Below are 72089 nucleotides of genomic sequence, written 5' to 3' on the forward strand. Positions count from 1 at the left end.
TACCACCTAATACAAAAATATATATAATAACTGTAACCATGCTGTAAAATGGCTGCAGTCATTTCTCCTGCTGACAGTAAGGCCTGGTAAGTTATGGGCATGCCAGCAGTAATCATGGAGGTTTGCCCTCACACCCTGGTGAGGTGCCCTATATATGGATGGGAGTGGTCACAGGCTCTGACTCCCTGGTTGGTGATGTCAGAGTTGTGTCAGCCCCCAGAGGATACATAAGGCACAGCACTGATCAAAAGTTGGGGGGGAAGCTGTTCAGTTAGTTCAGAAGCTGTTCAGTTAGTGAAGAGGAAAGTAGAGGAAGTTCAGAGTCAGTACACTAAAGGACTAATCAGACTGTGACCAGGGACCTGGCACAGGTGGAGTATCCCTGCGGGGATAGGGAATCCCTACATTAGGAGGACAATACCTTTCAAAGGGAAGTACGGTGAACAATGGAGGGCTAATTACATCCATTGTGGAGGGCAGCTGACCCACCGTACTAATAAAGATGACTCTGATAAAAGATACCCTCGTGTGTAAGTGTGGAGTGATTACACAGGGGGCTGCACCACAGAGGAGTTCCTCACCAGGACCATCCCCAAGCGGATGCTGGGATCCTGATGAGGTGGAGGCGCTGCACTGGATCTAGGTAGGACTCAAGTACACTACCTCAGCTGCCTGTCTGGGTTGGCAAATCCCCAACACAACATCATACAGGAGACTCAGGAGTCCTGTTGCCAACAGGTGCACCACCAGACATCACACTGTAATGGGGACTTGTTAGACCACAGGGGCCAATATGAGATTGGGTGGGTCAGGCCAGTCCAGAAAATCCGTTACATTTGGAGGCGCTGCTGACATAGACCTGTCAACAGGACAGGCTTTTGCTAGGTCACTTGGAAACAGGGAGAGTGTCTGCTGCCACTTTGTGCTGCGTTGGGACGGACCTAGGGGCAGTCGGGGGGCTGATGGCGTTTGTCAGTTCGCAGGGACGACCTAGGGGCTTGAAAGGAGTGGGGGGTTTGGAGCCGGGCTATAGCTGTCCTAGTCACCTTGAGGTAGTGCTAGTTGGTAGGATGCCTAAAGGGATAGCCTGTTAACGTGGTCAGGAATCCTGGAGAGGGTCTGCGCTAGGCTAACCAAGATAGGTAGACGCCCCAGTACTGCATGGAAGCCCCAGAGTACTCTAGCCCATTCCAGACCACTCACCGTAGGTAGCACAGACTGGGAGGAAGGAGATACAGCAGACACAGAGAGAGTGAGCCTAGCCTGAGGTAGTGCATACACGAGTCCAGCCTACATTAGGTACACATGGTGGTGCATCAGAGAAATCTTTATTGTACCGGTGTGATGGCTGCCCCGCAGAGAGGAGCCCCATGTACGATAACTACTACGAGGGAATGACGACCGCAAGAATGGAGGATCCGCGCGGTGCGGATAGTCCAAAATGGCGACCGAAGGTTGATGGGGAAAGCACACGTGGCGTGCGCCCCACTGAAGAGCAAGCTGTTGCTGACATGTCTTTTTCAAGCCTGCTCTGGAGTGGAGCGAAAGCTGTGGCCACACCGTTTTGGTCCTGCCTAGGACAACGAGGCGCCACCCTGGAGGACTGTGTTGAGGACATTGCAATTGTGACTGATGGAAAGGACTTACAAAATGGTGGCTCCCGCTTCCCTGGGAGACCGCGTGGGCCGATGGCAGACTATTCTGCAGATGCACAAGTTACCAAGAATTGGCCAGAAGTGGCGCCAACAGGAGAGCCCCGCCCGCATGGGGGGTATGGCGCGAAAGCTGTGGCCGCGCCTTCATGGACGGTGACTCACTCAGCCCCAGTGCTGAGTCAACCACTTAGTCTGTGGGACCCTCCCCTAATATCAACCAGGGGGAGTGGTTTCCAGCTATGCCCCATGGGTATGCATCCCGCGGGCCCAGGAGCTGGTGCGCTGACGGCCCCATTACCAGAAGTAGTTCCGGCAGCTGAAATTGTGTGCAAGAAAGAAGGATACTTTGCACGCAAGGCAGCTGAAAGAAAACGGCTGGAATTAGCGGCAAAAGAGGAACCCCACCCTGTTGGGGAAAAGCGCGCGAAAGCTGTGGTCGCGCCCTCTAGGACTGAAAGAGGTGCGGCCTCAATTAAAGGACATCCTATTCCCTTGTGGGACCCGCCCATAATCGCTACACTTGGGGGCGGATTCCAATTGTGTCAGATGAGGGCGGAGCTAAACCAAGGAGTGGCTGACCATTCAGCCCCTGTTGGTCACTCACGCGGAACCAGCTTCCAGAACAGGCCAGTGTTAAAAGTGGCTCCCACCAAGACCATGGCTTGCTCCCCAGATGTGAACCGGATGGTATCAACTCAGCCCTACGCAGTACCCGGCGGGGTGCTAGTGATACGCGTGGGGGGCGTGGAGACAGTAGTGGGCCTCTGCCTGCAATGCAGACTGCCTGGCGGCGCCATGGGCACGGCGGCGCGCTGCCCCCAGTGTGGCACACAATATCTGTGGCCCATGCCCACCTTTGTGCCCATTCAGAACAATGACCCAGGGGGGAATACGGCTAGGCTGTCCGCCGAGTCCCCCGGTGCACTATGGACCAAGGGTGCGGATCCCGAGGAATGTGAAGTGGTCGGTCCGGCAACCGACAGAGAGAAAAGAAGGCGGTTGCCGCGCTCGGCGACCCCAAGTACCCTAAGTGCGGATCCCTCGGACGAGGGACCCAAAGAACTGACTAGTACCTTGGTCTCGCCGGTGGCGGTGTCCTGTGGAGGGAATGGGATCAAAAGGCCACTTACCGGAAGTGACAGCGGACGGAGCCGGGTGTCCCCGGTGGAGCCAAAACCGGAGAGGTGGAGCCCAGCTGTTCTCGGGACCGGCGGGTCCAGTGGTAACAGGCGATCCATGCCCAACCTGCGGACTGGTAAGGATAGCCCTTGTCCTTGCCAGGCTCCGATACCACCACTAGAGGAGGAGAGGCCGTGCCAGGCCAGGACGGCGCACGTGGATGCAGAAGGACTTCCGGACCTGATCGTGGAGGAAGAGATCCCGCATGGGGGTCCATCCCAAGATGGCGGTGCATCCGACTCCAGTGATGACGGCATTTCCGGCAGAGGCGGCGGAACCAGCGGAAGTAGAGGACACGCGCCTCGGCGATCGGGTGGTGGTTCCCGATCGATTAAAAAGACCCGGAGTAAGCGGAGACCGGAGAAGGGTGAGACGCAACCGGCGATACCACTGTCCAGTGGTACGGGACAATCCAAGGAAGGCGAATGGGTCGGAACCCCGCGGCTGCTGACTGCCTATCCCTACGCCCAACCCCACGCCCTAGATAATGCCCCTGTCCCAGTCACCTGTTCCCGGGGATCATCATCCAGTTTGGGGGTGTCGGAAGGATCTTTGGGGGTTGGTGAGAACCGGACTGGGGAAAGACTGAGCAGTTTTGATTCCGGGGAGGGCTCAAGCGGAGGAGGGCAATTGGGACAGGTATCTAAGTCCCGGTGGGTGCCTGAAGAGGCGGATATACCTTCTGGGGAGGCTCCAAAACATGAGAGATGGTCCAGGCCCTGTTCTGCAGGGACTTCCGGGGTATGCTCCTGGGGAGGTACAGAAGAGGGAGACTCTCTAGAGTGGACCGAGAAGCCTAGGGAGACCCGTTGGTGGGCGCCCTTATTTGAGGGGTACGTAGGCTGGATGGACCGCACACGGTTCTTGTTAGAGAAAGACGACATCGTAGATTATTGGTGGGCTAAAGGGGAGTTCACGCCCGCAGAGAGGAAAAAGGAGATGCAATACCGGAGGTTCATGATAGGCAGAAATGAAATAGAATCCATGGGCCCTGACATATTGTCCGACCCCGTAGACCCCGATGAGCCCCTATCATGGGTGTTACCAGGGAGAGCAGGGAACACCAACCTAACTAGGAGTAGTAGGGCTGAAAGGGCGATCATTGCAAAATACAAGTACTCCCATGGGTTGGAGTACCCGTATGTTCCTGAACCCCTCATGCAGGAGATTGAGGACAACAGGGACCAGTGGTTAAGGGAGACCATAGAGGAGTACATGGTCAACAAAGGGGGTGCCATTACTGGTAGTAAGGCAGAGGAGAGGATCGATCACCTGATAAGGGTTTGGAGTATTGGGAGAAGTGTATACAAACACAAGGTAGTATACAGGCCTGAGAGGGGGTTGCCGCGTAGCTACCATGTAACTGTTCTGGACATGGGGGGTCGGGAGGTAAAGAAACCTGATCCATGGCACTACTATTAGGAGGTACTGAGTAGCATTTTGCGGGCTCGTGGCTGCTGGTCAGGGCGTGCTTGGCGCAATGTGAATTGTTATGTTATAAACAGATGATGTTCTAATAATAATGTATGTTCCATTTTACAGTGCTTCCTGACGAAAGGTGTTCAAATTCAGGTCCCAGCCGGGGGCGGTGGGATTCACCAGGGGGAGAATGTAACCATGCTGTAAAATGGCTGCAGTCATCTCTCCTGCTGACAGTAAGGCCTGGTAAGTTATGGGCATGCCAGCAGTAATCATGGAGGTTTGCCCTCACACCCTGGTGAGGTGCCCTATGTATGGATGAGAGTGGTCACAGACTCTGACTCCATGGTTAGTGATGTCAGAGTTGTGTCAGCCCCCAGAGGATACATAAGGCACAGCACTGATCAAAAGTTGGGGGGGAAGCTGTTCAGTTAGTTCAGAAGCTGTTCAGTTAGTGAAGAGGAAAGTAGAGGAAGTTCAGAGTCAGTACACTAAAGGACTAATCAGACTGTGACCAGGGACCTGGCACAGGTAGAGTATCCCTGCGGGGATAGGGAATCCCTACATTAGGAGGACAATACCTTTCAAAGGGAAGTACGGTGAACAATGGAGGGCTAATTACATCCATTGTGGAGGGCAACTGGCCCACCGTACTAATAAAGATGACTCTGATAAAAGATACCCTCGTGTGTAAGTGTGGAGTGATTACACAGGGGGCTGCACCACAGAGGAGTTCCTCACCAGGACCATACCCAAGCGGACGCTGGGATCCTGATGAGGTGGAGGCGCTGCACTGGATCTAGGTAGGACTCAAGTACACTACCTCAGCTGCCTGTCTGGGTTGGCAAATCCCCAACGCAACATCATGCAGGAGACTCAGGAGTCCTGTTGCCAACAGGTGCACCACCAGACATCACACTGTAATGGGGACTGGTTAGACCACAGGGGCCAATATGAGATTGGGTGGTCAGGCCAGTCCAGAAAATCCGTTACATAACCTATACAGAATCGCACCTTTAAAGTGGAAGCTTCACAATTGGTTAAGCTGCTATATTTGTAATACTACATTTACAATATATATATATATATATATATATATATATATATATACACACACACACACACACTGTGCAAGCCAATATGTGATTCTGACCACAGGGCTGAAAACATGACAATAATAAATATTGCTTGAACACTTTAGCATCTATTTCAATTACACAGACCCTAAGGACCAGCCAAAGTAAGGAAGAGTTTTGAGGCCTGTGGGATTCTAATGGCAATCAGTTACAATAACATATCCCCTAGTGGTTTGCATACAAAATGAGAATTTAACTTTATCTGCAAGATAAATGGGTTTTGATGTCTTCTTCCTTCCAAATGCCAAAAACGCAGCTCTTCGCTTGTGAGTAACTCCATAAAAACGGAATTGCACAGGGAAAAGAACAATCGCACTTTGCAAGATGTAAACAGTGCAGCTATATTGTATTAATATATTTAACTTTAAGCCTGAAAAGCAGATGCCATATGTTTCAATATTACAACATTGCGGTGCATTTGTATTGAGCACCAAGACACACAATTCACTGTGAAAGGTCTTTGCATAGAGTAGGTTGCCGCCAGAATAGCTTTTTAGCAACAGCTGCTAATTTTCATCTTGTAATATCTTATTTACAGTCACTTTTCCAATATAGCTTGCTTCTTGCAGCTGGGTCAACATGAACGCAGCAAAAAAGGAGATAAGGAAATTCTCCCAAACATAGACGAACAAAAATGTATTACAAGACATTTTCCCACCAACCCCAACTATATATATCTTTTAATTTTTGTGAGCAAAAAGGGAATCCCCTCGAATGTCTGTATTAGTCATGTAATATTGATTTGGAAGAGAACATTTGGGATTATAACATGGTCTCATTTGAAATAAATTATCAAAAAACAGATTACTTGGGTTCAACAAAGACCTTCAACTTTAGAAAGGCAGATTTTAATAAACTGAGAGCTAATCTACAAGTAAAACACTGGGATGATGTTTTTGCAGGGAAAAATGTAGAGGATAAATGGGCAGTCTTTAAAATATTATTAGAAAAGCACACTTATCAGTGTATACCCTTGGGTAATAAGTATAAAATAAATAAGTCAAACCCAATGTGGCCAAATAAACAGGTAGGGGAGGAAATGGACAAGAAGAGGCAGGCGTTTAGATCATTACAGTCAGAAGGGACGGAGGCATCATATCAGTTTTATAAGGAATGTAACAAAAATTGTAAAAGGGCAATTAAATTAGCAAAAATGGGTAATGAAAAAAGGATTGCAATAGAAAGTAAGATCAACTCTAAAAAGTTCTTTAAGTACCTTAATAACAAAAACAACAGAAAAGAAAATATAGGACCCTTTCAGTGTAAGATGGGCAGGCAGATTATTGGAGATTAGGGAAAAGCAGAGGTATTAAACAAATTCTTTGCCTCTGTGTTTACCAGGGAAGAATCAATTTCAATTGTAGTGCCACAGGAGGAAGCCACGAGCTCTATATTAATGAAAAATTGGTTAACTAAGGAAGAAGTTCATAGGCGACTTGATAAAATAAAAGTAAATAAGGCACCTGGCCCCGATGGCATACATCCAAGAGTTCGCAAGGAGTAAAGTTCAGTAATAGCCCAAGCACAGCTGCAACCCTCTGCACAGGACCAAAGGGTGTGAGCCGTTTGCTGCCGTTAAAGCTGCTCTATTTAAATTTGAGACTTACAAGCCCTTTATCCCCCGTATCCAATTTTCCAACTCTAGCTGTCCATGAAATGTCTGTGAATTGACTGTATAACCCTTTTTTTTTTAATTACATTGTTACAGTGTTACATTGTAGATGAGGTTGAATAAAGACGTACGTCCATCAAGTTCAACCTATGCTAAATTTAGACAACAGATACTTTATCCTATATCTATACTTACTTATTGATCCAGAGGAAGGCAAACAAAAAACCCCAGTGTCATATCATCCAATGATATCTCATAAGGGGAAAAATAAATTCCTTCCTGACTCCAAGAATTGGCAATCGGATTAATCACTGGATCAACACCCTTCCCATGTATACTTATTTGGTATATCCCTGTATACCTTTCCTATCTAAAAAGATGTCCAACCTTTTTTTGTACAAATCTATTGTATCTGCCATCACAGTCTCCACAGACTTATGCTGTCCCAATGGAATAAAGCTCCCTGGTAAGGAGCCAAGTGGTATTACCAAATATTGTTGGTCTGGTCTAGTTTAGCTAACCAGCCTGGTAGATAGATTTAACCTAGTTTAGTTAGCTTCCTTAACGGGGATAGGCTTTTATTTATGTTTTATTTTACTTAAAGGGACAGAGCACCCATTGCTTTTGTTATATTTTTGGACAAATAAATCCACCAGCATATTATTTCACCAGAAGAATTGTGTTGTCTCCTCACTAACCACGGTCATCTTGCCACAAGTGGTGTCAGAAGTGGGATGGGACTGTAAAAGGGACGGAGCTACACACTGCGACTGGTGTAACCTGTGCAGACTGTTACTGTCAGTATGGAGGACGTTGTGAAGGCCCTACTACACAACATCGCTGTTCAGCAGGAAACAAAAAGACAGGGACTTGAAAGCACTGCGGCACAATGTGAGACAAACCAGATACTTGCGGCCCAGCTTGGCATTATCGCAGAAACACAGAGGGAGCTGGTTCGACACCTGGCCCAGATTACTATGGACTCGACCAGTGCAACCAAGCTGCGGCCCATCCAGGCGAACCTATACCTGCAGAAAATGACGCCGCAAGATGACGTAGAGGCTTATTTCCGGTCCTTTGAGCGAATCGCTTCCCGGGAAAGTTGGACCCCTCCAAATGGGCTGGGATTATTGCACCCTTTTTACTAGGGGAAGCCCAAAAAGCATATTGTGACATCGATGAAGAAACCACAGCAGATTATGACCATCTAAAAAGCGAAATCCTTGCAAGGATTGGAGTGACTCCCGCAGTCTGTGCACAAAGGTTCCATACATGGAGATACCAGGAACAGAAGTCACCCAGAATCCAGTTATGGGATTTGATCCATCTGGCGACCAAATGGCTAAAACCAGAAGCATATTGCCCAACCGGATCCTTGAGATGGTGGTGTTGGACTACTTCATTCGAGCATCACCCCAGGACCTCTGACATTGGGTGGGACAATGAGATCCTCTCACTTATGATGCCATGGTCGGCGCAGTGGAACGTTGTCTAACCACCTGTGAACTGTCACGCTGCATGGTTTCTCGCAGAAACCAAAACCCGCGGCCCAACACGAACAGTAGAAGCCAGCGCTGAAACAAAGACCCACGACCGGCCGCACGGTTTGAGGGAGTGGAAGAACATCTGGATAAGGACAGAAACTCTAAATCTCTGAAAGGATTTCAAGACCGAACTGGGCCAGTTGTTTGTTTTGAGTGTGGGGAAGCGGGACATATTAAGGCTCACTGCCCTAAGTTGTCTGAACCAATGGAACATGCATATGGCTCTGTGAGGTCAGAGTTCTGTGGAGTGGTATGTGTGACCCACGGGGATAAAAATACTCACAACTTCCTCATCACGGTTATTTTAAATGGTAAACCAATCTCCGACCAAGGTAGACTGAGGGAGTGATATTAACTTGGTATCAGGGAAGTTGGTTAAGCCTCTCCAGTTACGCCAGGGTGAGAAGCTGCTGGTATTATGTGTGCATGGGTGCACGCTTCCGTACACCATGACTCCGATAAAAGTAAAAGTCGAGGGGCAAGTCATCCAAACTACGGCAGCAATTGTACCAAAGTTACCCCATTCCCTAGTGTTAGGTTGTAATTTTCTTGGTTTTGACACCCTGCTCAGAAGACAACTCACCTTAAACAATCCTACTCCGGATGATGTTTTTCCATTTACAGACCCGGAATTAGTCTATGAAGTGTCTAAAACCACAAAATCAAAACGAGAACATAGGAAGGACAAAAAAAAGAGGTCCGCCCCCACCCCAGTTAGCACTGGTTACTACTCCTAACAGAGGGAGAACAGAGGATGAGGAGTTGTCAGAGACAGGGCTGGTTGACACTCACAGGCCAAACTCCAGAAGAGGAAGGTTTTGGAAGTCTAGAACTTTCCTCAAGTAATTTTGGTAGGGAACAGGCTAATGATCCCCAGTTGAAAAATGGGTTTAGCCAAGTAGTAGTAGTTAATGGGGTCCCGGTAGAAGGAACAGCCTAGGACTCCTATCCCTATTTTTGTATTAAAAACCATTTGTGGTACATGTGAGCCAAGAAGAGGGACAAGAAATAGAAAAATTGTTAGTACCCAGTTCACTAGTAAGAAAGGTCCTAGAGCTAACATACTCTCACTTATTGGGGGGGGGGGGTCATCTTGGAGCATAGTCAGACCAGGTGATATTGTGTATATTGGCGTCTGTGACTTTTGAGACCAGGAGTATATCTATAGTGAACATATCTACTCGTGAGTCGGATTTATATGGGTTGGAGTAAAATGTGCAATCTCTCACAGTTGAGTGGATCTCTCTCCAGATGTATATCACCAGCAGGTCCTCGAAAACACGGTTTAGGAGTTTTGATCAGAGAAGGGGTGCGGGGGGAGGGGAGGGTTACATGGTCCCTTAGTTGGCCTTGATCTATCTAGGCTAGGATTCAGAACAGCATTAAAGTCACCACCTAACAGGACAAAGCCCTTTCTGATGTTCTGAAGTCTTTCCCACATTTGGTCAAAGAGTAGCACCCTAGGGAAACTCGGTGCATATAAGTTCACATGAGTAACCTTGGCTCCCACCATGTGACCCCACCAGAGCCAGAAACCTGCTCTCTTTATTTCTGTGGACCTGGTCCAGTTGAAATGGTATATTGTTATGTATTACTATGGCTACAGTAGATTATAGTATTATTTTGAGGTGGTTACTACTTTTTTGCATTGGCAAAAAAAAAAAACATGGATACAGGAAGCAAATTTATCATACATTATCTAGATGATTTTTTATTTGCAAGCCCTAAAGAGACTAATATTTGTGAAAGTCTATGATTATTATTCTAATGGATTGCTAATCAATTCGGGGTGCTCCCAGCAGCAGAAAAAAAAAACAGTAGGTCTGACTGATACTTTATGCTTCCTGGGTATAGAGATTGATACCAGGTTAATGGAATCCCATCTGCCGGTTGAAAACTGCAGGAGTTAAGGGAATTGGTGGCCGAAACAATGAAGAAAAAGCAACTGAAACTTAAACAGCTGTGATCATTGTTGGTGATTTAACTTTTGCATCACACATTATGCCAATGGGAAGGATTTTTTAAAGGAGATTAACAGCAGCAGCAGCAGCAGCTGGTTAAAAAACACAAATTGGCATATCAGAATTAGTGTATAAGGACAGGAAAGATTATCTGGAAATATTGGATACCTTTTTTACAAAATTACAATGGACTCTCTTGAAAAATAATTCATAGATAATGCAGACCTGGTGTTGTTTACAGATGCGGCTGGTTCAGCAGATTAGGGAGTTTACTGGCATGGTCATTGGTCATTGGTGATAAAGCCTACAGCAAGGGCTGAGCTGGGTCTAACAAAAACCGGAGGTCTGCTGGAAGTATTCCATATTTTAGTCTCATTGGAAAGATGGGGTTCTCGGTTTAAAGGTAAACGGGTGTTATTTAATTGTGGGAACCTGGACGTAGTGTTAGCAATAAATACTCTGACTGCAAATTCACCCCCAATCGTGAAGTTATTGAAACATATGGTGCTCAGATGTCTTAAGTTAAATATGTGGCGCAGAGCTAAGCATACACCAGGTGTTAATAACCTAATAGCGGATACATTATCTCATTTTCAATGGGAAGCATTTTGGAAAATTGCACCACAGGTAGATAGGGAGGGATACAGATGTCCCCCATTCCTGTGGGATTTAGTCTTAACGCAGTAGGTAATTTAGGAAGACAATCTTTATCACAGGCAGCTTGGGCTGCATATGTCAATGCATGGAACAGCTGGTGTAGCTTTAAGAGCCAATTTTTAGAAACGGACGGTGACATATTGCAAGGTGTTGTTGTATGCTTCATACTGAACTTGGTACAAAGAGGGCTGTTGGTTGCAGCCATTTCTACAAAAATGGTGGGTATTGCAGTTTCCATAAATTGCCAGGTCAAAAGAATTGTACACAGTCCTTTTTAATTAAGCAGCTGTTAAAAAGCAATGCAAAAGGTAGAACGGTGGGTGACAAAAGAAGGCCTGTCAGTGTAACACAAGGTTTATTGTTGTAGATTTGTAGAAGGAGTGGCTCAGTGAGTAAAGACACTGACTGGCACTGAGCTTGAAGCAGTAAACTGGTTCAATTCCTAGTGTCAGCTCCTTGTGACCTTGGGCAATTTCACCTCGTAATTTCCAGGTACCTGGTACAGTACATCACTATTAAATAATTATCTGTTCTTCTCTCATAAGTGAGAATCACTTAGTTAAATTCTTTGGCCAAAGCATTACAGTATAAGCTTACAGACCTTGGCAAGCTATCCCCTCTTTCTGCAAGTTCTAACACTATCTCTGCGAACGTTCTCCTTACCTCTCTACTATGAGGAAGAAGTCTTAATAGACTAGTTATTCACAGCTTTATCTTAGGACCTGCTATATAAAGATGGGCAGGGTACGCTTCGAAACAGGGAGGAGGAAAACATATTTTGTGTTTTTTCAGGTGTTGAAAGGAAGGTGATTTGGAAACTAAGACATTCTTTTATCCACTGGCAGCTATTAGAATGAGACAGCGATCATATGGTTTTAATCTGAGTTCAGCCCCTGAAAAGTATTCAGTGCATTGGTTAGGGCGTATGGGGCTTAAAGGGAAACACATTTTACCAGAGTTATTGTGGAATAAATATAGGTTGGGGTTGTCAAATGTTATATTCATTCATGCGGAGGGTAATGATATTGGGAATGTTCAGACTTTGGAACTAATTCATATAATGAAAAGGTATTTGACTCAAGTTTATTTTGCATTCACTAAGGTCAGACATCGTGCCATGTTTAACATGGTTGGTTCTGAAGGGTTGCAGGCCTTGGAAGCTTTGCAGGAGGAAACTTAACAAAGCAGTGGTGGGGGTGTAAAATCTTTTGAGGGTATGGTTGTAAGGCTTATTGATAAAGAAGATTGTGGTGTAGGCTTGTACAGGCAGGATTTGATACATGTATCAGATATTGGTTTGGATATCTTCAAGATTCAAGAAGGTACAGTTCAGCAAAATCATAATTTTGGTTAGACAGGCCGAGCCAAATTTACTGTGTTAAATAGCTCTGGTGTGGATACATAAGGTTTAATTTTTATTATGGGGGTTCTGAATCAGTACTGGTTAAATTGATCTGTTTATTATGGTACTTGAGGTATCTTGCTTTGAGGCGGAGCCATTGTTATTTATGAAGTCGTTTTCCCTGGCTGATAGGCAACAGGTTAATTTGTTATTTAGTGGTTAATGTATATGTAACCCCCTTTCAGATTACTATGGTTTTAGCAGGTTTACAGTGTTGGCCCACACAGAGTGCTGGGTGACTAGGCAGAATCCTAGGCCCACCCTCTTCTGCCCAGTGATAGTGATGTCATTGTATGATATATATTGGAGGGAGAGGGTTATAGAAGGTCAGGTCCCAAGAGGAGTCAAAGGAGAGGGATCTCACTGTGCATAGTGTTTATAGCTTTATAATATAGATATGTCTAGTATAATGTAAGGATTCCTTTATTGTTTTCTAGTTGGGGACAGTGCCCTGTTTAGATTCCCCAGGAATGGCTCCACACTACTCTAAAGATTCACAGAGAGGCAGCGTATGCCCAGAAGAGGCAGCCTATGACCACAAGCTGCAGCCCTGAGGCATAGTTGAACCAGTCTTATCTTAGGGTCTATAGCCGACTCCCACCCACTAGGCCACATGATGGTTTTCAGTACTGAGACGGGCATACTGACCACCGACAGAGAGAACGTAGTACCAGGCTCGACGGGCTCGAAGGAGATGGAGCACTATCGACACTGCACAGCAGAGGGATCCTTTAGGTAACAGGAGTTAGTCAAGCCTCAGCACCTTCCTAGCAGGCCGAGATAGGGGGCAGCTAGGGAAGAGTCTACAGAGAGCAGCTATGAGACTATTCACAAAGTCATGTGTACCATGTAAATGAGACTTTATCAATGGTGATTAGTAAAGATACTGTTTGTATGAATAAAGTTTCAAGTGCCCATCATTTTATTATCAACACCCATCTTGCTCAAATGCAGCACCAGCCTTACCATCACCTTATGTGTCTGGTGTGAGTTATGTCAGTTGTCAAAGCTAAAATGTAATGCATCATACAGTTCCCATGTCTGTGACAGTGCCTGTGCCTTTCTAAAACCAGCCCCCACCCCTTAGCCACATGCAACTATTGCTAAACCTTGCAACGTTGTCTTACAGTTTTAATGATGTGTGAGAACTTTGTGGTGAAATTATTATTGGTTCGAATTTGCAGCCTTGTTCCTGTGAGATAAATGTGAAGGTACTTGTCTGGATATTTAAATTGTACCGGCGATACAAATGTTTTGAAATGCTCTACTAATAGTTATCGTACATTCCTGCACATTTCCTTGATGTCACAAAGAAAATATCACAATGACGTCCAAAATGTCATAGCACTGGAAAACATTTGCTGCGCAAATGTAATATAGACGCACTGTGGGCCTTTTATAGCTTAAATCAATCAAAATAGAACACCCAAAATAAACATATTACAGCGAAGTGTAATTTCTCTTTAGTAATCATAAAAATCATGTGAACTTCTAAATGATTTTCTGGAGAGAGGAGAAAAAGTATCAACAAATAAAATCAATAATCCCCATTGAAACATTGTTATCTTTCAAAGTACAGTAAGTACAGACAGCACACAGTAAGAAAGTCTGTGTAGCAATAAGGGGTGCAGACGGGAACAGAGAGGACCCTTGTTCCTCTCAAATAATCAAATAGAACATAAACGTTCCCAGCACACCCAGAAAAAAGAACTAATAAAGGATCAGCCAAAAAGTCAAATTTAATTAAACATTAATGATCCATATAACGTCAAACAGCAACAGAGGGACAACGTATATATACGGGAACAGGGACAAAGACAGGGATGGGGATGGAAAGAGAGGAAAGGAGAGAAAGAAAAAAAACACAGGAAATAAAAAAGTGCAGGGCAAGGGGGGCAGCATAACGTTTCGGGGTACAGACCCCTTCTTCTGGTCCGTTCCCAGGTAGACCGAAGTCACCTGGTACTTCCCTTACCCTGTGACTAGGTCCCTGAAATACACAGTGACACACTGACACTAAATTACAAAGGAAAATGAAACAATGGAATAACAAAGATATATAAAGAGCTACTGCTAGTACTCCAACATAATGGAACTTACAAATGTAAGCGAGCAGTAGAGCAGATGGACCAGGAGTCATCAGGTAGAGTTAGCCGCAATGGGGAGAGTTTCCGGAAACCGATCACCGTCAGTAAATGGATAAGCACTGAAGATGAAAACCCGGCTCCCACTGCTGCGATTGCTGGCGCGTAGGCTTAACGATTACATGACCTTAACGCGTTTCGCATGTTGGTGCTTTGTAGCAGTGATATTAAAATGGCAGCCAGCACGTTCTTTCTGAGCAACTCAGTTAATACTGAAAATGCCATGGTGACTGGGTTATGCAAAGTATGAATTCCAGGAACTGTAGTGATGTGCAAATGATTGGCAAGCGTTAGGAAACTTGGTTCGGTGAAACAAAGCTTTATTTCAGATGATTAAAAGTGATTCAAATGCACTCACAAGATAACCAGTTCATCTGTAGCACATTAGAAGTAACCAGATTGTTGCCCAGTGTGCAGCTTTCTCTCTCTCTCTTCTACTTCCCTATTCCTCGGTATGACCCGCATGCGTGGCGGTTTTGGCCGCTACTTCCAGTTGGTGACATCACGTCCTGCCAGCTCGCAGGAAGGAAAACCCTTGAGATTTTCTTCAACATATATTATGTCCGTGCAATCAAAAAAAGGCATCTCTACTATCGAGGCACTCATTCATTTTTGGACAATTTCAACTGGATTGATGTCTACAAAAACCTGTTTCTGTAATATTGCTCCAAACCTGATCACCTTGTTACTTGCTTATATTTTCCAAAATACAACTATCCTTATAAACTGCTTACTACATAGACCCATACATAACAATAATGTAATTAAAGAGATAAACACAATGTTATGAGTGTAAAAGTTCAGATATTCCCAGCTAGAGTGCATTATCAGAGTGCCAGTATCTGTTCACAAGTTCTGTCTTCTTCACAGGAAACCGACTCTGAAGCCTGCAAGATTTGGGGCAGCAATCCAATGGGTTAAACAGTATGTTACAAGTGTTAAGATTAGATATGGGCTCTGTAGGTGCTGCCGGTATCTCTCTGCAGTTTAAATGTCCCTGTCATGGCTTCTAATTGACCCTCGTGACCAGGACATTTAAACTGCAGAGATACCGGCACCCCCTATGGAAGTCAGTATCTCAGGCAGCAGGGGGTCCCTGAAGCTGAAATTAATGGGGTTCAGCTCCAGAGACCCCCTGCTTCAAACTTTTTTTTTTTTTTTTTTTTAAAACAAGGACAATTTAAGTCGCCGTGACGGATTATCCTTTTTGGGACTGATCCTTGTAGATCCCTAAGCTAATGGGACCGGCCGATTTCAATCCACACAAAAAATGTGCCCATCGCTAGTTACTATAGTCTGTCACCCAGTACGTGACATCAGGCAGTGCTTTACAAAGGGTTAAATGAAGCAGCAGTGGCTTCTCTCAGCTCTGCAGTTTCAAGGTTGTGCTATGAGGCAAACTATGACATTTCAAAGTGATGAAATATCAGCAAATCCCTTCTCCAATCCAAGGGACTAAAGCAATCAAACAAATGAATCTGTTAATCAAGGTCCTCATCTAGTTGTAGCTGCAGGGGTAAACTAATTGTTCTAAGCAGCTGATAGCAGTTGTGTAAGCGCTTGGGGTGCAATTCAAGCGTACATTTGGTTTACATCCACTCGTTAATTGTTCCCCTGTATATTATAAGTCATTTCTGTGTGATTTCCTATTTTAACTTGTTTTGCTACTTTGTGCCAAATAAAATAGGATTGTACATTACAAAGTATAGTTTATTTCATTTTGCGTCCCATTCCTGCATTTAAGCCATTTCAGAACATACATCACGTGGATCAGGGGATTTCAGTCATCTCAACCTGGTCAAATGTTTTCTTCCTTTTAAGATGTATCTTTTAGTATCACTCCTTTTATGCACAGTACATCATGGGTTCGATTTACTGAGTCACAATAGCAAGTAATCAAATAGGCTTATGGGGCCCCCTTTAGTTAGGTAATGAGGTCCCTTTCTGATTAGCGTCAGACAGCCTAATTACCCTAGATGAGATTTGTTGGTAGCTATGGAGAGCAGTTTAGTGAAAGAAAGGATTCCACTGCAGATCAGACGCTTGCTAGTCAGCTGGGTCTTGATATAGGAGCAGTTAGAGAATCTAAGGCCTGTAAGGCCGAGGCCCCGCTGCTTCAGTCAGCGCACCCGCACTGCATACAGGCGGCGCGTTGAGAGGCACTTGACCGCTATCTGCGGTCCGTAAGGGGCGTGGTTTGAGCGGGGGTCTCCCGGGCTGCAGGAGGATGCTGCTGTATGCTAGAAGGTGAGCAGTGAGCCCCCACACATGCCCTCTGCTGCTCGCTCTCCGTGCTGCTCCCCCCCATCTGCCCCCCCATCTCCCCCCCCCCCCACACACACATACACAACATACCAAGATCCCACAGCCAGTCACAACCATAGAACATTCAATATTAAAGGATCATACAGCTGCACATCCAGGAATATAGTGTATATGATTCAGTGCAACAAATGTGACCAAGGTTGCTACATTGGGGAAACCGGCCAAAAACTACAAGGAAGAATGAATATGCACAGACACTCTATACTCCATCACGAAGAAGGAAAATACTGCTCACCTGTGGGACATCACTTCTCACAACCAGATCATTCCATAAATGATTTAAAAATCAAAATCCTCAATGGAATGTTTAAAAGCACCCAAGAACGGAAAACATTTGAACTCAGAATGATAATACTCTTTGACACCAAAACCAAAGGACTTAATGCGGACATGGGTTTTCTCACACCCTATCAAAATTGTTTGTAATTATCCTGCTTGCCTCAATTCCTATCCACACTTTCTCTCCCCCCCCAGCATTCCTTCCCCTCCCCACCTTCCTTTGACACTGTCCCCTGGCTTCAAACACTTAACAACCTACCTTATCTACAGTAAATATCTGTTTGTTTGTTTTTCCTCTCTCTACAATGTTTTAGCCATTGAATCCTTTGTATATCAGTATTGCTGACCTGAAGAAGAGAGGAGAACTCTCGAAAGCTTGTCCTATGACATAAATTGTTAGTCCAATAAAAAAGATATCACCTAATACTGAAGAACTCATTTATTCTGCTCTATCGCAACTGGACAAACACGGCTATTTTCTGCTATATATATATATATATATATATATATATATATATATATATATATATATATATATATATATATATATATATATATATATATATATATATATATATATATATATATATATATATATATACATACATACATACATACATACATATATACACACACACACATACAAACAGTCCCCCCCCTACCTTTTGGAGGTGGGGGAAGCTCTGACAGTTCCAGCCCCCGGCGCTGATAGGCTCACCAGCGCACCACGACGCGTCACTGCTCGGGATCACAATCCTCTTGGATTCCCTGACGGCTGACGCGTCACAGCGCATAGTGAGCCTGGTCGGAAGGAGGCAGCGGGGACAACAAGACTGGCGGTAAGGGGCTGGTGGCCCGCGCACACGCTGCCGCGCGCCTGCCCGCAGCAGGTCCTCTACCTAATATAGTGTGTGCGCTACCGTGCGCGTGTCAATTCTAATTGGCTGTGCTAGCCATGCACGGCCGTGAGTGGTGGCGCGGTAGTCCAGGGAAAGTACAAGAGAATTGTATATTCGCGCTGTCGCGTGCCACGTGATGCTGTGAACCAAGCACAGCGCGGCCTAGCACTGTGACGCCCCATAGCCGAACGCGTTACAGCTCACCCTCTACACACGAAATGCCTGTGCCACGTGCACGCGCAACGCCGTACACGCACCGGAACACGCTCCAGCACGCACTATATTATAAGCCTAAGATTGGATGAGTGACACATACGGTACTACACTGTTTTTTTAGTGATTTATAACTACTCCATTAACTTGGCAATGTGTAGCTCCATTTTTCCAGCAGGTCAAGTTTGATGTACTTACAAAGAACGTACTATAAGCTGCTCAAGTCTTCTGGGAGACTGATGTTAGATTAGTGACAGTAAAGTGAAAAAGTTCAACTTATCCATAGTGACGCGGGAAGGAAGCCGCCGGAGCCAAGGTAAGTAAAGGTTTACAGCGGCCCTGCAGCTTACCCGGCACTTAATTTAAGTGCATTCGGGAAGCGCGCGGGGCCTCTGTAAACTTCATGCCCCCCCCTACCCCCGCCGGCTGTCTCGTGCCCCCCTGGGGGTCGCGACCCCCAGTTTGCGCACCGCTGCCCTAGCACAACTTGTAAGTTGTCACTATACTATTATTTCGAGCGTATTGTGTTACGTTGTTAATTCATGGGGTCTGGATGGTGCAATGTTATTTCCACGGTGTTATGTTGGCCATGAAACTTTCCACAGGTGCACAAAAACAAGTTCAGTTCTAGCCATTCGTAAATACAACAAGGCCATAGCTATAATTAATCACAAGTCAAAAGGGCGTACTGCCGTGTAAATCATTAGAGACAAAAACAAGCAGATCAACGTATAAAAAGGAGCACTACTTCTTCCAAGCCCTTACCTAAGAAACATGTGGGATATACTTATTCTTGCGAGTATTGCAGCAGTTTCTGCTGAGCCTCGACACTTCCATGGGTAGGAAATTCTCACATGCATTTTTCATTTAAAAGGTTAAAGTTAATGAAGATTTAAAAAAAAAATCTTAAATATGTTTTATTTTTTATTTCAAGCGAGAAAGTATTTCGAGTAATACCCCAAACCAAGGAACATGTGGAACTCCTCACATCATTGGCCAGCCAAGCACAGGTATGATCCTCTTTAACTTTAAGAAATTGAAGCCTCGTGCATTTTCCCTTTGTTTTAAAGCTTTACCCTTTTCAGCTCTATGACTTTGAGTGGGTTGTTCAATATATGAGATCGGTAACTTGGGATGTCTTGTGATATTCAATTCTAGAGGTGCCTTGTACGTATTGTTACCAATGACAAATTCATTTTAGTAGTTTGAGATTTTACCTCTGAGAGAACCATAGGAGCTTGGTTAAGGCCTGTTCTACTAACTCAAAAAGCTGATTAGATGCCAGAGCTTCTATCTCTATCTCTAAAGTGGCCAACAGTCCCAAGAGCCTAATATTCAGACTGGAAGAAATTGTTTATTTGGCACAAAACTACAATGGTATGTAATGGTTATTATTTTATAATACTTTTTTTTGGCATTTCATTGTTTGTCATTGTACATCAGTAAAGGAATAAGTGAGTCATAGGTAAGAAATTTGACAGTGGATGAATAATATATTATTATGTCTATCAGTATTATTGTGTATTTCTCAGCTGCCAACACATTCTGCATCCCCATGTGGCATGCTAGGTAATAAACAAAAAACACTGAAATACTTTCTGATGTGAATTAATGGGTTAGATTAGGTTATTATTTGAAAATATATTGTTTCCATTGAACCCACACCATCTATTTTTCACAACTCAAAATGCTATAAGCCCTTGCATCCCAACTGGCTCTTCCAGCTAATATATCCATGGGTAGTCATCTCTCAGTTACTCCCTCAAATGAGGTGCAGAGAGCATGGATGAGAAAGCCTTTAAAGGTTCAGTGCCGATTTGACGGTGGTTCCATCAGTGCCTCGGCACAGAGCCCTGCGATTACAGAGACCCGTGCTTTTCCCCACAACAATTAAACTTATTGCTAGGGGACAGCATGTGGCCTCTGTAACTCTCTCATCTTCTCCTTCGCCATCTCCCTGCAGGGTCCCTCAACATGTCATCGCAACGTTAAATGGCATTGCTTTGCCACGAGAATGGGACTTTGTGACGTCGTGACGCCATGTGGCATCACATTGCTATGGCAATGCAGCACCAGCACCACCTTGCAATAGCAGCACGATGCGGCACAGCTTCACGACGTCTCGGGATGTCCTGTTGTCATGCCAACGTGACGCCATTTTACGTGATGGCGCCATGATGAGCAACCCTGTAGGAAAAGAAGGCGAAGGAGAAGATGAGAAGCCCGCACCCCATATCTACGAGCCCCAGAATATTCCCAGCCGGCCCTGTATCATGTTAGATGTGATCAGCCTGACAATTAAGGAGGAGGAATTCCCGATAAGTGCCAATTTCCAACCAATGTCTTCCATGTTTTACACACACTATTATTACCTTTTTTTTTTTTGTGAAACACCATCAGTGGCAAAATTACTTTTGCAGCAGGTGAGCATTTAAGGGTCATGCAGGCCCATACTTTGATGCACATCTGGTCACATCATTTTGCAACCTAAATGACCAAAGTGTTCGTAACTAATTATAAAACTAATATAAAATAAAAAAAAACTAAATGTACAGTATAAAAATACCAAAAACCCATGGGATCTAGACAAACCATTGTATATAATAAGGTTTTAGATTATCCACGAATAATTGTAACTGTCTATTTGGAATACTTGATCAAAGTTTGTATGTTTTGAGCTACCTGGAGATTTTTTGTAGGCTTCGGCACTGCCTTCATGATATTGCATAAAAACGTTACTGTTTTAACCTTCATTCTGTCAGCTGTGATTCTATTGAACTTTTCAGGGACCCTTTATCTGATTTATAATCCGACTTCAAGCCTTTATCCTTGTGTTTTGGAAACAGCAATAATGTATGTGGTGACAGTGAAGCCATTAATAGTGTTAGTTCTAATCCTCTCATAACCCCCTTCAATGGCAAGAGGCATCTAACGCTTGGATTGCAGCCACTGTTAGAACACAAGTGGTTAACAGCAGAAAAACTGCTGAACTACACAAAAACAGTATTCCAGGAAATGCGACATGGCAATATGACATTTTTTTTAATTATCTCTGAAGGAGGAGGAGGAGGCAGTCAGTGACCACAGGGAGGACAGGGAATGCCAGGCAATCCTTACTCCTATTATAATAATAATAATAGCATGTTCTTGTATAGCGCTGCTAGTTGTACGCAGCGCTTTACAGAGACATTTTGCAGGCACAGGTCCCTGCCCCGTAGAGCTTACAATCTATGTTTTTGGTGCCTTGCGCAGGGAGATAAAGTGACTTGCCCAGGATCACAAGGAGCCGACACCGGGAATTGAACCAGGCTCCCCTGCTTCAAACTGTCAGTGCCAGTCAGTGTCATTACTCACTGAGCCGCTCCTTCTCCTACTATCTTCATTCCTAAAACTGTGTGTATGATGTACATCAATAATGGAATATGTGCATTGAAATGACTATAATAAACCTTTAGCATGAGAAAGTCCATCAAATGTGAAAATGTTTCCATTTCAACTTACATGGTGAGATTTTCATCCTTTGTGCCCATTTGTTTTCTATGAACTTGAAAAATGATCCACTAGTTATCAGGTGGATTAGGTGAGCATTTATAGAGTAACTTGTATCACATTACAGTAAATGAAGGAGATCCACATCAAGAAAGAGATGAAGATGTGCACAACAGCCCAACATATTCCTAATACTGTCGATGCAGCATTTTCTATAAACTACTCCCTATTCCGTGGTGCATTGTATAGTTTATTTAAATACCCTGTGGGTAAAGATGGGTGAATTGTTGGGGTGGATTTGGATCCGCAGCGGATCGGTCGGTTCCTTTGGTCCACGGATTTCAGCGGATCAATCCCAAAAAGGGTGATTCGCATTTTGTGGATTTTTTACTTAGTGATATATTGATCTGTCACTTGTGTTTTATGGAGAGAATTCCTAGCACATAAAATGTTTAAAAGCGTAGTACAATCGTCCTGATATTGTTCTCCTGCAGCTAAGCATAGAACCACAACATTTTCCGTGCACTTCGCCCAGTGGATAAAACATTTTCAGATTTATCAATACACGTATATGATTTGTTTAACACAATTTAAACTAATTACCCTTTCTAATTGGACTGATTTCTTCCAAAAGCTAGAGATTGGTTATCTGTGACTATTTAAGTTGACGTTATTTGGTTTTCAGGATCTTCTTTTTTTCAAGCCTAGTTGGCACAGCGGTGATTGTCTGATAGTTATACCTTTGCCTTCTACTCGAGCAATCCTTCTAATGAAGATCCTTATCCTGAAGTGCCATCACCAGCAGTGTTTTATAAAAAGCTTTGCTAGATATTCAGTATATTCTCTGGTTATCTTTCTAGCTTGATTTCTGGGTCCCCGACTCTGTGTCACTCGTAGAGCCAGGAAAACGGGCAGACTTCCGCGCTGAAGGCCATTTCACTTACGATGTGCAGAGCCTTCTTCAGCAAAGTGGAATGCCATACGAGTAAGTTCAACTCTTATCAATACCTTCTTATGATCTGTTTAACGACAGTGAAACAAACAGGGGCTACAATCCAGCAGAAACATTAAAAACCTTTAATTGTGTGGTGGTGGGGGGATCAGTACAAACTCTGACGCGTTTCGGGACGTATCCCAAAGGGTTTGTTCTGACCCCCCCCCCCACCACCACCACACAATTAAAGGTTTTTAATGTTTCTGCTGGATTGTAGCCCCTGTTTGTTTCACTGTCGCTGTGCTCCGCTTCCGGACTTCACGGACTGCTTCTTCTTGCTACCTTCAGCGTGACGCACGCTCATCTTGGGGATTGCGTTGCTGTATTCGTGAGTACTCTGCCGGTTATGCCTTCATTTCCATATAGCTCATGCTTGTCTCACTGATTTAACTGACTGGCCTGTCATGGTATATATGTTAGGTCAGTCAGCTTTTCATAGTGACCCACACATGACTTTATGTTTCCACACGGGCATTATACATTGAGTCTCACACAGCGTTTATTGTTTGAGTACCCCCAACATCAGTGAACTTTATCATTGCAAAAATAATATTCTGTTCTATCTGAGCCCTGATCATTGGGACTGGTGCCCTTCAAACCATTATGGTCTGTTTAGTAAAAGGATACATTGCTACATAATATTAAATACTGCTCCAATGGGTATGATAAACACAAAACATTTACTTTATAAGTCAATGAAACCTGAACTGATTTATTGCTGATTTACTGTACTACAGTGCTATAAATTATTGAATACTACGTATGCTTACAGGCATAATAAGGAAAAAGGAATTTAGCTTTTGTTGCTTCATCTACAATAAACAAACAGTTTTTGAAGTGAAACTTCCTTAGTGGCGCCTCATTCGAACTGGGGCAAAAATGGATTGTGGAGACAGAAATGAAACGGATGTGATGTCAGTGCTGGCAGTTGAGGCCGGGCTGTGTTCTGGCTCAGCCCAAACCCAACACTGACATCACACCCGCTCCACAAATCAGATGCAGCGACGGCGGCGATAGCCGCCGGCGCCGCTCCTAACGGCCGCTGCTCCCCCCACATGGCCGATGACATATGCGGCGGCGATAGCCGCTGGCGCCGCTCCTAACGGCCGCCATTCCCCCCGCACATCCGCTGCCAAACCGCGCATGCTCAGTAGTCATGGGGACTGGAGGAAAGCCACGCATGCGCAGAAGCGGTTGGCAGCGGCGCCGTTCCCCGCCCGCTGCCGCGGCTGTTGACATCAGCTGTTGACATGTGTTGCCGTTCCCCGTCTGCTGCCCGGGACAGCAGAGACCACCCGACCGGGACAGCCCCCCCCCCTTTCCTAACCTGAATGGGACCTCCCAGCTACAGACTCAGTCACACATGGGCCCGCCTAACTTCCACTACCGCTGCCATGCCGCGCATGCGCAGTTGTGATGGCGCCGCTGAAGGACGCCACACATGCGCAGAAGCGGCAGGCTGCGGCACCATTCAGCCCTCCAGTGACGCGTTTGCGGGCCCCCCAGGAAGCGGTGGTACAAAAACCCGGGCGCAACCCGCGCGGACCCCCCCGGACCGCCCACACACTGACGGACCCCCCCACACACTGACTGACCCCCCCACACACTGACTGACACCCCCCGGACCCCCCCACACACTGACTGACCCCCCCAGACCCCCACACACTGACTGACCCCCCCAGACCCCCACACACACTGACTGACCCCCCCAGACCCCCACACACACTGACTGACCCCCCAGACCCCCAAACACACGGACTGACCCCCCCAGACCCCCACACACACTGACTGACCCCCAGACCCCCAAACACACTGACTGACCCCCCCAGACCCCCAAACACACTGACTGACCACCCCAGACCCCCACACACACTGACTGACCCCCCCAGAGACCCACACACACTGACTGACCCCCCCAGACCCCCACACACACTGACTGACCCCCCCAGACCCCCACACACACTGACTAACCCCCCCCCAGACCCCCACACACACTGCCTGACCCCCCAGACCCCCACACACACTGACTGTCCACCCCAGAGCCCCACACACACTGACTGACCCCCCCAGACCCCCACACACTGAATGATCCCCCAGACCCCCACACACTGACCCCCCCAGACCTCCACACACACTGACTGACCCCTCCAGATCCCCACACACACTGACTGACCCCCCCAGACCCTGACTGACCCCTCCAGACACTGACTGACCCCCCCAGACCCTCACACATACTGACTGACCCCCCAGACCTCCACACACACTGACTTACCCCCCCCCAGACCCCCACACACACTGACTGACCCCCCAGACCCCCACACACACTGACTGACACCCCCAGACCCCCACACACACTGACTGACACCCCCAGACCCCCACACACACTGACTGACCCACCACACACACCCCCACCACACACACACACACACCACCACCCCCGCCCACACACACACCCACACCCACCACGCCCACACACACACCACCCCCCACCACACCACCCCCCCACCACACACCACCCCCACACACACACCCACACACACCCCCCCCCTCCCCACACACCACCCCCCCCCCACACACACACACCACCCACACACACACCACCCCCCCACACACACACACCACCCCCCCACACACACCACCCCCCCCCCACACATACACATACACACACTGACATACATACACACTGACTGACTGACTTACACACTGACTGACACACATACACACAATGACTGACACACATACACACAAGGAATTCACACTTAGTGCAAATAGCTAATACAGGGGATGTGTGCCGAGCACGCGCATTATAAGTCAAATTTATTTGCGTTTTGTCAATGAAATTGTATTTTGATTTTTAATTAAAACATCACCAACACAAATACAATTTCTGTGACAAAAGTCAAAGAAGTTTCACTTACTATGCGCGTGCTCAGCACACACAGCTTTTTTTTTTAATGTGAAAAATAATGTCTGTGTTTGAAAGGTAAATAATATAACATGTTTGTTCTGGTTTTCCTCCAGTGTGTAGTTAAAACACATGGCACTTTGGAATAGTTTTAGTGTAACTTTTATTAAACATGCATTTGATATTTAGAGTGTATACAGTTTTTAGCAGCACCTAAAAATGAAACATACCGAAAGATAAAAATGGAAATGGTGCACGGAACAAAGAGGAACCCTAATTTCCTCCAAAGTTACAATACATAACATGGGGGGAGTTCCCAGCACTCCAAAATTATGATGGCAACACTGATTGTCAAAAAACACCGTAATTTTATATAGCTGAAATTTCATGGAACAAACATCCATGCTTATACACAGATAATAACGTAAGCTAATTTACAAGCAATAGGGAGAAGTTGTGGCTCAGTGCTTAAACACACTGACTAGCACTGAACCTGGTTTAATTCTTGGTGTTGGCTTCTTGTGACCTTGGGCAAGTCACTTTATCTCCCTGTGCCTCAGGCACCAAAAATATAGATTGTAAGCTCCACTGGGCAGGGACTGTGTCTGCTAAATGTCTCTGTAAAGCGCTATGTAAAACTAGCAGCACTATACAAGAACATGCTATTATTAAACCAAAGGGGGTGGGGGTTAAACATACCAACCAAGGGAGACACTACATAAGGAGGAGGGAAAGGAAAAAACAGGGGAATAAGGGGATGTTTGTTCCACAAAATGTCAGCTATATAAAATTATGTTTTTTTTTTGACAATCAGTGTTGCCATCGTCATTGTGTTGGAGTGCTGGGAACTCCCCTCCCTCCCCCCCATGTTATGTAATGTATTGATATTTTTACGCTTGTATTTTCCATTCAATTAATATTGCTTGCTGCGCACAATTGTAATAATCCTCAAACTGTTTAAGGAAGATGTCAATCCTAAGGCATGTTCAACAATACAGTATTACAAGCACATCAGTCAGCACAAACCCTGGAATCTAAATATATCCAGCAACAATGCAGAAAAATCAGCTAAAATAGCATAAGAGCGTATGGGCTGGAGCACAGCAGGTGCTGTTTCAATGACTACTTTTTATTGGCCTATGAGATCCAGTTAAAAGGTAATATGTTTGCGTTGGGGAAATCTTGACACTTAAAAAAAATAAAAAATGTAAGATCCCATTTTTGAAACATCCATGAGAACTCAGATAATTTAAATATCCATTTTGACACGGTAATACTTCAAGAGGTGCTAAGTCTTACCTGTAGCACAAGAAGGCGAATAAAGAATAAAGCAAAAAGGAACGACCCCGTTAGAATAGAAATAAAATGTGGCACTCTATATACAACTTTTGTATATTTCACTGGACTGTTCCAAAATGATTGGATTAATATTACATTTTCTAAATCACCTTTCTGTACAGAATTATGATTGATGATCTGCAGGACGCCCTGGAAAAACAACGTGATAGTAACAGCCGTGCGGTCCATAGCTATGAAAAGTACAATGACATGGATACGGTATGATTCTAGAATGTCTAACTCCGCATTGCATGAAAACAAGCAATGAAAAGCTCTGTATCTAAAACTGTGTCTGTTCTATAGATTAATGCCTGGTCTTCCAGCATCGCTGCTCAAAGCTCAGGCCTTGTGACACGCTCCCAGATTGGAACCTCATTCGAGGGTCGTCCTATTTATTTACTTAAGGTAACTTCATTTTAACATGCATTAGTGGTGACTTCACCCCACCTGACATCTTGAGCATCTGACTTGTACATTAGTAGCACTTTAAAATTGTTATCGACCTTAACACTTGTATTGTTTTAAAAATCGGTAAAATATGCTCCTTCATATGTTAAGTGAAATCATTCTAGAATATTTACTTTACTAATACCCACGTGGCCTGTTCTTCGAACTACTCCCCAATGATGATTTTTTTTGGCTATATGTTATAACTCCAAGAATTATATTAGAACATGTAGATAACATGTTTCACTAGGTGAAACTTTATAAATGGTGTTTTTTTTTATAAAAGCTGCAAATCATACAATTAAGTTAACCTGGTCTATTGATCAATGTAAAAAGATGTGTTTGGGCACATTTCACTCGTATGTCTACTCACAGTTGTATCATAGGTAAGAAACAGTTTCTCATATGTCTGCGTCACCACAAAGGCTGACAGCCTTTGGCACAGCCAAAGGGCAGCTAAAGGTTGTGAGCCGTTTGCTGCAGTTTGCTGATGTTTGGTGATGTTAAAGCTTCTCTATTTCATTCTTAAACTCACCAGTCCTTTTATCCGCTGTACACAATTTTCCAACTCTATCTGTCCATGAAATGTCTGTGAATTGACTGTATTACCCTTTTTATTTAATGTAACCATGTATTGTTATAACTCTGTGCCCAGGACATACTTGAAAACTTGAGGTAACTCTAAATGAATTACTTCCTGGTAAAACATTTTACAAATAAATAAATATGTGGTATAGATTTTTAGACACAATGGTTGCGGCCTCTGTGTCTGTTCTATAGATTAATGCTGGTCTGCTAACATCACTGCGCAAAGACATACAACATGTTATACATCAAATTATAAAACATGCAGCAGGTAACTTCTCCCTATTTTCCTAAATACCCTGATTAATTGAAAAAATAAAAAGATTAAACCATCCTGTCTCCAATGCTTATTGATACAAACATCCCAAACATTATAATTACTCTGCAAAGCTGCCTATGTGAAGTAGTATTACAGTATCTAATATGTACTAAATAAAAACCAGTGCAGTTCTGGAGCAAACATCACCCCCCAAAATAATCAACTAAATAGGGAACATAAACAATAGGAATCTAACTCCATGCTTACAAACAATACAAATATATATATATATATTTTTTAATATAAAGGTTGCATAATTTAATAATTAAATTGAAGTAGTTGTGTTGGTCCCGTTGCAATAGTGCTAAATAAATTAGTGCTTTAGTAAGTAAACCTTTTTATGTTTGGGCTAACAATTGATATTTTGGGACAATTTTTCAAGAGATCTCCTCTCTTTCTCAGGTCTGGCAATAGAAGTTCCATACTTATATTTTTTTCTGCAACATTCTCAGCCTTTTTGGCCTACAGTAGTGATATGTTTTCACTTGGTTCATGTTGTTGGGAATCCTTTCCAATAAACGGAAACATGCTCTGTTTGTGAGTTTGTGGTCTTATGTTGTAGGTTGGGAAAAGTGGTTCAAACAAGAAAGCTGTCTTCATGGACTGTGGATTCCACGCAAGAGAATGGATCACACCTGCATTTTGCCAGTGGTTTGTGAAAGAGGTAAGTAACATCCGGTTTAACCACAGTCTCATTAACCAAGCTAAGCAATTTCAAGTACAGTATATAAAGAGATTTCCCAGAATCCCTAGCTGCAGTGGAAGTATGCCAGGTGATAATGGCGAAAAGCAGGGTTGCAGACCTGTCTAAGACATGTGAATGTGCTCACAAGTAATATTTTGATATACTATATGCTATACGGTGGAGGGTTTTTAGTCAACTTTTCACCCACCATAACTTAAATAATGTGTGGTGAGGACCTACTCATGTCTCAAATTGCAAAGCCAGTACAACCAACCTTACACTGATGAGACCCACAAGGTTGAAACAGTCTGTCTGTGAGTAGGTTTATTGGCTTTGCATCTCATCCCAGGCTATGTTTAAAAGCTGTGTTTAAAGCAGCATGCATTGGCTTAAGGGTTTTCCATGTAATGTGGTCTTGAGACAAAAGGTGGCACTGTGTGCTCATTTGCATGTCATTTCCCAGAATCCCTTGCTGCAGTGGAAGCACTGTATGCTGTGATAATGTCTAAAACATGTGAATGTGCTCACAAGTAATATTTGTATATGCTAAGAAAGTGATAGATATACTGTATCAGTTCTCTCAAGCACCACTGGACAAAGGGGAATATTTAACCAACAATCACATATTGATTAGGTTACTACAAACCCTGATACAAAAATACTTCCACTTTCATTGTATTGTGTTTATTAATTGAATATTCACATAATCACCACTCTCCTGATGACCACAAGCTGCTTTGTTTGCCAAATTAACACAAAGACATCATGAACACAAAGCATCTGACTTGTCCATATATAGAGACAGGCATTTTCTGAATGTGAAATAGGCAAACATGCCATTCAGTGATTCACGTGATCATTTCACATGTTCCCGGCTCATCACGAAGAAAGGGAAATATGAATTTGTTACATCCCGTTATTTATGGAGAAACATGTATCTTGAGTTGAAGTTGGAACATCATTAACTATCAATTTTATTTAAAAGAGACATATATTACTTGGTAAACCCTCTCATATTGTACATTATTGAACATTTTTGCAAAAAATGGCTGCCCCTAGGGAACAGTAACGTTTTATTACAACCCAAATGTTATAGGTACACAGGAATTATTATCAATATAACATATGAACATTGGAAATGAGACACTGTAGGTACAATTTTGTTCTAATATAATATGTCTGGTTAGTTAAAAAAGCTTATATATTTAGGACACATATTGTCTATCCATCTCTGATGAAGTTTATCTATCTGCTTAATCAACAGGCTGTCAATACATATGGTTCTAATGCCCAAATGACCAGTCTCCTCGACAATTTGGACTTCTATGTCCTGCCAGTCATGAATGTTGATGGCTATGCTTATACCTGGACCAATGTAAGTATTCTAAAGAAAGAGGCTAATATTAATACCAACAGAATAATTTTCTTTTTGCTAAAAATTGACATTTTCATTGCAGAACCGCATGTGGAGAAAGACTCGTTCTACTAACGCAGGTACCAGCTGCCTTGGTACTGATCCAAACAGAAATTTCAATGCTGGGTGGTGCAGTAAGTGTCTTTATATTTTCAAAATTAATTTACTGTAAATCTTTATTTGTAGTTGTTTACAAACATAGATATCAATAGTATTTAACCTGTCCTGTTTAACGCGCATTATAAAGGAGAATACATTACATACAAAGAGTATCCTAAAATACAGTATACTGCTACGGTCATGGAACTTTACCATAATCAGCCTTTTTCTAGGGCTTTTACACCGATATAAATTAATTATTAGTGTACTGTTTACGTTATAGATATGTTGTGAAAAATAGTGAAAGAAGGCGCAAACAACTTCAATGTGAAAATATTGCTAAGTGTACAAATAATAAGTGAAAATCACAATAAGTGCTATGCAATAAAAGAATTATAACCCAGCTCAAACCCTCTGGTGGGACCTGTTTCACGGATTCCAAGAAGTATGACAGATCTCAAACAATCCAGGAGGAGCATATATGGGACAAAGAGAAAGAAAGATACAAAAATTTAAGTACAGATGTATTGACAATGTGGTTAAATATGGAATATTTTCTTGGCTCTGATGATCAGCCTATTCACTAGATATAGACGATTATAATGCAGTTAGCAGATTGGGCTGCTACCCATCTGTGGTGGATGCTGTGTGGGTCTTCCCTCAGGGCTTGATTCCCCAGTATGATGATAGTGTATCAAAAGAGATATAAAGCACTACATAGCGCGATCAGGCTGATAATAAACTTTATAAAATAAGGGTATAAAAGTGGGCACTTACAATGTGCAAGATTAAAATAAGCATTTATCACAATAATATGTGAATAGCATGGGTTCACCGCAGCTCTCACCGCCTCCCCTGGATTCTCCAAGTCTCCTTCGCCTCCAGTCTGTTGTCAGAGCTCCTCTCACTGCATCTGATTGGGCGTGTGACGTCACGGCTGTTTGGCTGGAAAACTACGGATCCCCCACAGGTACAAAAAGCTCCACTCTACGCGTTTCGCCCAGTCTTGGTAGACTGCATCCTGACGAAGCCGGATGCAGTCTACCAAGACTGGGCGAAACGCGTAGAGTGGAGCTTTTTGTACCTGTGGGCGATCCGTAGTTTTCCAGCCAAACAGCCGTGACGTCACACGCCCAATCAGATGCAGTGAGAGGAGCTCTGACAACAGACTGGAGGCGAAGGAGACTTGGAGAATCCAGGGGAGGCGGTGAGAGCTGCGGTGAACCCATGCTATTCACATATTATTGTGATAAATGCTTATTTTAATCTTGCACATTGTAAGTGCCCACTTTTATACCCTTATTTTATAAAGTTTATTATCAGCCTGATCGCACTATGTAGTGCTTTATATCTCATTTTATACACTATCATCATACTGGGGAATCAAGCCCTGAGGAAAGACCCACACAGCATCCACCACAGATGGGTAGCAGCCCAATCTGCTAACTGCAATATAATCGTCTATATCTAGTGAGTAGGCTGATCATCAGAGCCAAGAAAATACTCCACATTTAACCACATTGTCAATACATCTGCACTTAAATTTTTGTATCTTTCTTTCTCTTTGTCCCATATATGCTCCTCCTGGATTGTTTGAGATACGTTATAGATATAGGCAGAAAAAAAATTACATTCATTATTGGATCAGCCCATGTGTATTAAACTTAATGTGAGATAAGTTAACAATTCGCATATCCTTTACAATTCTAAAATAAAAATGTTTGATTCTCCAAGATACTGTCTGTAGAGTCTGAGTAATTAATCTACTGCTTTGTTTGAAATATGTTTATATATATATAGCGATATATATATATATTGTACGGCACACCTGTGCACTCAAGCTGGACCACTTTTCACCTTCGCAAAAGGTCCCTCAAATGAACAATATCTGCCCTCAATCTGTCCCCATATATACCATCTGTCACGAACAGCACACAAGGGAACATGTGCCTTAAATATTCACGATTTCCCACAAAACACCGTAGAAGGGTACCTGATTGTCTGCAGAAGTTCTGGGAAGCTGGTCGCGACAGCCATCTTACATCTGGTACAGTGTGCTGCCTCTGCGACAAAGGCCTCACTCCCTTTGAAATTCAGGAAGTGCATTACCCGCTTAGATCTCCCTCCCGTCTTATGCCAAAATAAATTATTAAAGAACGAATCCAGGTCAGGCCAGGGAACTGCTGGTGCGGCGCTGGAGGGGAGCAGAGTAATTTTCCCTTAGGAATCGGGCCCACTACTAGACTGGAGCAACCCGACAGAGTTCACCCCGGGGATTGCATCCATCATCTCTGAGCGGGTGAGACACAGAGCCTGTGTCAGATATACCCATAATGACAGGGTTTAAAAAACATCCTGAGGGGTTCCCCCCCCCCCTGCTGACATATACACCCTTACCTGCGGTTGAAGCAGAGGCCATTTTCTACCCAAATAATCGCTGAATCAGCACCGGAGCGGAGCAGTTCACTTCCAGTGAGAATTAGGGTCTTCCGCTAGACTAGAGGGCAGTAGTACCAGTTCGAGCCCCAATCTGATTCTAGCCCTGAGACAAGATGGCCGCCGTGGGCCGGTGAGGAAGAGCAATCGAGGTGGCTGCAAGTGGGACGGGCAGCCATTTTGCTCCTGCATTTGCTGGTGAAACCGCTGAAGCGCGCAGGCCGCTTCTTCCGACATCTTATCAGCCAAACGATCCTGACGTCAGGTCACGTGAGCCCCAGGGAAACACGCCAACTGGAGGGAGCTGTTGCAGGGGGGAGAAGACAGCACAAGGCCAAGTGCAGACGGAGGCTGAGACTGCTCAAATTAAAAAAAAAAAAAAAGGCAAAACACATCCCATCTCCCAAAATTAAAGGAGACTTCTACAATTAAAAATTAAATGTTGTGCCTCCACAGTCAGTAAAAGAGGATAGCGGTAGCTGGCCTGGGAGGCAGCACAGCTCAAACAGAGGACAGGGGCTCTGGAGAGAAAAGTACAAGGTTACTGTTACTGATGCTGTGAATCCCCATCCTATATCTCATAGCCCCTATCCAAGGTGCTACACTAGTGTCTGCAATAAATAACAAAAACTGTACTAAATATAAACACTATATTGCAACACATCCACGGGGGAAACCATAAAGAATAAGTCATAAAAAAGGGTCCTATTTATAAAGATGTCAAAAGAGCCATATACATAATATTCCCTACCATTTTCCCTACAATTACAATATAATATTATTATACCCTAATTGCAATACAATAAAGCATATTCCATTGGTTATTTTGTTGTAGATCTATAGGATATATTTATACTTTGCTTTTAATGTTTTCTTATTCTGGGCTCAGGCACATGGCAGATACAATAAAACGTTTCAAAAAAATAATCGGCTAATATTTTATTTATTTTAAGCTGTCGGCGCTTCATCAAGAGCTTGTGATGACACCTATTGTGGCAGTGTTCCTGAATCTGAAAAAGAAAGCAAGGCTCTGGCTAACTTCATCCGCAGTAACCTTTCCAGCATCAAGGCCTACCTGACTATTCACTCCTACTCCCAGATGCTGCTGTTCCCCTACTCTTACTCTTATTCTCTGGCAAAGGATCACACTGAGCTGGTGAGTGAGCACTCTTGGCACTCAGGCAGAAAGACATCTCTTTCACAGGGTCCTATTCTAGTAGCTCCGACGTTGCCATTGACAAACCGTGCAGTTTGGCATGGTCAGAAGTCGCTGATTAAAATGTGAGAAAAAATACGTATTCTCTATTGCAAATCGCATTTTCTTAACCGCTTCTATAACTTTAAAATGTAAATATACTTTGCATAGACATTAGCATATCTCCCAGGGTACCTCAGGCGGGTTCCTTTTTCAGCCCAGCATCCCTCCCTAATTTATTTGGAGGGAGGTTTGAAGGGACATCTGGAGATACTATTAAGTCCTCCTCCTCTCCATGTGCTGCTGGCTTTCCCATCACTCAAAGGGTCTAAACTTGTTGGTCTCTGTCTCACTCTCTGTCTCTACGGCCGCGCTTATAGTGCTGGCGACGAGACCGATGACGTCACACGTCGCCACCGGCGGAAGTTATAATTTTACTTTTAGCGACGTCGCTGGTGACAAGGCCAGTGACGTCACTAAAAGGGGTGGGCCGCACAATTTGATTGGTTTAGTGACAGTCACATGTGGCAACTGTCTCTAAAAAATCAAATGTACTCGGCATCAAAATTTTTAGGCGCTCCGTCGCGCTTACTATAAGCGCTTGCGACGGAGTCAGTTGATTTGTTTTGGGGCGACATCACGTCGCAAGGCACTATAAGCGCAGCCTAAGTCTCTCTCTGTCTCTCTGTCTCTCTGTCTCTCTGTCTCTCTCTGTCTCTCATCATATCGGCTATTTTACAAAGATAATGTCTGCCACAAATAGAGACTGCTGGACATCTTATCTCACGCAACATGCTTGAGATAAGAAACTGGCGTAACGGCAGAAGATACTCCACGACTGATTGTCATCAGTCAAATGATTTTCATCATTTGTAAATATTCCATTACGTGCGTAGATTTTAACTCTTTATTTTAATGACAAGCTTATGAGTGACCAAAAATACCACACTTACTTAATAATACCTGCACACATTTTTTATTTAATATAAAATGGCATTAGTGAAAACGTGAAGAGCATTTTTTCACTGTATTTAATCAGACATTTCAGATCAAATTAAGGAATGTGGGACAAATTTTGGAAAATCCTCAAACCCAAATGCATGGAAATGCAATTTTTTTTGTCAAGCTTATGATTTTGGAATTAAGGAAATGTATGTATGTATGTATGTATGTATGTATGTATGTATGTATGTATGTATGTATGTATGTATGTATGTATGTTTGTATGTATGTATGTATGTATGTATGTATGTTTGTATGTATGTATGTATATATGTATGTATGTATGTATGTATGTATGTATGTTTTTCAAAATAAAAATAACATCTTCATGTTTATTTCAGAACAATGTTGCCAAAGGAGCAGTCAGTCAGCTGACCTCACTGTATGGAACCAAGTACACTTATGGCCCTGGAGGCACAACAATCTGTAAGTTGTTTTATATTTCAATATACAAACGTACTAAATATGTGTATGAAAAACATGGGGCTGAAGGAGCGACTCGGTGAGTGAAGACACCGCCTCTGAGAGCAACGAGACTGAGTGTGAAGCAGGGGAACCTGGTTTAAATCCCACTGTCCGCTCCCTGTTACCTTGGGCAAATCACCATATCTCCCTGTGCCTCAGGCACCAAAAAAATAGATTGTAAACTTTACAGGTTAGGGGCTTGTGCAGGCAAAAATTCATTGTATAACCCGGCATAAACAGTCAGCAGCATGCAAGAACAAATGCATCATTATGGCACACCAATACATCATGTCAGTAGTATCCTATGCATCCTAAGCATGTCCACTGGGCCTGAGCTGGCATTAAACTGAGTGCAGACAGACCTGTCTCCGAGGCAATGAGTAACACTTTTCTTATCCTGATGTTGTTTATCAAACATTTGTAGCAAAAAAATAAAATACCCTAGGACAAAATAGGATTTTTATATGATTACATTGACATTTTTTGACATAATAATGATTATTGACATGATTTTTTTTCACCAGAAATTAGATTTTTCTAAATGACCCCTCTCCACCCTTATACAATGCTGTGCTTTACCTCCACATTCTTGCAATGAGTTGCACTGCCCATGCAGTATATGCAGTATCAAGCATCTTATATTTAGTGTCTGAAATGCCTGTACTAAAACACATTTCACTGGCTCCTTCTTTCCTACCCTAGACCTTGCTGCTGGCGGATCAGATGACTGGGCTTATGACCAAGGCATTAAGTACTCATACACATTTGAACTCCGTGACACAGGAAGATATGGCTTTGCCCTCCCTGAATCTCAGATCAAGGCTACCTGTGAAGAAACGATGCTGGCTATCAAGTACATTGCCAACCACGTCATGAACAACTAGTATTCAAATGCTTTCCCCCCAGAATACTACATCTAGTGTAGGTTACACACTGTTTGACAAAGTTGCTTTGGGTTAATTGTTGGGAAAAAAAACAAGAGATGGTGTTAAGGCTTTGGAGTGAATGATAAACGAATCTTTAGGATGACACTGCAGTTGTTTGGTTTGTATAATTCATTGGTTTCTTTTTAGTCATTTTTATTCCACTACTTTAGCCTTTAAGTCTCATTGCCGACTCCATGCCAGCTTAATTGACAATATATTTCAATAGAATTTGACTCAGCTGCCAAAATATATACATTGTAGTTCAGCAAATATAAATTTGTGGTATATGTATCAAGAACATGAGTGAAAATCGTGCGCATCAGATGTAGAGTATCCGTGAAAATTATAGTATTGCTTTCAAAGGGAATATTTGTGTTTGATACATTAGAGCAGGGATGGCCAACTCCAGTCCTCAAGGGCCAACCACAGGTCAGGTTTTCAGGATATCCCTGCTTCAGCGCAGGTGGCTCAGTCTTTGACTGAGCCACTGATTGAGCCACCTGTGCTAAAGCAGGGATATCCTGAAAACCTGACCTGTCGGTAGCCCTTGAGGACTGGAGTTGGCTACCCCTGATTTAGAGCAATCTTTTTGCTCCAGAATTGCACCACCTTTAATACTTATACCCCTTAGGGCTTCAGTCTACGTATGTATTGGGGTAACTCCCTTAATTAACCAGCACCATTGTTGTAGATGGAAATGATTTTTGAGGATATATATATCAAAGTCTCACGGGTGTCAAAGTCAGGAGCGCAAATGGAACACCAGATTGATAAAAAAAAGTAAGGCCCCATAGGATAGAACAGGATTTCTTGCTTTGATAATATGGTGCAGTGTTTTGCCCTATTTTGCAGCTGGGAGACCTCGATATCCATCTCCCACAGCCTCCTTCATCTTTTCAAACATTAGAGATCTATGTATCAAGGAAAAGTAGTGCAATTGTGGAGCAAAAAATGTGTACCACATATATAAAAGGAAAAATCCAGTTAAATTGGATAGGATTTTGTTATACTGCACATCTGCTTCTATGGGTTTGCTTCAGAATTGTTCCACTGTTGCCCTGATATATACTGTAGTCCCTTATCCTTTCATTAGTATGTAAACATATTGGGATATACAGCATGTCAAAGTCTTCGGGCTCAAATACTAGGTAATACCAGAGCAACACACATGACCACATGTACAGTATCATCAAAAACGAATTCCGTTCAAAACAATGAGGATTTTGTTTTTGATCAACCTAGTGTAGATTTGTGTACCAGTTTGGCAATCAGTAGTTTTTAATATGTAATAATAGTATAATGTAAAAAAATTATAATTTCTGTTTGATGATCAGGGCAGATTGTGCTAAATACTTTAGTCTCTATATGCAGTGCGAAATATACATTTCTTATTTAATAACAAATAAACGTGTAACACATGCTAAAACAAATCATATTACCTTTCAAACAAAACATAACTTATGTTTCCAGAATTACTAAGACCATCAATCAATTATTGAAAATTAGGTTTAACAAAAAATAATGATTCTCATCTGCATTGATATAATAATTGCTATATTAGATATTGCCATCTAGAGCTGCAGGTGAAATCAAGGCAGACTAATATATCTAAAAAAAAAATACATTTTGTGCGCTTCAAGAGCCGTGCGCTATAATCTTATAAAGTTAATATTTTAAAATATATATTCATATAAGTGTATAATTATTTTTTTAAAAAGTTAAAGTATCAGTTAAAAAAAATCAGTGGTGTGTGTCCATCTAATTATATACAAGGGGTATCTATCTTGTGAAAAGGTGAAAAAGTGAAAAATATCTAATTGTGGCAAAAAGTGTATCAATATTAGAAAAATATATCTTAAACAAATCATAGTAATCATGTGATTTAGTTGGCAAAACACATCAAATACCGTGTAAAAGATAATATTGTATATTAAAGTTCAACAGTTGGGGAAAGGGGATTCCCGAAAGCATTCTTATCTTGTTTTGAGTACGTCGAGCAGTCTTGAATCTCCTCCGATGTGGATGTATGCTGCTCTCTGTGTGAGGTATCCCACTCATCTCTACAGAACATGTACTGTAACAAAACAGAAGAAGAAAGCACAAAGACACCCATAGCATAATACAATGATAAAAAAAAAAAACAAGTGGTTATCAAACTCACAAGGTATCCATAGAAAAGAAGCTTTCACACTTTATGGGGAAGTGTGGCGCTCGTGTTCATGGATGTCACTACTCTCTATATCTTTAAGTATTACATTCAAGATCGTCGTCTCTTCTAAACTTCTCAACGACAAAGGCTTTCCAATTCCTACAGCACATGCCCTCTCTGTTCAGCTTAAAATCTAAACTTTGGTTATTTAAGCCTGTTTCAACTTCCAAGGCTTTGCCCGAAATAGCATCCCACCTTTAACATTTCCTGATTCACACCAGACTCACCCTCTCAGCTCCGTCTACTCAAACACTCTCCTTACGTCTTCCACTTCCCCCATTGTCCTATGATATCTGCCACCCAATTCCAATAAAAGGTGGTATAGTCATGCAATGCGGCCCTGACTTATCTTGCTCCCTCCAGTAAAACAATTAATGTTCCAACTGTACTCTTCCTCTGGAAATAAAACCATATCCTCTAATGAGAAACCTAATCCATCTAACTTCTTTTGATATTTTTGGTACGTTATGTTATTTTGATGTTGCTGTCATTAAGCTTGCTTTCTACTGCATGGCAGAATGTATTGGCACGTTATAAGTAAACTATTTTCTTAAGTAATAATGCCAAGGGCCATGGTAAATTGTCCCAAATGCAGCTTTGAAACAAGATTATCATAAATATGCTATTTACTTTGGATTAGCCAAAAAAATCAACAGTTCTATATCTAGCAATTTTGCTAAGGATCATTATACAGTCAAGATTTTGTTGGCTGAGTCAATAATGTGTTATGCAGGAGGAACCTGAGCTTCAAAGAACAGCTGTATCTCATTTAGTAAAGCAGTAATGGTATTTGCTGAATCAGTGGGTCTCACACAATTAGTATAGAACAGGCCTCCTCCCCTTAGCATTGTCAACATACAAAAATGTTTTCTTCTCGCTTACCAAATAATTGGAAAGAGACAGATCATATTAAAAACCTGGAAAAGTATTCCACGATGACAAGGTTTTAATAAGAATATCAAGGACAAATATATATAGCTGTAGTACATAAAGTAAAAAAAAAAAAAAAAACAAGGCAGATTTATATGGATGCAAATGGAAAGATAAACATGTGAAGACAAATAAACTTGTATGGAAAGAAAGTTCCCATACACTCGACTGTGAGAGTCCAGTCCAAAAACTAGGGCTTATAGAGAAAGACTGCAGCTTCCCATGTGGGAAATGGAAAGGCGGCTTTGTGATAAACCAAACTGAGCCGTAAAGAGGATGATCAAAGCGTCTCTCGAGTATTAAACTAAGGCTGCGCTTATAGTGCCGGCGACGTCAGGCTACGGGCGCTGGAAAAATAAAATTGAGATGACTTCCAGCGGTCGCGACCAAGCCGTCACGTTGCGCTTACTATAAGCGCACGCTATGGCGGCAATGCATTTGTTTTGGCACGACATCGCTGTCGCCGGCACTATAAGTGCAGCCTAAGACCCAGATCCGCAAAGCTTCGTTAAGTCACTTACCGTGACGTTAATCTAACTTAACTTCACATTAAGACTAACGGTGTGTCATTAAGGGACAATAACATAAGGTTAATCCATGTTTTTTCCAGTAAAAAGTTAACTATACCAGGTGATAGTGATAATGACATGCACTTTCTCCCAGAGGTGATACCGTGATCCCTCCGCAGGAGTGGGTTGGCCTGGGGGGCAGGTAGGCTGTTGCCTTGCTGGGTAGGTCAGACCGTGTATAATTGGGCCGGTTGCAGGGAGGATAGAAGCAGTGTCTGTGTGCAGCTCTATACAGATTCAAGCCATTGGGCTCACACAGCGCTCACACAGGGCTCACACAGCGGTTCCTCTCCCAGGCTGCGCCTCTCTGCAGTGTGCTGGTAATGGTAAGTGTATGTATATGCAGGGCCGTCGACAGGGGGAGATCTGGGACAACTGTCCCAGGCCTGGCAACTCTGTGTCCCAGGCCCAACGGACCAGAAGCAGTGAAGCTGATCATTGCTCTCCCTCTCTGATAGGCTGAGCAGCCGGTCACTCAACCAGGAACAGCCAGTGAGGCTGCACTTTCCTTGCTTGCTACTATAGGAGGAAGCAGAGGGGCTCCACACTACTGCTCTGGCTGTTTTCTCCTTGCTTAAACCTCTATGCCTCTGGGGAGGAGCTACAGTACATAAGCAGCAGCCTCTCTCCCTCCCCATTCTCCTTCCCTCCCCCACTCACCTCCCTCCTCTCACTCACCTTGCTCTTCCATTCACCTCCCTTTTCCATTCACCTCCCTCACCCATTCAGCTTCCTCCTACCCCCACTCCCAACCCAACTCCCCTTCCTCACTCACCTCCCTCATCTTCCTCCCACCCACTTTACTCCCTCCCCCACTCACCTTCCTCTATCCCTCCCCCACTCACCTCCCTCCTCTCACTCACCTTGCTCTTCCATTCACCTCCCTTCTCCATTCACCTCCCTCACCCATTCAGCTTCCTCCTACCCCCACTTCCAACCCAACTCCCCTTCCTCACTAACCTCCCTCATCTTCCTCCCACCCACTTTACTCCCTCCCCCACTCATCTTCCTCTATCCCTCCCCCACTCACCTCCCTCCTTTCACTAACCTCCCTTCTCCATTTACCTCCCCACCAACTCACCTTCCTCCCTCCCCCACTCACCTTCCTCTATCTCTCCCCCACTCACCTTCCTCCCTCCCCCACTCACCTTCCTCCCTCCCCCACTCACCTCCCTCGTTTCAAGAGGAATACACATGCGCAGAAAGGCGTGAAAAGAGCCATTTTGAATAGTAGATCATCGCTGGAGCATTTAAAAAAAGGACATGTTAAAACAATAAACACGTTCTAAGTGAAACTTATTTGTGTTTTGCCACTGAAATTGTATTTAGTTTTTTATGTTTTTGATTGAGTTAAAAACTTTTTGAGAGTATAATTACAATTTCAGTGACAAAACATAAAGAAGTTTCACTTAAAATGCGCGTGCTCGCCACACACCCTTTTAATTTTAATATGTCGTGGGGGCCTTTATATGTATTGTGGGGGTGTGGGGGTCTTAATATGTATTGGGGGGGGAGTGGGGGTCTGTTTTATATGTTTTGTGGGAGAGTGGGGGTCTTTATATGTATTGGGGGGGAGTGGGGGTCTGTTTTATATGGCATTTTGTATCGGATACACGTGTATATCCTATCAGGTGTGTCAGAATAGATAAAACAACCGCTGCATAGAAGGTAAAACCTATGAAATATGAATGACAACTGGCCCAGCTCTGGGCACTATAGGTTGCATAACTCACGGTTTGGAGGTTAAACGTCTTGTTGCAGTGCTCAGTGGCAATGATGTGCTGCTAAACCGCCAACCCTGCTGTGACTGAAAGGTCACATGGGGCGGTCAAGTGACCGGCGGTGGTGTCCTTCAGTGAGAACGAAGTGGGGGGATGCCCGGTGTAGTGCCTCAGATCGGCGGCTTGTCTGGAACAGGCACCGCTTCTCCCGGCGTGATGATGATGTCACGCACGGCTGTCACCTGACCAGCGGCAATCTCCTCCGTGTACAGCGGTAGTCCGGCGTGCATAGGCAGTAAACATCTGAGTAAACTTCTCCAACAGCAGTCAGAGCGATAGCGAAGCACAGCCGTGAAAAAAAGGGTATGGACATGGGTGGTGACTAGAAAAAATTTATTAGAACAGACATGTGTAGCTGATGGATCCTCTGACGCGTTTCAGCCCTCAGGCCTTTGTCAAAGAGTTGAGGGTTTGACAAAGAGTTTGACAAAGGCCTGAGGGCTGAAACGCGTCAGAGGATCCATCAGCTACACATGTCTGTTCTAATAAAATTTTTCTAGTCACCACCCATGTCCATACCCTTTTTTTCACGGCTGTGCTTCGTTATCGCTCTGACTGCTGTTGGAGAAGTTTACTCGTCTGTTTTATATGTATTGGGGGGAGTGGGGGTCTTTTTTATATGTATGGGGGGTGGGTGTCTTTTTAATATGTATTGGGGGTGGGGTCTTTTTATTATGAATTGGGTGATGGGGTTTTTTGGTATGAGTTTTGTGGGGGTCTCCACTAGTTCTGTTCAAGAAAAAGGTATTATTGTAGAGTCTCTCCCCTTGCCCGATGTTACAGCATACAGTAAATGTTAGAGTCACTAACGAAATACATACAACAAGCGCTAACCTAAATAAATAAACCAATAAGGTGACCAGTGCCTAGTGCACAAACCATTACTCAAGTGTGAAAACTAGCATATGGATATAACAGAAAAATCCCTTATGGTGGATACTTCTAGTAGGAATGGCTGCCAAAGGGACCCTCATATACAAGATCTCTCAGGGAACATGTTACAAAGCAGTAAATGAAGAAGGAAATGCAGTCCCCGGTGCAAAAAATAGTATAAATACCGATTCCCAATGTCCGTATGTAAGTCCAAAGAGAAACCAAATCCCAAAAAGTTCAGCCATTTGATGCAATCCAGACAGATCTTCTTTGTCGCTGGTTATCCTCCTATTGTAAAATACAAAGGGAACACACGTTTTGCGTAGTGGAAAGGAACAGCGGGCACTTTCACTGCAGAGACACAGATTGCCTACTTACAAGATAGTATCTTGATACATGCAGTGGATACAAGCTGTGCTTTGGCCAACGGCTTCCACCCAAAATCCACAAACCCCACGTGGTACATCTGCCGAGTCCGACCAGCTCCGCCAGGTAAGTCTCACACACCATGCACCGGAACAATTCACAGAGATAATAACAGAGAAAATAATTATTTATTTATTTATAAAAATATTTTACCAGGAAGTAATACAGTGAGAGAGTTACCTCTCGTTTTTAAGTATGTCCTGGGCACAGAGTTAAGACAAATAATACATGGTTACAAATACAGTTACATAAATGAACAGGGTATACATTATATACAAGACATTGCATGCACAGTTAAAGAAAATATATATTATGGGCGTATGTACAGTTACAAATCAGCAACACATAGAAAGTGAAACAATGCATCAAAGCATAATAATTTGCACAAACAAAAAAGTCAGTATATAAATGCTGAAAGCACTCAGCCATAGAACGCATAATGCGTAGTGTAAGAAATGATAATGCATTGATGACTATGTATCCTGTCAGGAAGCGACACCTTAAATACCAACATAAACACATAATGCAGACACTGTCACATGGAGAAACTAGTGATAAATTGAAGGCAGAATAAATGCTGTGTGTCTCGCTCTCAGCAAACATTGCCACAGGTGGATCTTCAAATAGACAAAATGCTGTCCTGCGCTTCAGCCTAACAGTAGGCACCGAAGGTGTCAATCTGCCATGTCTCTGGGTGTGAGGGAGCATATAAAAGACCCTAGGGTGACCGGAGTGTGTGGAGAGGTAAAAAAGAAATAAATCTCTTACCTTAGTTTTCCACTCCGGTCTGGGTCCTGCTCGCGCCTCTCTTCCAGTGTCCGCGTGCTGCCCTCAATGGATGCGAATGGTGGATGTGTGAAGAAGGCGCTACTGCGCATGACAGAAGTCCAAACAGGTCCCGGATGATACAAAAAGCTTTATTGACAACACACTTGGGGGCTACACCACGATCTCCTCCTCGAGGAGGAGATCGTGGTGTAGCCCCCAGGTGTGTTGTCAATAAAGCTTTTTGTATCATCCGGGACCTGTTTGGACTTCTGTCATGCGCAGTAGCGCCTTCTTCACACATCCACCACAGGTGGATCTTGACTGCAAGGGACCTAAGTGCTTTGAGCACTCCACACTGACCGGCAATACGATTAAGCTCCTCCCTCCCTACGCATTTCGGACTGTCACGGCACGTTTGAAATAGGTGAAAATCCCAAGTGGCCCACATATATATTCTCACCACTGTAAGTCTATATACTGTATGTATGGTGTGTGTGTGTGTGTGTGTGTATGTGTGTGTATATATATATATATATATATATATATATATATATATATATATATATATATATATATATATATATATATATATATATATATATGAAACAAGGCAGCAGTCACTCTGTAAACAATGATACAGTGATGCTTATCCCATATGCGATATTGAAACAGCAGATATTACCAGATCTTCATCCGGAGAGAAGAGACAGCACACAGCCAAGTTGAAATGACAATAAACTGAGGTAACAAAAACCAAGGCACTACATCCGACGTTTCGGTCAGTTACATGTGACCTTCCTCAGTGATGAGGAAGGTCACATGTAGCTGACCGAAACGTCAGATGTAGTGCCTTGGTATTTGTTACCTCAATATATTGTCATTTCAACTTGGCTGTGTGCTGTCTCTTCTTCCGGATGAAGATCTGGTAATATCTGCTATATATATATATATATATATATATATATATATATATATAAATATACCAAATTGTACCAGACGTGACGTCACACAATTCAGAAGTGCGGCACCTGCACGGACGTGAGGCTAATTTATATTCTGATGATCACCAGAGGAAATTGTGAGTGTCTCGCCTGGTTTTTGAAAGAAATGTAATCTGAGCAGGTATGACGGACTACGGTATGCCATTCATATTCTGTAGTTCAACTTGATGTAAAATCCTTTAGAGCCAGGCAAGAAGGGTTAAACATGAATAGTATGTGTGGTGCTGCAGACTGCATGTATGATATTTGTCATAGGGACATGCTGTACATATTGTGTAAGTTCATACATGTGTGTGCAGTATGTGTATGTATATGATGTGTGTGTCTGGTACATTATGCATGTTTATTGTGCGTGTGTATGGTGTATGGAGCTTGCTTATTGTATGGTGTATGCATGCATGTGCGTATGGTGTGTGTCTCTGGTGTGTCACTGTGTATGGTTTGTGGGCAGCCGGACTCTTGGGCCAGGTGGTTGGGCTTATCCCCAGGTTAAAATGTTCCAGCCAGCCCCTGCTGCTCCATCCTCCACCATGGACAGCAATAGTTCTGAGTGTGAGATTCAGAGGCGCAATCGCTTAATGGAGCTCCCAGGCCATATACTCAGGCATTTTTATTGCAAAATGAACACAATACACAACATTTCGGGCCCCACCTGCACCCCTTATCAAATGTACACGTTTCTTTGAAACTGTGGAAGGGCAGTCCTTCTCTTTGAAGTGTTGGTTACTGAACTTAATGAAAGTGAAACTTTTACCTCCCACTACAATGTTTCTGGCAAGTCCTAATACTCATTGTTTTCCTGTTTTTAATTATTGTTGTTGAAATCAGCGATTCAAAGGCAACAGGGCACAAGGAGAGAATGATTTGTTGCCCAATATATTGTAATTTATAACTTTTATAATTAGCACATTAGTAAATAAGTTTGTGTTGTGAATGGTTAATCATAGTTAAGGTGAGCAGAACACTTTGATCTTATTGCTTTGGTCATTAATACTAACAGTCATTTCTCAAAGTGAACACGGTAAGACATTAATAGCAAAACCTTTTAAGCACGTACAAAACATTGGTTTAATTGCTGTAAAATATTTAGCTTTGAGTCCTCATTAGTTTTCAACGTGTGTCATATTTTGCCGGTGTATCTATCATGTACTAATCTATATAATGATAGTTAGACTGAGGTTACTGTACAATGTCAACAAGTCACTAAACACATGTAAAACAGTAATAAAATCAGAGAAGGGAACATACTGTGAACAGATGTTCTGATCTGAAGTTTAATAATGAGTAAAATATGCTGCTCTTCAGTCCTAAGATCTTGAGCTATCATACAACAAGGAAGAACATAATGTGAAACAACACTGAAGATTGATGAGTAAATAACACATTTTGGAGCAGCTCTCAGCAGTAAAATAGGGTCAACTCAGTTTGAAGACATATGTTGTTGCAAGGGGATGCCATAAAGTATGGATGTGCCTTGTTTCTTAAAGTGACACATTCACTTTACATGTGGTACCCGAACGATCTATACATACTTATGTATATATGTATAAAGGGAGAACAGTTGCAATGGTAAAATATTGAAGTGGAGCTAAAAAAAAACTTTAAAAAAACACCCTTTCCGTTTACAAAAATGATATACGTGAGAACAATAATTTGCATTTATTGATATTAATAATAATTTTATTTATATAGCGCTTTTCTCCCAAGTGGATACAAATCACTACATAGTTACAAAAAAGGAAAAAGAAGAAAACATTTAAGGTTATAAAAGAGACAAAATACAAGGAAAGATGCAATACAGGATGGAATGGTACTGTAGCTATTCAATGCGGGTGTGGTTCATTAATTAAATGCCTGGCTATACATGTAGGTCTTGAGCCTGTTCTTATAGATTTCCAGAGAGGGGACCTCTAGAAACTGTACAAGGCAGACTGATCCAAAGTGTGAGAGAAGCATGGCTAAAAGCTCAGGCCCCAAAAGAAGTCAAGGGGATTCTGGGAACTGTTAGGAGTCCTTCCTCTGCAGATTGAAGTGAGCGGACGGGAGTGTAGGGAATTAGATGCTCTCTCAGATAGCTAGGACCCTGGTCATATAGTGCTTTGAATTAAGAAATTAAAAGCAAAAAGGTGAGATACACACTCACAAGACTTTTTCTTGTTCGTAGCCTTTATCAAATCTTCTCTTCTGGCTCCTCAATTCAGGATACCCAACAGTACATAAAGGAAAGAGAGGACAGAGCATAAAATAGTGTTATATTATTTTATTAAATATCTTTAAAAAAAAACAGGCGAGACACTCACAATTTCCTCTGGTGATCATCAGAATATAAATTATCCTCACGTCCGTGCAGGTGCCACACTTCTGAATTGTGTGACGTCACTTCGGGTACACTTTTTCCTCTGCCAAAATGCATCAACCCTGTGCGTTTCGCCTTTGCTTTTTCAGGAGTTTTGGTGTTTTGGTTTGTGGCTTTAGTTCTAAAAACATTACTAGTTTTGGCTTTATTTTTTTAAATAATGGAAACAAACCAAATTTGTTTTTAGAATTTTTATCTTCAAATGTTTAGCAAAAATATGCACTATTTTTGCAAAGTTCAAGCATTTTAATTAAAAAAAATTGATATATATATATCACTCTAATTTGAACATTCATTCTAAAAGTCGACTCAGAGTTGGAATTGTACGTCAAATTCTCAAACCGCGCTTTCGTCATAGTCAAATCGCAAAGTTTGTACTTTGAAACAGCAAACGTGCCCATCCTTAATATGTACATCCCTTTGGCACTTTCCTCATGTATTAGTCTAGTCCTCATTCATCACTTGGGTAGCTGGCAATGCCCTCCCATTGGCAGCCTAGTTTAGGCTCTCATTTCCCTGCACTCTTACAGTTTTCCGGGAACTCACATCTGCCTCCATATTGCTTGGGAGAACACTCCCTGCTGACCCCACACACTGTTTAGTAGAATATAGTGCTGAAACGCACTCCTTCCCAAACACATTCATCAACACACAAAAATGTGGGTGCTACCAGCTGTGTTTCTGCCACAACCACAGGATACATCACTTGAAAGACTGGGCAACTCTGCACAAACGTATTCTTTCATTATTAACGTTTAGGGGCAGACTCACCTTTGTCAAGATACAGAGTGCAAAGCAGCTACATTCTAGTATTATAATTAATAGTGACATAAAACACACAAGTGAAATCGCGTCAAAGGGATTAGCACTCAATTCAACCCACACACTCATTAGACAGCCTAATCTCCATGCACATACCAGCGTCTATGTATCAAGGTTAAGTTGGAGCAATTCTGTGCCAACAATTGCACCTAGTTCAATGTATCTTTGTAGCTCCCTCTTGTCCAGAACATTGAGTACAGCCCCTCTTGTCTATAAAAAACAACCAACATGATCTATGTATCTGTAGCATGCTTGAGGTATGCATAGAAGAAGCAGCTTCTGCCTCTCCTTTCAACACCTCTGTGCTGATTTATGCATACTTCCTGGATGATATGGTGTTAACAGCATGTCCAGCATGTTTGTCATTTTTATATGGATTTCCCTTCTCAGATATCACTCCCAAGATATGAATCAAGATCAGTAAAGAAGTGATATGTATTTGTGTGTTTGACAGGTGGGCTGGGGGTCAGTTCTGCGTGCTAGAAAAGTAGTATGAATCATGGGATCCCAGAAGAATGTCCTGGTTACTGGTGGGTTCCCAGGCAAACCACAAAACATCTGTGGTTTATTATTATTCACAAAGTTGGGAAGATCTCCAAGCACTCCAAGCTGTACTTTCAATAAAAAATAGTGTTAATTTTACATAAAGAAAAAACAACGTTCCAGCCATATACAGTAGGCCTTCATCAAGGTGATAATGGACTGAATTAGTATTATTCAACACAGCCTTCGGAGCAACAACAAATATATATTTTTCCTTTTAAATAGAATTCACCTTTATGTTTACTGTACCACTAATTAACTGAATCGTAGATAAATAAAGGGATTCATGGAGATAAAAAAAATGAATATATCATCAGTATTATCAAGAGGATCCAGTTGTATGTTATTTTGTGCAACAATACTGACATTGAAACTCCCTGTGCAAAATGTAAAGTATGTGTACTTTATTCATAGTTTGGATTGATAGCAAATACACAATGCAGACAGCTGTGGGAGCATCTCCGTATATATGAAAAAATAAGCATTGCTGAGAATCAATATTTTCAAATACAACATAAAAATCATCCATTTAATAATAACAATATATTAACTTTATTTCATATATATTGCATTTCTCCCAATGCGACTCAAATCACTTCACAATTACAGTATAGCACGCAGAACATATGAATTTTACAGAAACATTCCCTGTGAAGATGAGCTTACGTTTTTGGTGCCTGAGGCACAGGGAGATAAAGTGACTTCACCAAGGTCACAAGAAGCCGACACAAGGATTTGAATCAGGCCCCTTTGTGTCTCATATTCAAACTCAGTGTCACAGTGTCAGCCTTTCTCACGAGCCACTCTCTCTCCCTTTAGCAGACCCACCTTCATCTTCTTCATTATAATAGGAAGATGTACATACAAAGTACATACTGCCTTTGGACAGCACATTATTGAAATGTTTGATAATAAAAAGTTCAACACATACTGTAGGATATTTGCAGAACCCTTGCTGTCAATGTGCATAGGAAGGCGATATGTTGCATACACTTCTGGAATTACACAGGTAATATTATTGACACTGATTTAATACACATAACATTACAGGGTAGTTTATTGCATCAAGTATCTCCTGACTTCACAGCCCCTTACACGTAAGTGCATCCACAGTTAGTTAACAGTTCTTGCATTAAATATTTAAAAATTGTATCAACAGTGACATCAAGTGGCCATGAGTGAATATCCTGTACAAATGTCCAATACTTTACCATACACACTTTAATGAAGATATGGTGGGTATAGTGTAGGGGTGAAGACTTAGTCACTGATCGAGACACCTGTGCTGAAGCAGGGATATCCTGAAAACCTGACATGTTGTTTGCCATTGAGGACTAGAGGTGCCTGCTCCTAGTATAGGGGGTTAAAAAAAGTGTCACACACAGTTCAGAGTAAGAATATCATGTCTAAGTGTTGGCAAGTATTGCCAATATTCTTCTCAGCTTGACATGTGTGAATAAAGCTATCAACTCGTAGCTGGTGTTAACATATTCTGCCTAAGAAGCATTCACCTGATGTACTGTAGTCATTTGAATAAACGTTTCTTAAATTTGCCAAAGCTACAAAGATGGACTATTGATTGCAGTCTTTTACACAGGAAGTATACGTAACTCTGCATGCTATACTAGCTCTGCAATAATGTAAGGACGTAGATATACTGCAACTTGCAGAGATGTGATGGCAAAATTTGCTCACTACAACAATGTATAGAGTAGACACGTCTGCTGCTGGCCCATCTGGAACTCAGCACGAGGAGGTGGAACACTAAAGTTTTGTAACATCATGCTAGGGGTATTAAGCATCCTGTATAATATAATTACAAAGAGGTTGACTGATATACAAATGTAACGGTGTTTCCCCACCCTCTGGGAGATCACGCTACCACTAGCTGTGTTGTGCTGATTACCTGCTGGTTCACAGGATGCTGAGCTTTCCGCCGTTGTCATTGGGGAAGACAGGACAGGCCTGGGGTAGATTACTGATCTTTATCTCACATGGTACAGCGGCTCCACCTGCTGCAGGCTCCAGGGATGTGGAAACAATCCCTGCAGGAGAATGTACTTCCACTCCCCCTGATAGATTGCACACCAGGCAGGAGTATAGTTAACTGGAAAACGTTATTGTCTCTCTGCATACACAGCAACACAACTTGTATCTGATTCAGCACAGTCAAATAGGTCTCAAAACTCAGGAGGGTCCCTGGACATCCACCCCAGGCCAAGGGCACCAGGGGCAGTCCTTGCTCTTCCCTGACTCCCTAATAGAGTCAGGGGAAAGGTACTCACCCCACTCCCACAAGGGGAGGGGACAGCAGATGCCAGTGCTCAGTACACCTCTGTGTGAGTCCTGTCTCTATCAAGGATGAGAGACGCACAAATTAAATGTAGGTGCACAGTCTCTTAAGTACCAGGGGGGAAGGTCCAAGGTCTGAGCCCGGATTGGGCAGAATACAGGCCTTAGCCCGCCTCCTCCCCTGTTACTCAAGGCAGGTGCTTACTGTGGGAAAACCCAGTATTATTGGTCCTGACACTGTCTGCACTGTTACCAGAGCTTGCATGTCAAGGAGGGCAACTGGTAGCCAAACCAGACATGGCTACACAAATAACTCCCATAAAGAAGGGATTGGCATATAAGGCATATAATCAATATCCTTCCCATGTGTCCCTTACACTTTGCTGTTTTGAACCCGGCTGCAGCTCCTAAATAAAAATGACTAGCCAGGGATGGCCGAGACATAGTGGTAAGGAAGGTGTATGGAGGATTTTAATAGAGTATAACAGGATGGTGTGCAATATTGCACACCATCCTGCTGTTCTCTACCAAAATCCACCATATTCCTTCCTTACCACTCTGTCTCTGCCATCCCTGGTTAGTCACTTCCCCTCTGCACCGTGTCCAATTGTGCCCGCTTCCTTCTACCCTCTACTCCCCATTGCCAAAGGGGAGTAGTGGGTAGAAGAAAGCAGCACAATTGGTCACAGGGTGCAGAGGGGAGGAGCCTTTCTTTGTTTTCAGATCACATGGACTTAGAAGGTGATAAGAGTTAGACTTACAGTATAAGGGAAGGAGAAGGGTTAAGGAGGAGGAATGAGAAACATGAAGCTCCTGTTACTTTTCCTCTGGGTTCCAGCTTCTCTCAGCATCCCAACGAACCGTCGATTTGACAAGTAAATAGCTCACTTTATTTGGCAGAGTTTCAACCTTTGTCCTATTATGTTCAATGAAACGTTCTAAGAAATTGTTGTCCATGTATGGAGCTCCAGATTATATTCTTTTCTGTGACTTACTATTAAACATCCTTTACACCTCCCATCGTCAAATACAGAAAAGCATATTACTTCCACATTATGTCTAACTTGCAAACCATTTATTTTCTTCTTTTCAGTGAGAAAGTATTCAGAGTTATACCGAAAAACAACGAAGAAGTGGATTTCATCAGGTATTTGGACAGCACCTTGCAGGTAAGGCGCTCTTCGGCTTGCTACAGCAATATCATTTTTGACAACAAAATAATAATGAACTACTTAAAGGAATCCGGGCCATATTTACTAAGCAGGGCTATTTCATAAGACATGTGGGGGATTATTTACTCTCCTGGAGCAAAAGCAGTGCAAAAGAATTGCAACACATTCATCAAAAGACAAACTCCAATTGCGTTAAATGGACATGTTTAATAAATATGGTGGTGTTTTTATTGCACCGGTTTTGCACCAGTTTAGCATTTTGGAGACTTTAGTAAAATTTAGGGTGTCTTCTGTTGCCGGAAGGTATCTGATGGAAAAGCACCACTTAATAAATATGAGCCCAAGCGTGTTCCTGTCCACATTGTTTTCCCCCCTTAAGAAACCTTTCAGAAGAAACGCATTCCAGGGCTCATCGGCAGAGAAATGGAAAGCAGTGAATGCCATCTATTTTATGGCTCTTTTATTAGATTTACTACACGGTGACACTGGCATTTCTGGCTAATACTTCCGTTGTCCCAATAATGCTTTCAGGAATTAGCTTTCTGCGCTATATTCAATAAATGTGTTAAATATATTATGGTAATGCAATATTTAATTTAAAAAAACAGACAAATAATGCTAATATACCGTAAACATTGATGTGATAATATAGGTCAAATATATGGAAATTTCTACATCATTATTCTGATATTTGTTACAACTTGCTAACTGAATAATTACACTATTTTTTTTATAAAAAATAATTTAATGTGATATGAGATGGCTGGATGTATTGGACGGACTGGATGGATTGTTATTGTTTGATTACAAATTGATAACAATGTTATTTAAATAGTAAATTACTCCATCGTCTGAGTTTCTTAGGTTTTCAGTCTATTTCCATACATTGGGGCAAAAGAAGCTTTTATTTTTTTGTTGCAGGAAACCTGTATTTAAATTAGATTAAAAACATTGAACAAATCTGGTGCTATTTGCAATTTATTTAAAGCACCTAATAAAAATGACCAAATTTAGAAAATATTTTCGCCCATTATTTTGAGGTTACATGTATCTATTACGTGTATAAGTCTCTCTTCTGCCTTTTCAGAACAAATCATACAACACCTCAAAAGACATACATTAATATTGTTTCTTTCTCACTAATCCCGCTTACTTTCTCACTTTCATTTTTTACTAGTTTTCCTTTGTTTCCAAAATCAAACATTGTCTATATATTTGTTTTCCTTTACAGCTCGATTTCTGGACCCCAGAGTCATCTTACCATGTCACCCCCAATACTGTAGTAAATTTTCATACTAATGCAGAGGAATCTGAAACAGTTATGGGTCTCTTTGAGCAGAAAAGAATCAACTACAAGTCTGTATTAAGTGATCTTTCATACATTATTTGCATGAACGTCTGGTGTATTATTCTGTAAACTTTCCCATGGTTAATCTCTTCGGTGTTGTACTGTACTGACTGCAAAACATATTGCAACTCGTTACATTGCAGTCCCTGAAAGCACTGGAACCCATGTTTACTAAGCAGTGCTATTCCATGAGACGCCTTGCCATCTACATTCAGTTGGTTGTGTCTTCCTGCACTTACTGTACTGCATTGCACGTCTTTGTACATTTGGGTGGGAAAGAATGTTCTGTATGCATTTTTTTAGGGCTTCTTCAACATTGATTCTTTACTTAAGACTGGCATTGCCTTTAGATGTAATTAACCCCTTAGATGTCAATCTGGTAGTAAAAGGGTTATTTTGTGCATTAACTCATATGTTTATTATATTGATCAACTTTGATTACCATTTACCAAACTCTTCCTGCTGCAAAACAGGTGCACAAGTTTTACCAAAGAAGGAAATATCATTAACAGGAGGGATGCTACTCTTTTCATTGTTACACCAGTATAGACTTACTTTCTTCTTGCATACTTTGTATATAATGTATTCATAATGGAAGAGTATTCAGGGGGACTTTGGTTCCTGTTTAATTGCATTGTAAAATGTGTTATTTGTTACAATCGTTCCTATTCTTTTTCAGGTTATTCTTGTACTTTTCATAAATGTTGTTTTCTGTTAGAATTATATTCCAGAATTTACAAGAATTGATTGAAAATCAGTTTAACAAACCCGGACAACTCCAGCAGAAGCCCTTTGGTAGCACGGGTGGATACTACACATGGAAGAAGGTGAATTATAACTTGCATTTATTTTTAATCCTGCAGGATTTATTTTAGAGAAATACATACTAATAATACTGAATATTCAGAATTGTCACTAACAATTACCACTTTGCATAATTAGATTTCTTCCTGGGCTCATTCTGTTTCTGAAATGAACCCAAAACTGGTATCCTGCATCGAAATTGGAAAAACTTATGAAGGACGACCCATGTTATTACTCAAGGTACAGAACATTCCCCAGATATGTTTAAGCAGATTGTATGATTTACAAGATAGTTCTAAATAAGAACCAAGAGAGAATAACATAGACAGTTGAAATCTATATGCCATTCACAAGTGAAATGCTGATTTAAATTGTCTTACACACCAATCAGGTGTTATGTGATCTTTTGGAAGGTCACAGGTACTCTTAGTATGCATGCTACTCTATGAGTAGAGCATTTCTTATTACTACTATTGATTTTAACCCCCTGTGCGCTCCGTGCGCTTTCTGTTTTTTGCTGATATAAAACCTGTATGTACTGTACTGTACTATGGAGGATTTGCACCTGATTTCTGCCACTGGAATTAAAATGCTTACCGAATACATTACAATATCATACAAAATCCACTTCAGTTAAGCAGTTGTGGTGTGTGTGGAAAAGCACTAATATTTGGCCTATAGTTAGATTTCTGCCTTTGAAAAAAAACATGCTTTTGGGCAAAGTCTATAAACGTACATTGTAAAGCTTCATGGAAGGGATCTAATATTCAAATAGTTATATTTTGTTTTTTTAATTGGGAGATAATATTTAGTGGCTTGTTCTAAATATAAATATCAACATATAATGATGCAAATCAAACTTATTCCCACCCATTATCTCAAACATTATATAAGTAACAAAGGAGTGAGTAGGTTACATAGTTACATAGTAGATGAGGCTGAAAAAAGACATACGTCCATCAAGTTCAAACTATGCTAAATTTAGATGGCAGATACTTTATCCTATATCCGTACTTACAGATCCAGAGGAAGGCAAACAAATAACCTCAGTGAAAAATCATCTAATGATATCTCATAAGGGGAAAATTAATTCCTTCCGGACTCCAAGAATTGGCAATCTGATTGCTCCCTGGATCAACATCCTTCCCATGTATAGTTATTTGGTATATCCCTGTATACCTTTCCTTTCTAAAAAGATGTCCAACCTTTTTTAAAAGATATTTATTGTATCTGCCATCACAGTCTCCATGGGTAATGATTTCCACATTTTAACTGCCCTTACTGTAAAGAACCCGTTGCTTTGTTGCTGGTGAAATCTCTTTTCCTCCAACCTTAAGGTATGCCCTTATGTCATCTGTACTGCCCCTGGGATGAATAGTTATTTTGAAATCTTCTTGTATTGTCTCTAAATATATTTGTATATAGCTATCATATCCCCTCTTAGACGCCTCTTTTCTAATGTAAACAAATGTAAAATAGCTAGCTTCTCCTCATGTCAGATTATCCACCCCTTTATTCATTTGGTGGCTCTTCTCTGCAGTTTCTCTAGTTCCATAATTTATTAATAATACTTTATAGAGTATGATACCTTTTATTGGACCAACAAGTAGTTGATATGTCATAAGCATTCCCACCTCTCAGGTTTCTTCATCGGATATGGCAGAAATACAGAAGCAAAATATATATAAAAGCAGTGTTTGTAAGAGGGATATCTGGATGTAGAGAGGAAGACGCCTTATATAAAGTTTATTTTCCATACCTTTGATATGTAGTCGGCATAGCAGCAATGCCATGTAGTGCACAAAAAATACACTAAGAAAAATGTTTACATTTTCAGCAATGCTCTACTTAGAATGTATCGAAGGTCAAAAGGAGAATTGTGATATAAAGGAAGGATATGATAGTCTCTTATGCATCTAACCTTTTTTTCTTTCTTGAGAAGGTTGGAAGCCAAAAGTCTAATAAAAAGACCATCTTCTTGGAATGTGGTATCCATGCAAGGGAATGGGTCTCCCCGGCGTTCTGCCAGTGGTTTGTAAATGAGGTATGGTAAAACACATCGTAACCATGTAAACAATGTCCTTTGGTGTAAAAACCTCAATGCAAATATTTGCTGGCAAACAGAGGACAGATGTTATTTCTTTATCTTTATAAATGACTATCAACGTGGCTGTCCAATGTGAGCGCAAGCATACAGATCTAGAATGTATAATTCATTGTGTTTCCTGGGGAAGTGAATGTAGATTTGAAGGAACTAACTCTACCCGTGAGTCTATGACAATATACTGTATATGACTCAGACAGGACTAGATAAAGCTAGTAGAAAAACAAATAATTTTTTGATATTGCTGCACAATGACTTTATTTACCATGTTATTATCTTCTTAAAATGTAGTAAATATATTTTCATTGTATTTCAATAAAGAAAAAAACAAATAAAATTCATATCAATAACCAAAAAACAACTTCGAAAGAATATGAGGGGGAGATGTATCTGTTTCTCAGATTTTTGTTGAATTAACCCCCCAAATCTGTTTTGCGGTGTAAAATCCGCAGTCGGATTTGGCCGATTTCAATCCGCACTAATTCATCAAAAAACGCCATTGGATACAACCTGTGGATGGATTTGTAGAATCCTATCCACGGATTCAGCATTCCGGTGTTAAGAATCCACAAACAGGATTGCGGAATCCGCGGATTGGATTCTACAAATCCATCCACAGGTTGCAGAATCCGCGGACTGCATTGGTTGGTAATAATAATTAAAAATCATCACAACGTGAATCGCCCGTTTTCAGATTGATGCGCTGAAATCCGCGGACCAAAGGAACCGGCCAATCCGTTGCGGATCCAAATCCGCCCCAAAATGTGCCCAGCTCTAATCAAGACAAAGAAAGTACACACAGAAGTGTGTTTTGACGCATTGCTCCACTTTCTGCTTCTGTTTGTGTCAAATGATAGGAAGGGTTTCTTACATTTAACGCAAATTGTTACGCAGAATAGTTTATGCCCCCTCAGACCTGGCTGATATTTGTAATCCAAATACAAAATAAAAAAGTGACGCGCAGAAAGACGCAGAGTTTAATACATCTCGTTATAATCTGTACATTATGTTACTCCTCCCTAACTCCTCCTATTGTCACTCCTCAATTTGCAAGGTGTAGCAAACGGCGCAAAACGTGGAGCAAAGAACTCGGTAAATTAACGCAGAGAGACGCAAGATGAAAATAACGCAATTTGCGTACATTTCACCGCAATTTTTCTTTGATACATCCTCCCCTAAGTCTGCACCAACATAGATAATATAACACTACAATATCAAATGGCCGTTTGCAGCCTATCCTTCCCAATGAAGAATAAGATCCCCCGTAATAAAACAAAAAATAGGCAGCTTTTTATTATAAAGAAATGGTTCATGCTTTTTGGGCTCAGACTATTGCAATGTCTACAGTACAAGCTGTACTAAAGGACATATTCCTGTCTTCTACTTTCCATCTTCTTTACTGTCTTGAATGTTTTAATACATCAGACATATACAGGGCCATCTTAACAGCATTATAGGCCCCCGGGCAAAGTAGTGCACTGGGCCCCGCCAACTCTCCGCCACAAGTCGTAATTTTTCTCCTTCTACCGAGTTAGCGGGAGATTTGAATGTTGAGGCGGGTGATCGGAAAATTAGTGTTAAATTCTGGTCTGTGCATAGATTAGCTTGGGGCCCCTATGCTCATGGGGCCCCTGGGCAACTGCCCAGCGTGCCCATGCGTTAAAACAGCACTGGACATACAGTACAAAAAGAGTTACTTGATACTATATCACTCTGCTCTCTGTTTGATCTTTAAGCCCGGGTCCGACTTAGCAACCTACTTTGCACCGTATTGGCAATAAAATGACACCATTCAGAGATTAAACATCCTATATTATGTTTATTTCACAGTTTATGATATATTTAGTAGATTTTGAAATGTAAGCCCAGAAATCCCACTCGTGCATCTGCGTGTCTTCCACATGTCCCTCAAACCTTTATCATTCATCCCAATTTCACATTATCAGGGGTTAAACTCAGAGCCACCTACAGGTGGGAGAGCCGTGACAACTGTCCCTGGCGCTGAATGTGTGTTTGAGTGGGGCCCGACTGACCGGACCCCTTTCTCTGCTGTGCTCACACCACACCCAAAGAGCTGGTCATTTTCCTGCCCCTCCCAAAACATGGGGCTTAGGTCAAGACCAGTGCTGGTTAAACTACAGACAAGGACTCTGGGTAGTGATATGTAACTGTCTGAGCAATGCCGGGTGTCGCTTTCTGTTCAGATTTACATGGACTCCCAAGGACAGAATCAGAAAACACACACAAAAACAGGAGTTTTGTCCTCTAGGATTGATCAGCTCAAGCTTGGTCACTGATTCTGCATAGTGCAGATATTTGTGGTTGCAAACCATATACAATACAATTATGGTGCAGGGTTTGGGCCACTTTTAAACCCATCATAATTTTATTGTATTAAAGTCAAACCTAAATGTCAAAATTCAACAATCAACAAATGCCATACAATATAAAGTAACACACATCTTGTTTTCCTTGGGGCCTAGTTCAGGAGTCTCCAAACTCAGTCCTGAAGAGTCAGCTTTTCAGGATATCCTCGCTTCAGCACAGGTGGCTCAATCAATGGCTCAATTGAAGACTGAGCCACTGATTGAGCCACCTGTGCTAAAGCATGGATATCCATAAAACCTGGCCTGTTGGTGGCTCTTGAGGACTGAGTTTGGAGACCCCTAAACGAATCATATATCTAAATGATGTAAAAATGCTGCAGTAATGCCAAGTTTTAAATTACGTAATCATCCACACATTATATAAATTATGGTTGGTAAAAAAGTGTCAAAAACCCTCCACCATATAGTGTGTGGTTGAAACCTACCTCAACTTCACATTGCAAAGCCAGTATAACCAGTCTCACACTGATGAGACCCAAACGGTCAAATCAGCTGTCTGTGAGCAGGGTTACTGGCTATGCACTTCTTTAACACAGGCGGTGTTGAAAGCTGTGTAATGCAGCAGGCATAAGCTTATTATTATTAACCCATGTTACAATGGATATGAAATAAAAGATGACACTGTGTGCTGATTTGCATGTCATTACCCAGAATCCCTGGCTGCAGTGGAAACACTGTATGCTAAGAGATGATGGGGTAACGCAGGGTTGCAGACCTGTCTGAGACGTGAATGAACTTACGTGATGTTCTGCTGCTCTAGAGACTAGTATTTTAGTGTGTATATTATCTTTTTTAAATCTAATAGCACTATTTGAATTATTTTACATGTTGTAAAACACTGTATACTTCTTGTTTTCAGGCAGTCAGGACATATGGGAAAGACAAAACCATGACCAAACTATTGGACAATGTGAACTTCCACGTCCTTCCTGTGTTTAACATAGATGGCTATGTTTGGACATGGACTCGTGTAATTATTTCTGTCTATTTTATCTTTGACATTACTTAATGAGGCACTCTAAGCAGCTTAAAAAAATGTATATATTTTTTTATTTGAATATATGCAGCATTTGATTACCTTTATTGAAAACTAATTACCAATGCTGCCGATTGATTCGTTCTCCTGTGATCGATCAGCAAAATCCTGCTTCCCCGGGTTCACTAAATGGCCGCCTTTCAGTTTCAAATCTATCCTTCAGTCAGTGTAACTCATCAGCTACAATGTATCCTTACATTACTAAGGTAACATGAGCTATTATTCAAGTTTGCAGCTCAAACTGCTGGGAATATTGACAACAAATTATCAAAAAAAGGAAAGTGTTACAAAGATGTTGCACTGTTGGGGAGCTGGGATAAAGCCTGCTATAGAAAACAAAGGATGCTCAGTAGTATATTCTTTCTGTTGCTTACAGCATACACTGAATACGTTAGGCCTCCAGCCTCAGGATGGTCCCTGGACATCCACACAAGACATCCACACCAGGCCAAGGGCATCTGAGGGAGTCCTAGCTCTTCCATGACTCCCTAATAGAGCCAGGGGTATGATATCACTCCTCACTCCCCAAGGGGAGTGGAAAATAGGTGCCAAGCTAATATGCACTTCTGTGTGATTACTTGTCTCTCTCAATGGTAGAGACAACTGGCTACATTTAGTAGTGCAGGCTCTTAAGTACAAGGGAGGAAGGTACCAGGTCTGAGCCCAGGATTGGGCAGAACACAGGCCTAGTCCCACCTCCTCACCTGTCACTCAAGGGAGCTGCTTCTGTGGGTAAAACCCAGGATTGGTCCTGTCACTGCCTGCACTGTTAACAGCTTGCATGACTGGGAGGGAAGACTGGTAGCTAAAACCAGACATGGCTACACAAAAAAAGTCTTCGTTTCGAAATAAAACAAAACAGGCATCTCTGCCGAGTGTTTGCTTTAATTCTAATTGCATATATTTAAAGACAACTATTATATTGTCACGTTTTATTTTGTAAATAAATAATTGATTTTGTTGGGGGTTTTTTTGCAAGTTCTAACAGGACTTGTGCTTTTAAATGAAAGATGAAAGGTTTTTTCACTGTGACCACTTGTTCTTGCTTTGTATTGGCCACAAGAGCTGAGCCAGTTAGCCATTGGCCATATTGTTCAAATGTTACTGTAATTTCTCAGGAACCGGTGTTAAGCTCCTAGCTCTCCATGGTGCAAAAATAAATTGTGCAGCAGCTTCAACCAAGCACACAATCAATATGAATTGTTAATTTCACGTTTGTTTCAGTTATGAATTCTATATTATTCGTGTGATATTTTTATAGGATCGCATGTGGAGAAAGAATCGTTTTCCAAATCCTAATTCTAAATGTGTTGGCACCGACCTCAACAGAAACTTCAACGCATCGTGGGGCAGTAAGTTCAGCACCATGCATATCTGTGAGGATGTAGGAAACAGCATTATTCTCTGTGGGTCCTCTATGTATCAGTGTCTGTGAGTCCAATGTGTGTGTACAGTATATATATACCAAAAAGAAAAAGTGTGCAATCCAAGAAAGATAAATGCATAAATCTGGGCTATTTATTATTTTAAAAAAAACAGGGAAATACAAGGTTCCAATAAAAAAATAAATATATATATATATATATATATATATATAAAATAAAAATGAATAGACAATACCGTTCTGTGGCTAATGAAATGCTTTTATTTGTGCGAGCTTTCGAGATACACTGATCTCTTCTTCTGGCGATGTTACAATGAATAAAGCAAGCAAGGTTTAACTTTAAAACAGTGCATCTTGGAATGTTATCTGTGACTGAAACATATCCCTCCCCCCTGTGTAGTATGCAATTTATGACTTGAGGTGTTAAATGGTCCCGGAATGTAAGTGATGTAAGAGTGTATGTGTGTGTATGTAAATATAAATTTATAAAGCGCCCACAGTGTATACAGCGCTTTACAAAAGGTGTGTGGAGTGGGAATGCTAACCAATGGAGTGGGTAGGTGTAGAAATGTAAGAGGTTGTTGCATTACTATGTGTGTAGATACTATGTGGTCCCTATTGGTATATAGGAATGGACTTACATTGTGTATATGTATGTGTAAGAGACAGCTGTGTGTGCATTCATATAGCGGAGTATGTGTAGACATGGCCTTTAGCACTCATGGGAAGAGAGTTCTCTTGTGTCAGTAGTGTGTATATATATATGAGAGACAGATGTGTGATGGTGTCCCTTTTAGAATCCCATGACTCGAACCAGCAGGAGAGAGAGGCCCAGCACGGGAAGAGGCAGGCAGCTTCTGGTGAGAGCCGGGGCTCGGTAGCGGACACCAGAAGCCCGGCAGCTGGATGTAGAAGATGGGCCTGATTACTGGCCAGGCCCAACTTGCAGCACCCGTTGGCCGGGTTCCCTGCAGCCACTTGTCCCAGGTCTCTCACCCAACCCTCTCCCCTCCCCCTCCCCCCCCCCCCCACCTGTCGGCAGCCTTGGCAGGAGAAGTTAATTAGAAAGATTATTAAAACCAAGCGTGTTATGTTGGAGACTAGACAGAGTGCCTTACGAATGCTGTTTCCAAGTCAGACAAGATCGGACTGCTAATTATAAGGAGGAGGAGACTATTTAGAAAGAGCATTCAAATCAATTATGTTATGTTGCATATGAGACACAGTGCATGAAGGATGCTGTTTGAAAAAAGAGGACAAGAATTCTTGAGGCACCACAAAATGACCACAATGATCCCCACTATGCCACCTTCTCATCTAGACATATTATTTTCACCATCTACTGTGGGTGTATCTACCTGTACTACTCACACTTCTATCCCAACTCCAGAGGCAACATAGGACCGATAATTAATTAATTAATCCGATTGCCAATTCTTGGAGTCAGGAAGGAATTTATTTTTCCCCTTATGAGATATCATTGGATGATGTGACTCTGGGGTTTTTTGTTTGCCTTCCTCTGGATCGATAAATAAGTATAGATATAGGATAAAGTATCTGTCGTCTAAATTTAGCATAGGTTGAACTTGATGGACGTACGTCTTTTTTCAACCTCATCAACTATGTAACTATGTGACCAGATCCACAAAGCCCCATTCACTGAAGGCTCATAACTCTCTCTCTCCCCTCTTTTGCACATCATTAGCACTAATGTCCATTACAGCTGAAAATAGCTGCGTTAGTACGCATTGAAGATACCTGTTGGCACTTAAGTAAAAAAAAAAAGGAGCTTTGTGGATCTGGGCTGTAGTGTGTGGGCCCTCTGAGTAATGATTAAGTTGTTGCTAGTCAGCAACAAGGATGATGGATTTAGATTATGGATCGTGTGGTTCATCTTTTCATATTGATCATTATCCTCGCTGTCAGCATTGTCATAGAGACCTTATCGGCTCATCCCCACTGGAATCGACTGCTAAGTGCTCCTTTTCAATTTTACTGTAATGGTATTCATGAAACTCGCTCTAGTTCATTTTGATGATGACCAGCTTCTCAATATTTTTTGACAGTTTTATCCTAAGCCGCGAACAAAAGAAAAGTAGCGCTAATCACTAACCTGATAATATGAATTAAACAATACAAAATTGCAGTGTAAATACAACACAAATGTGTAAGTGGAGGAAGATAAAGAGTCCAGTATAGGTATACTTAAGTCCAGCTGCCAGAGTCCAGGAGAGAGTTCCACATCCCTCCAAATGTGAGCAGAGAAGTAAAGATGTCCTCCGGCGCGTTGACTCAAGTATAGTTGTCGAGCAAAGTTCAGATACTGTAGTGCCGACGAGTATTCTAAAACAAATCTGGAGCTATCACCAACAAGACCCAGGTACATGCTGGGTACATGCTGGGTACATGCTGGGTACATGCTGGGTACATGCTGCAACATTTCAGTGACATTTCTGCAGACAGACTAAATGCCCATCAGATTAACAGCGGGGGTCCCTGGCAGTCCGATTCAAACTGAATGGGGCTGCCAGGGACCCCTGCTGTGTTAATCCGATGGGCCATTAGTCTCTGCAGAAATGTCACTGAAATATTGCAGCATGTACCCAGCATGTACCTGAGTCATGTTGGTGATAGCCCCAGATTTTCCAAGGCAAGTTTAAGGCAGGTTTTAGAATACTCATCGGCGCACCTGTAAATGCAAAAGAAGACAACAATATATCAATAAAGGTTATTAACCTTCTAAAGCACGTGTGGTTAGGTACATGCACTTACAAGTTGAATATGGCTTATATTTATGATTTCCTTCCTATCCGGAGTTGCAGGGGTTAATCGAGACAGGCTAGATCTCTAATGTATTCAGAGTACGAAATGGAAACAAGAGCGAAAAAAGGTTATGGCATAATAAATGTATTTACAAGAGACTTGGTTAGAACAATATTGCACGTACAGCCAGTATATGCAAAAAACAGCGGTTTTGTATAGCTTCCCGGCGTATGGTAGTTGGGTCTCCATTTTGGTAATGATCCTGCTCACATATGCACACCCACACTCATTTTTTTTTGTACACCCCACAAAATAGACAAAAAGGTTCCTAAAATGAGAATTGTTATCAATACTTTCACTGAATGTCTGTCTTGGCCTACGTTGTATTTCAATAAGAAAAACCTATCTTCTTAAAGTATTTAAAAAAAATGATTTTTTTTTAACAAAGTTTTTTTTTTCAGCTATTGATACTTGGGCAACACCATGTTCTCAAATTTATCCTGGATCTGCACCTGAATCTGCAGAGGAAACTAAAGCAGTTACTGCCTACATTCGTAATAATCTCTCCTCTATAAAAGCATTTATTAGTTTCCATGCATACAGTCAGTTACTGCTGTATCCTTATGCATATACAGAGAAAGAACCACCAAATCACGAGAAACTGGTACGTAGAAAAACATGACTCGAGTTTTGTATGTAACAAGTGAGTGTTGTACTCCTGCTCCAACATCGGCTTCTGAACCTTTAGAGTGCTGAGGGTCAGTTGACACTCTGGTGCATCGACACTTCCAGGTCATGTGATCATTTCTGGACCAATCACATGGTGTGACCAGGCCCTCGATGCTGGAAACAGAAGCTCCATGAGAGCAGTTAAGCTTGGTCACCCACTAGAAAACAAGCACCTACATACACCTTTATGTACCTGATAAATTATAAGGGTCTCTGGCATGCTAGGGCCCATACCATATCAGATAAAGTATGTCATTAGGGCGCTGTAAAGATGAATAAAGCCATAGTCTTCAAAGAGGCCATTCCAGTTAGCAGATAATAACAATTGTAAATAATGTAATACTGTAATTAGTATCCTTAATAAACACATGCAGATAAAAATGCATTTTTATTTTTAAGTGGGGCTATAATTCCCTATATTATGTCACCAAGTGGGTTATTTAATAAAGTCTCTCAGCTCCAAAACTGGAGTAAAATCAGTGCAAAAAAAAACCCCGTTACCATATTTATCAAAGCGAAGGAATCCCACTGAAAGCCAATTGAGTTTTTCCTTTGACAAATCTGGTGTCATTATATTGCACTGGTTTTGTCCTAGTTTTGCAACCAAAAAGAGTTTAGTAAATAATCCCAATTGATGTCCTGCCCCCTTATTTGTTTGGCTAGTGATGACATCATAACTGCCTTTCGTAATAGACAAAAGTAAATAACGAGTGAATGACACTTTGGCTAGGAAGAGGATATCCACACATAGTCTTATCACAAAAAAAGGTTATGAAAAGATTGTAATAACTTTTCAAAGCATATGGTTATCAGTGGAATAGTGAACATCGTTTTTTTGATAAATACTTAGAAATACTGTACCTGTACTTGCAATATCACCAATACATAATGCATTAAACTTATTAGTGCAATTAGTTCATGTTAATTCTAGGTGGCATGTTACCATTTACATAGCAATTCAATCTACTCAGCCATCCTTATATAAATATTCCAGTGCAGTGAGTAGTTCAAAAAAAGGTACAGTATTCTAATAATTACTGGGCAGTTGGAGATAGATACTGGGGGAAAAAAACAAGCAAAAACATATTGCAACTTTTATAGGTCTTTTAAGGCAAAGGTCAATATTAACAGTGATTATTTACTTAAATAATACTTTAACGATCAATTTTGGCTACAGCACTTTGACTTAAAGTATAGACCACTTACCATATTTCATTGCTTAATCACTTAAATTCTTCTAATGTGTAACCTTATAGGGCGTCATCAGCTACGTTTCCATTTATTCTGAATATCATGCCAAATCTTAAAACCTAGCTTTGTGAGCATATCTCAATTCAAAATACTGGTAAGATTAGAGGGGAAAAAAAGTATAAACCGTCCCAGATTTAAGTGCCGAAGCAAATAAACATTGCTGCTTTTGGTTCCCTTTGAGGAACTGTGCCATTATACTGTAAGTAATACTCTGCAGTTTGTAGATCGTAGCTTGGCTTCTTGACTTGTTCTCCTCTGTTGTCTTTTAAGGTTCTTGTTTTACACTGTGGATGATTTTAGGACACAAGTGTTGATTTCCTTGAAACAGCGAAAGAATAGATAATTGTATACAGCGCTTTTTGTTGTTGTTGTGCAAAAACAAAAATAGCTGCTGTTACCCAGGGACTCTTACCTTCTCCTGCTCCTCATCTCCTCCAGCTATGTCGCGTTGTCGTGGCGTCATGTGATGTTGCGTTGTCTTGGTGACGCATCATCACAATGAGAAGATGCAGGAGAAGAGGAGCAGGAAGAGAAGGTTAGAGGCACTCAGAAAAAAAAGATGCCTGGACACTGTGCAGACACCTACCGTCACAAAAAATCCCTGATTGTATATTTTAAAAAATGTTTAATTAGTGAAAGAATATATACACACAGTAAAACTGTACTAAAACTTTCTTCTAAATGTCTCATTGACAGAATGAAATTGCAAAGTCTGCAGTGAAAGCTTTATTTAGCTTGTATGGCACCAACTATACATACGGACCTATTGCCTCTACAATTTGTAAGTTGATATAAATGCATCTACAATATATTTTGGAAAGTTGTTTGTCTGTTCGCTGTGCGTTTGGACACCTCTTAAGATATCGTAAGCAAATTTTGCATGATGGTTCCTGAGATAAAGGAACAGGATTTGATCTATGTTTGGAAATTGGAAACATTCTATTTTTAATTCTATGAGTTGTTACAATTTCTCTAAGCAAGTCAGCCACTGGGTGTTGTACCTGGAAGGGTATGTATCTGGCACGTGACATTATACTGGTGACATCATAAGGCACATAGCCTGGTGGCAGATAAGAAGAGTTAGATAGCTATATGGTTCACACAGAAAACAGACAAAGAAATAAAGACTGGAAGTCAGTTTGCATCTGAGGGGAATGTAAGAATGCTGGAGAAAGAGAGAGTGGCGGACATAATTGGGGACATCATAAGGTATTAAAGGGAAGTGATGGGAGGGAGATGAGAGGGGGGAGAGAGAAGGTGGTAGGAGGGGTGAGAGGTGGGGGGGAGGGATTAAGTTGGTTTCTTAGAATTCCCGAGCAACACTGGGTACTTTCAGCTAGTTACAAATAGATCAGAGTATGACATGCTTTTTCTTTGGATCATTAAACTATGTTTAAAGACACTCCTTTAAAAGATATGAGCTCCATTGTTCTCTCTGGCACCTATGAAAAGTAGTTCATGTATAGTCAATCACTTCCAGTGAATGGAAGTTAATACATGGTCCTCAGTCTATGCCATAAAAGCTTATTACCCTATTGTATAGGTGAGTCGTGACAGATTTGTTGGAAAAAAATCCATTGAAACCTATGGAAACATTTTAATATTCTGGGATATCTCGTGTTTTCTGGGGGGGTGGGGGAGTCTATTTAACTCATCTCCGTACATCTTTATTATTAAAGTACTAAGAACTAGGTTATCTATGTATATATAGAGTAGTATTACCACATTTAAGTTTTTATAATAGGGAAAGCTGAAATCCAGTATAAAAGAGTGACATGATAATGAGGGATGCATGATTTGCAAACGCTTCCAGCTTAATGGGATCTCCCGCTTGGCCGCTATATTCTCTGCTCATGACCGGGTGGTGAAAGATGCGCGCTGAGCTAACAAGTAGCGGTGGGAGAAAAAGTAACGCCTGTAGGGGAGGGTGTCAGGGTGTAATGAGATGACCAGGTGGTGTCCAACTTTATTATTTTCATAACTTAGTAAGGCGACATCTATCGGAAAAGGTAACTATTACACTCAAGTAGAAATCTATTCAATTTTTAGTATTGATTTCATTACAGTAATTTTAAGTGCAGGCATTTCACATCAAGGCACTAAAATATTGTAGAAGTTTTGAAGCTATCTTCAACGTGTCAGGTAAGATTTTAGCTCCATACATTCTCCTGGTCAGGGAAGACTTGAGCCTGATTCATTTGAATTGAACCAAAGGCTTGCTTGACAAATATTGCAAGATTTATATATTTAAATATATTAATATTGGATAATTTAGAGATAAATCACTATGAATGTTGCAGTCAGGAGACTCTGATAAAAGACTTCAGTTGACTTCACTTGACCAGATGACTAGTAAGATTGTAACTTGTACCTCGTAATTATGTAGGATCTGTTGGGAGGTTGTCTGACAGATGGTTCTTATGTTTTTCTTGTGAAATGGCTTTTTCTGATGAGAAACTTATAGAGAGAGAAATGAGGAGACTATATCTGGTTAGTTTATCTAAACGTCGCACTGCCAGCCTGACAGAAGATAATAGAAGATGATAGATATATTTCTGTAGCATTGATAGAATGTGTTTTGTAGTTGTGTTGTGTTGATGATCCATAGTGCATTTATAAATAGGTGCTTTTGTGTGTCTATCATTTTGTTACAGTGGAGTTCTCTTTATGATTAGAATCTGTTAAACACCATATGGACATCGACCATAATCTAATCCAGTGCAAATGCTCCTTCATGCTCCAGCCAATCAATGTATCCCTTTTATTCACAGATCCAGCTGCCGGCTCTTCTATTGACTGGACCTACGATGAAGGCATTAAATACTCATTTGTCTTTGAGCTACGTGATGAAGGCGAATATGGGTTTCTCCTTCCTGAAAACCAGATAAAACCAACTTGCAAGGAGACTATGTTGGCTGTGAAGGAAATTGCCAGCTATGTTCTCAGTCTGGAGGATTAAGTGAATATATTGCTTTTCACTGATCACAACTATTCGATTTTCTCAACCTTTTATTCCAACTACACCAAACCAGATACGTCATTGCAACGCTTTCTTTCTATTTTCACTCTTCCTGTTACAGCAAAAGCACACTAGCATACTATTAATATTTCTGAAATTCTGAATATTCTAACTATATGCTTTATTCAGTAATAAAAAAAACATTTAATAACTCTCAGTTTTATTTTATTTTTTTGCAAATAATTCAAAACTGCCTGGTGTAAATTATCATAAAATCCAACCAAGTACTTTCATTTATTTTTATAAACTACTGTATTTTTACTCTTGTATTGTATTGTATGTCTTTATTTATATAGCGCCAAAAGTATACTCAGCGCTTCACAAAGAATACAGTGCAGGGAATTATAATAATACAATAATTGCAGCAAAAATCAGACAATGGGAAAGGAAATCCCTGCCCCGAAGAGCTTACAATCTAAGAGGTTTGAGGGGAAATTTACAGAGACAGCAGGAGAGGGAATGTGATGTAGATGGGTGTGCTTGGCCACAATGGGTGGTATTAGTGACAATTAATACATTTTAAAATCTGTAGCTATTGATAGTAGTAGAATCCAGCTCACACATACCAACAGAGTTGACAACTCTGGTGAGAATATTTACATTTTTGGACACATTTTGCGACAACAGATTTGTGTGTGTTAAGTGCATAGTTTTTTCTATAATAAACAGGGACCTGAGACCCTGGCAAATATATATATATATTAAATACATATTTTGCATATTTCTTGAGTGGTGCCAGTGGATAGACATTATTGCAATTGAGTAAAGGGTTAATATTAACTAATTGAAAGTACCTTGCCCAGGAGAAAGGGGAGTTGGCTAGAGTAGTCATGTGTATTAACCGTGGTTGCATATCTAAGTCACGTACTCACTTATGTGCTGTTCGTGACAGATGGTATATGGGGACGGATAGAGGGGAGATATTGTTCATTGGAGGGACCTTTACAAAGGGGAAAAGTGGGTCAGCTTGCAAGTTGTGTATTAACCCTTGTCCCGTATGCAGGTCCCTTGCTCACAGGTGTGCCGTACGTGGCAGAAATATGTGCAGAGTTTCAATAAAACTTTTGAATGTTGTTCAATAAAAACCTATTGTATTTGTATTTCAATGTGAGACCTGTGGGTGGGCCCTCAAGTTAACCAGGGTCCCAAAAATTCTTATAATGGCTCTGAAATCTGTTCCAGGAGGCAACACCGGCAACTAAACTGGGACAATTTTTGGGAAAAAGGGAGTCCCCAAAGCTAAAAATAGCGCGGTCCCGTCCGGAAGACCCACAGGTTAAAAAAAAAAAAAAATAGGCAAAATTGGAGGATTGATACTTTACGTTCCTCAGCTACATGTATATCCATAGATCAAAACTGATCACAACAGTAACAACACATAGGCTTTTAAATCTGCTCCTATTTCATTTCATGATTGAAACGCTTTTATGCAGAATGAATGTAAGATAGGGAGATTTAAAAGCATTGGTTTTGTCTTCTTTAGCTTTTCTACATAGGATTTGTCCCAAACAGCAGTCCCATGAAAACAATGAGGTTTCAAATTGCTATTTCTTTTGGATGAGCTTGAAGCACTGTGGTTTTCAAAGCACAACACAAAGATGGTTGGAAATATTCAGTTGTGTAACATGAAACTGAAACATGAAATAACCATTGGTGTTCTTACAAATGTAGTTACTTGTAATTCCAAGTTTGAAGTGTTTTTACATATTTATTCGATCGCTGGAGTAGAGGATGTCTCCCAATGATACTCAAACGACGAGCATACAATCTTTGTATAATTTTAGTTATATAGCCCCAACAATGTACATAGCACCTTACAAAATTACAGAACAAGATAAGTCAATTGCAAACAATGGGAATAAGTGCAACCGTTAAATTACATCATAAGGCCAAGGGAGATCCTGTCACAAGGAGCTTACAATCTAAGTGTTATGTTGGAGGCTTACAGACATGGGCGTCCGCAGAAATTTTTTCGGGGGGGGGGCATAATTTTAACGGCCAGTGCCCGGCGTAAAAGTGGTGGTGAGTGCACCGTGGCGAGTGAGCCCGACCAGCATAAGGGGAGTTTCCCCCCCCCCCCCCCCCCCGAGAAAATTTTGACAAAAAGTGTGCAAATGGTGCATTTTCAAGCAAATTTGAGAAAGCAGGTTAATAAAGCAATTGTGAAAGTGTAGTTATGACATCAAAAAAGAGCAGCTACTCAGGGTTACCGGATCTGGTGTGTGCCTGTAGAACTTGCCATGTCACTCTGGCGCTTAAGTGCAGAAAGTCTTCTGCGTTAGGGGGAATTCCGCTTTCTCCCATGTGAAGCTTGAGAGTCAGATCTGGAAGAAAGCAGTATAAGTTATTTTGGTGTAGGTACAGTATAGGTACATGTATAGGTACAGTTAAGATATATAGGGTAAATAAGATATCCAGATCCAGAGTGTGAGACAGAGAGAGCGAGGCAGGGTGACAGAGAGAGCGAGGCAGGGTGACAGAGAGAGGGAGGCAGGGTGACAGAGAGAGGGAGGCAGGGTGACAGAGAGTGGGAGGCAGGATGACAGAGAGAGGGAGGCAGGATGACAGAGAGAGCGAGGCAGGATGACAGAGAGAGCGAGGCAGGATGACAGAGAGAGCGAGGCAGGATGACAGAGAGAGCGAGGCAGGATGACAGAGAGAGCGAGGCAGGATGACAGAGAGAGCGAGGCAGGATGACAGAGAGAGCGAGGCAGGATGACAGAGAGAGGGAGGCAGGATGACAGAGAGAGCGAGGCAGGGTGACAGAGAGAGGGAGGCAGGATGACAGAGAGAGCGAG

At 41.8% G+C, this 72089-nt stretch overlaps 2 protein-coding genes across 2 annotated transcripts; both read left to right on the plus strand.

The window, feature by feature from the left end:
* The first annotated feature begins 19189 nt into the window (after positions 1-19189).
* Positions 19190-36827, plus strand: LOC142465930 (carboxypeptidase B-like). Its single transcript, XM_075570402.1, has 11 exons — positions 19190-19264; positions 19360-19435; positions 22775-22899; positions 27274-27370; positions 27455-27556; positions 29065-29166; positions 30452-30562; positions 30645-30735; positions 34090-34292; positions 35675-35759; positions 36501-36827. Exons 1-11 carry the CDS (start codon positions 19200-19202, stop codon positions 36680-36682), a joined length of 1239 nt encoding a protein of 412 aa, XP_075426517.1. The 5' UTR covers positions 19190-19199; the 3' UTR covers positions 36683-36827.
* Positions 36828-52033: 15206 nt separating this feature from the next.
* On the plus strand, positions 52034-69448 carry LOC142465931 (mast cell carboxypeptidase A-like). The gene is made up of 11 exons (XM_075570403.1): positions 52034-52169; positions 52388-52463; positions 53698-53822; positions 54533-54641; positions 54757-54858; positions 56561-56662; positions 59969-60079; positions 61407-61497; positions 64754-64956; positions 66969-67053; positions 69044-69448. The coding sequence occupies exons 1-11, from the start codon at positions 52090-52092 to the stop codon at positions 69229-69231; spliced, it is 1272 nt and encodes a 423-aa protein (XP_075426518.1). The 5' UTR covers positions 52034-52089; the 3' UTR covers positions 69232-69448.
* The last annotated feature ends 2641 nt before the right edge of the window (positions 69449-72089 follow it).

Source organism: Ascaphus truei, chromosome 14, assembly GCF_040206685.1.
Source record: "Ascaphus truei isolate aAscTru1 chromosome 14, aAscTru1.hap1, whole genome shotgun sequence".
Classification (NCBI taxonomy): Eukaryota; Metazoa; Chordata; class Amphibia; order Anura; family Ascaphidae; genus Ascaphus; species Ascaphus truei.

What these genes read in the sequence shown, in the direction of transcription:
- LOC142465931 (XM_075570403.1), top strand. Translation starts at nt 52,090, where the DNA reads ATGAGAAACATGAAGCTCCTGTTACTTTTCCTCTGGGTTCCAGCTTCT. An exon ending in ATTTGGACAGCACCTTGCAG is followed by an intron (nt 52,464 to 53,697) that starts GTAAGGCGCTCT and finishes TTTCCTTTACAG; the next exon opens with CTCGATTTCTGGACCCCAGA. An exon ending in CTTCAACGCATCGTGGGGCA is followed by an intron (nt 61,498 to 64,753) that starts GTAAGTTCAGCA and finishes TTTTTTTTTCAG; the next exon opens with CTATTGATACTTGGGCAACA.
- LOC142465930 (XM_075570402.1), top strand. Translation starts at nt 19,200, where the DNA reads ATGTGGGATATACTTATTCTTGCGAGTATTGCAGCAGTTTCTGCTGAG. An exon ending in AGTACAATGACATGGATACG is followed by an intron (nt 27,371 to 27,454) that starts GTATGATTCTAG and finishes TCTGTTCTATAG; the next exon opens with ATTAATGCCTGGTCTTCCAG. An exon ending in TTTCAATGCTGGGTGGTGCA is followed by an intron (nt 30,736 to 34,089) that starts GTAAGTGTCTTT and finishes ATTTATTTTAAG; the next exon opens with CTGTCGGCGCTTCATCAAGA.